At 41.1% G+C, this 72,089-nt stretch overlaps 1 protein-coding gene and 1 non-coding gene across 4 annotated transcripts; one reads left to right on the forward strand and one right to left on the reverse strand.

Moving 5' to 3' along the window:
- Positions 1 to 3,886: 3,886 nt before the first annotated feature.
- On the reverse strand, positions 3,887 to 40,392 carry SLC6A15 (solute carrier family 6 member 15). Of its 3 annotated transcripts, XM_007670095.3 has the most exons (12): positions 39,909 to 39,986; positions 35,416 to 35,525; positions 33,106 to 33,263; positions 32,072 to 32,198; positions 30,227 to 30,408; positions 20,682 to 20,792; positions 17,763 to 18,004; positions 17,467 to 17,659; positions 13,346 to 13,538; positions 11,370 to 11,529; positions 8,547 to 8,709; positions 3,887 to 5,255 (listed from the first exon to the last, which is right to left on the reverse strand). In XM_007670095.3, the coding sequence occupies exons 2-12, from the start codon at positions 35,456 to 35,458 to the stop codon at positions 4,884 to 4,886; spliced, it is 1,944 nt and encodes a 647-aa protein (XP_007668285.1). In that variant the 5' UTR covers positions 35,459 to 35,525; positions 39,909 to 39,986; the 3' UTR covers positions 3,887 to 4,883. The 3 variants fall into 3 exon arrangements, with proteins under 3 accessions (XP_007668285.1, XP_028935335.1, XP_028935336.1); XM_029079502.2 differs by lacking the exon at positions 35,416 to 35,525 and having other exon boundaries at positions 39,909 to 40,392; XM_029079503.2 differs by lacking the exons at positions 35,416 to 35,525; positions 39,909 to 39,986 and adding an exon at positions 35,103 to 35,344.
- A 27,781-nt stretch (positions 40,393 to 68,173) lies between these two features.
- On the forward strand, positions 68,174 to 68,311 carry LOC114816781. Its single transcript, XR_003764589.1, has one exon. It is a non-coding gene; the product is annotated as a small nucleolar RNA SNORA7 (small nucleolar RNA).
- Positions 68,312 to 72,089: the final 3,778 nt, after the last annotated feature.

Genomic DNA, 72,089 nt, shown 5'->3' on the forward strand with positions numbered 1-72,089 from the left:
AAATAGGAGGGGGCAAGGTGATTGAGTACTTGAAAGCCAATGGTAAGGAGTTTTTGTTCGATGGGGAGATGAATGGACAACCATTGCAGGTTCTTGAGGAGTGGGGAAACATGAACTGAATGTTGTTTCTAGAAAAATGATCTGGGCAACAGAGTGAAGTCTGGGAGACCCAGGAGCCAGGGAAGTCAGCAAGGAGGCTGGTAATAATAGTAATAAGAATGATGATTGTGGTATTTAAGTACTTACTATGTGTCAGACACAGTACTAAGTGCTGTAGTAGATACAAGGTCCCTGCCCCACATGGAGCTCACAGTCTTAATCCCCATTTTTCAGACGAGGTAACGGAGGCGCGAAGAAATTAAATGAGTTACCCAAGGTCATATAGACAAGTGGCAGAGTAGGGATTAGAACCCAGGTCCTTCTGACTCCCTGGCCCTTGATCTATCCACTAGATCATGCTGTTTCTCAGCTGTTTGCAGTAGTCAAGTTTGGATAAGTTAAGTGCTTCGATCAGAGCGGTAGCTGTTTGGAGTGGAGAGGCAGATTTCAGCGATGTTGTGAAAATGAAACAAAAGGATTTGGTGATAGGTTGCATATGTGGGTTAAATAAGCGAGAATAGTCAAGCTTAATGTTAGGGTTTTTGAGACAGGCTTTTGATGGTGCTGTCAACCATGATGGGAAAGTCAGGGGAAGGTTAAGATTTTGTTGGGAAGACAAGGAGTTCTGTTTTGGACAAGATAAATTTGACATTTTGGGCAGCATGCCTTGTGACCCTATGACAGCCACCACTTGGTACATAGATGGCAATCTAAGATGGAATCTTCCTGAAGATGGTCACGATTAAATCTAACCTGTTAGGGAAAAGGCAGTGATTAAGGGGAAATCAAGCTCTACCAATCTTGAGATTTTTTTTAAAAAATATGTGGATGGAGTGAAACCAGCTCACACAATGTCCTCACCTGACTAGATTACAAATTCTTGGTGGTCAGGAATTGTATCTATCAACTCTACTGTATTGTACTCACCAAAGCTCTTGGTACAGTATTCTGGCAGAGTCACAATAATAATAATAATATAATTATATACATCATTATATTATTATATTATATGCAATATAGTAATAATAATAATTATGGCTGGAGGGGAAGGGGAGGTTTCACCCTTACAGTATGTCAGGCATTGAAGTACTGGGGTACATACAAAGTAGAATGAGGAACCTGAGACACAGAGAAATTGAGTGACTTGCCCAAGAGCACACGGCAGACAGCAGAGATGGGTTTGTACTGACTCCTGTGCGCTTTCCACTAGACCACACTAGTGTCTCATAACCATCAATTGACTGTGATTCTTAGATTTTCAGTAGGCCTCTGACCATCTTCCACAACAAGATGCTAAAAGATTATGGGATTGAAGAGCTAGCAACAGATAATGATAAAAATGACTTCACGCTAGAGAAGTCTCTCCATGTGGGGCAGGGAGTATGTCCGGTCTGATCATCTGATGTCTACCCCAGCCCTCAGAACAGTGCTTGAACCAGAGTAAGCATGTAACAAATACAGTTATAATTATTGTGGTTAATAATAGGGTCCCCCAGGGTTCAATGCTAGGACCAGTTTTGTGTACCGTATTCTAAAATGATCCAGTAGAGGGAGAGTACAATGAAAGTTCCAAATTTTCAGATGGCATAAAGGTTTTCTGAGTGGGTTGAGAATGAACTGCAGGATGAGCTCATTAAAATAAGTGAGTGGGCAGAAAAATAAATTAGCTTCAATAGGAGCAGAGGCAAGGAATTGCATCTAGGAAGAAATCATTTAAACCACAATGCAAACGGAAGGGTTCTGAGCTCAGTAATAATTCAGGAAAGGACTGTTGGTGTCATTAATTGTTCCTTAAAATTCTCAGTTTAAAATATGGCAGCAGTCAAAAAGAAGAGCTCAGTTATGGGCATCAGGAATAGCATATAAAACCCAAACCAAAACTAAAGCCAGGTGCATTGTAGCTCCAGACTTAATGCACTTCCGGTCTCTGGACAAAATGATGCAGTAAAGAATTTTGGAGATGGGCAAAAAAGAGATGTTTAGACTTCTGAATGAGCACAGACTGATTAACTTACAATTAATCATATTTATTGAGTACTTACTGTGTGCAGAGCACCAACCAACGCTATGGAGAGTACAAAGTAACAGAGTTGGTAGACCCTGTTGGGGAAGCAGGATTGAATGGTCATATACAAACAATCTGGACAGCAGACTGGGGAGAGACAGGAGGAAGGGAGATTAACAAGGGGGCCGATGAGGTAGTCGTGGAGGGATAGGATGAGTGTTTGGATCAGCATGGTAGCAGTTTGGATGGAGAGGAAAGGGTGTATTTTAGCATGGGTTGAATGGAGAGGATTTGGTGACAGATTGAATACTCTGCATACAGTAAGTGCTCAATAAATATGATTGAATGAATATGTACTTTGAATGAGAGAGATGAATCAAGGATTATGATAAGGTTATGGGCTTGTGAGACAGGATGGATGATGGTGCTTTCTACAGTGATGGGAAAGTGAGGGGGGTTAGGAGGGCATATGAGGTGTTCCGTTTTGGAGATGTTGAATTTGAGGTGTTGGCAGGACATTCAAGTAGAGATGTTCTGAAGGCAGGAGGAAATAGACTGCAAATTAGGAGGAAGATCAGGCCTGGAGATGTAGATTTGGAAATCATCCACACAGACGTGATAGTTGAAGCCAGGGGAATAAATGAGTTCTCCAGTGGAGTGGGTATAAATGGAGAATCAAAAGAGACCCACACCTGAACCTTGCGGGACTCTCACTGTTAAGGGGTAGGAGTGAGAGAAGGCGAAGCCTGCAAAAGAGCCTGAGAGTAAAGAGAATCAGGAGAGGACAGCGTCAGTGAAGCCAAGGTTGGATAATGTTTCCAGGAGAAGGGGGTGGTAGACAATGTCTAAGGCAGTTGAGAGGTTGAGGCAGATTAGGATGGAATGAAGGCCATTGGTTTTGGCAAGAAGGCATTCTTCAGGCTGGAAATATAGAAGCTGATGGGAGTCACAATTGAAGTTTATAAATCCTGAAGGGTGTGGATAGAGGTTACACAGAATGTTGCCCACCAAATTTTACACCACCACTATGAAGTCCGATTGATGTTTGAACTCAGGAGATTTGAAATGATCAACAGGACACACTTCACACAGAAGGAGAAAGCATATGGAATTCATTGCCAGGAAACTGTGCAGAATGAAAATATTGTTGTATTTAAGAGGTTTGGATAAATGCACAGACAGTATGTCTACTAAGTAAAGGAAGGTTAGGAATTTGGAGGTGGGGAAAATTATATATATTAGATGGTATATCCATTACCGTTAGGGTGGGTGTCAAGGAGAGTGACTGTCCATTCTTTGTGCAAGTATCCAATTGTAAGCCTCAGAGGTAGAATACTCTTCTGGAATGGGCAGTTTGACTCAAGCACTGATGTTCTCAATGTAAGAGTGAATAACAAAGGTTATAGGAAGCAAGAGCAATCATCTGGTTTCTCCATGACAGTCCCAAAGTTGAGGTTTTCTAACCTTTGGTCTTTGTGGCAAGTGCCCAGCATTGAGTTGTGTAGTGAGCGTTTGGGGGATTATGGTAATAAAAACCCCTTTGGGTTCATGTTTACTTGGGAAATGGCACTATATTTTATAACTGCTGAGATGACATGTCATGACATTGAAGTCCACCCCATATGTCCCTGTGTTTCCTTTCATTTTAATGATTAGCCTGGTTAAACCTACAGACATTTTGCACCAGAAACTGAGTTGAAAGTGTGGCTAATTCTCATTACCCGAATCAACCAGAGATATGTGAGAAAGCGCTTAGTTGAGAAACATTAAAAATACATCTAAAACATTTTTACTCTGTTTATTCATAGATTAAAATGCCATAGAGTTATTAACAATTACAAACAACAAAAAAAGATTGTTTATGCATAAAACAGAAGCAACAAAGAGACTAAAAAAGCCATCTCATTTCAGAGTTTTAAACCAGTACATGGAATACTAATATACATATTTACATTACGAGTATATTATATATACTATATGTAATTTTGGAACCACAATAAATATCGAGAAGATTTTTAGGCACACAGCATAGAAAAATGCAGAATCTGCACAATTCTTAAGAGTGTTGAGTGACCCACTCTTATATCATCATTTCCACACTGAAAAAGCAAATATTTTACACAAAATATACAGCCTCAATTTATATAGTCCCAAGTCACTGAAGAATCTCTCCCACTCTCATCATTAATGCCAACCTTGCCCTTCTGATTCTATTTCTCTATACAGCTATTACATATGAAAATATTTTGCAGGTTTCTTCAGCTAAACTGCCTAGGATATCATCGCTAACAAAATTAAGTACAACTTATCTACATAACATTTATGTACAACTGTGCAGAAGTACACAGATTCTTTGAACTGCTTGAGCTCATTTTTAATACTGGGAAGTTACCCTGAAGGCAATATGATGACCTTTACAATACACCATTTGTGAACTGTTGATAATCTTAGATTCTGAAGTCATTACAAACTGAGGTAACACCTTTTTTTTTAGAGATAAAAATATTTTAAAACACTCTCAGAGAGCATTAAAAAAATCCTGGAAAAGATGAAAGACCTAGGTCATTGTAAAGACTTATTTGTAATCCCTTCAGTGCAAATGTAAACCAAAGATTCCAAAGGGAATGTCCGAGTTGAATGTATATTTTACTACCATTACGGTTAAAGATCTTAAAGACATGGAACACCTGAGATCGCACTCTAGAAAGTGAAGCCTATTGCTTCTCTTAGGAGAGCCAATGTTCAGTGATACAAATAAAAGCAAATGACTTGTCTTCAGCTATAAGTCAGATTCTGGCATATCTGGCATATCCGCCATTAGGTACCCTATTCCATAGCGTCCATTGGGAGCAGTATCGAGAGTTGGGGAACCGCTCTGCTTTCGGTAAATATTTTTACCAAAATTTGGAGAAGGCATCTCGCTTGGTATCTTCCCGTGGATAAGACTTGCATCGTCTCCTTCTAAATTTAAAGGCTCCTTTATGATGCGTCCTCTCTTGTAGGACACAGCTGCTAAACTTCCTGAACTATCATCTATAAGGTTGCAGCGGCGAACTAAGAAGACAGTCGGGACAGGAAGTATTGCCAACACCATTAGAGATATACACACTACCATTCCCCATGTAGGATAGTTCAGGAATTCCTCAGCAGCCTGGAAATGACAAGAAACCAAAATTGATTAACCTTCTCACCCTGAAATGCATTAAAAAAAACACCCCACCACTACATTTTCACTCAAATGTTGTATAATGACTTTATGGACACGAATGTAAATATGAAGTTAATTTTGTTGTAATCATTCCAGGCCACAGAAAGAATAAGAAGGTATGTACAGCTTCAATTATCCAGACAATTTGGGTGAAAACATAGGCTTTCTCCAGAAAAACTGAGAGAAATCTCTAGTTTTTCTAGAATTACCCAAAGTGATTATCAACAGGGTCAGAGAGTTTTCACTACTGTGAACTATTATATATGGAAAACTTATATGTCATCTATGTAAGAATGGATACACTCCCAGTGGTTGGAAAATGATAGTAGTAGCTAGGAATGTGTTTATTATTTATATGAAAAGTCATGTTTTTGAGTTATATAATGTTCTCTAAAAGGATAGACAGGTAGGCCTGAAAAATTGGTTTATAATTATAATAATTATAATTATGGTATTTGTTAAATGCTTAGTATGTGCCAGGCACTGTACTAAGCATGGGGGTAGATGCAAGTAAAGCTGATTGGGCACAGTCCCTAGCCCTTGTGGGGCTCACAATCTTAATCCTTATTTTACAGATGAGATAACTGAAGCACAGAGAAGCTAAGAGACTTGCCCATGGTCATCCAACAGACAGATAGTGGAGTTAGGATTAGAACCCACATCCTTCCTACTCCCAGACCTATGAACTAGAACATGTTGCTTCAAAAGACCAGTATGTCTTTTCTAGCCTCAAAATAACTACAAACTTTACTGTGGAGTCATTATGGTATCACAATAAAGTAGTATTTTCCTGCTATATTTCCAAAGCACATTATTTTAGTAACCAGATAAAATTATTATTGATAATGATTTTCTTAATGATACAAAATGAAGGTTGTTCTGCTTTAATCCAGACAGAGCAATCAGTGCTGGTATAAAAAGAATGAAATTAATTTATTAGATTACCATATTTACTCCCATAATTGCCTTATTTTTGCAACAAAAATGGGTAAGGCTAGTACACGAGGACATGAGAACTGTTTAGCAATTTAAGATAACAGTAAAAAACTGGAAAGAAAATTATTGAAAGCTGGAGGAAAGGAAAGTATAAGGAAGAGAAAGGTAAGAAATAACTTGAAAATGCATCTCATTTCTGTTGCACTCTCCCAAATGTGTACAGTAGACGATCAATGCTTTCTGTGTGCAGAGCATTGTACTAAGCACTTGAGAAAGTACAATACAACAGAGTTGGTAGATGTGATCCCTGTTCACAAGGAACTTAGTCTACAGGCGTTCAGTGAATTAATCATCCCTTCTTCTTCCCCTATGAGTGTGCCTGTTTCGAAGAGCAAATGTCCTTCCCCACTCCCCACCACAAGCCTATCTGAGTTAAAATGCTGCATTCTCACCCTTCTCTTTTCTACCCCAGTGCATACCACACCTTTTAGTTTTGTGGTACAAAAGATAATCTTTTATCCCCTTCTCAAAAAGCTTGGTGGAGAGGTCATAAAGTAGAGGAAATTGTATAAGCAAATATGGTAATTATTTTAAAATAAATTATTTTCTTTAGAACCAGTAATCATACTGGATCATTTCAAGTTTATAAATATATTTAAATCCCATCAAAATGTCTGAAAATTCATCTAGGAAGTCTGAAACCTAGAAGGGACCTGAAGAGAACACAGTTCATTCCCTACCCATAAGCATGTGATATCTTCTTTCACCCACCTTCAAACTTCACCAAAAAGCCACCTCCTCCAGGAAGCATTCCCAGACTAATCCTTACCTGCTTTGCATTCTATCCTATCATCTACTGCATGTACTCATGTGAGCGTCTCTTTATTTAGTCTGTTTTTAAAAATAGTTTAATCAGTTTTACCTTTAAAGGTAAAACTATCCTAATTCTACAATCTGCTTCTCTGTCCTTCCTTTAGACAATAAGATACTTGAAGACACATGCTATGTCTTCTGTTTGGATTGTAATCTCTCTAGCACCTAGAATAGTAATAGGTGTTAAGCGCTTACTATGTGCAGAGCACTGTTCTAAGCGCTGGGGTAGATACAGGGTAATCAGGTTGTCCACTTGAGGCTCACAGTTAATCCCCATTGTACAGATGAGGTAACTGAGGCACAGAGAAGTTAAGTGACTTGCCCACGGTCACACAGCTGTCTCTGCCCAGAGAAGATCTGTCAATAGGTATTGATAGTGATGATAATGGACATTTACTGAGGATCCACTTTTGCGGAGAGGATATTTATACAACCAAAATATAATTCTACCCCATGCTGGTTTTTGAATCTAAGGGTACAGCTTAGATAACAAGTAAACTAATCAGCCCAACGGGAATAATCTGAGTATTGTATGACCCTATACCTTGCAAGGAGTAAAATTCAGTCACTGTAGTTCTCCCTTGCAGTCAAATGTTGACAGTGACTGAATTTACGTACAATTACTTCCCATTTAATTTCCATGTACTTTTGTAAGACCATTTTTTTCTACATTTGTCAAGGTACCATGTCATTTAAGCCAACTCTGTCAATAAAAACATTTAACAGATCCATCCCAAGACCAATTCTACAGAACATAACTCTTTATGCCCCACCTCTACACATGTCATTGCCAACTACCTTTTGGATACCACTTCTCTTGTGGTACTTGTTAAGAGTTTACTATGTACCAAGCACTTTGCTAAGAATTGGGATAGATACATGTGAATCAGAGAAGTAGTATTATCTAATGGATAGACCACAGGCCTGGGAGTTCTAAGCCTGACTTCTCCACTTGTCTGCTGTGTCACCTTGGGCAAGTCATTAAATTTCTCTGTGCTTCAGTTAGCTCATCTGTAAAATGGGGATTAAATCTGTGAGCTCTATTTGGAACATAGACTAGGCCCAACTTGATTATCTGTGTCTACCCCAGTGCTTAGTATGGTGCCCAACACATAATAAGTGCTTAGTAAATCAGGGCTCATAGTCTAAACAAGAGAGATTGAATTCCCGTTTTACAGAGAAGGAAATGGAGGCACAGAGAAGCGAAGCGACTTGCCCAAGGTCACCCAGAAAAAGGTAAATGACAGAGCTGGGATTAGAACGTAGGTCCTCTGACTACCGGGCCTGTGCTCTTGTATTTAGGACACCTGTTTCACTTAAAGGCAGTTCTACCTACCGAACAGAAATGTGATTAAGGACAGATTTTTCTAGTTTTTCTAATCTTTCAAATGATTGTTAAGTACAACTTCTAAAATTGCAATTTACCTTATCTTCAATCCATGCATTATAGCCAGGAGGACTTAATCCCATTTGGACAATGCTAGCCACAAGTAGGGATAACAATACTAGTGGAGAAACGTATTTCCACATGTAATAATAATATTTATTTGGAGAAAAGCCCAACATATCCTTTAAGTCTTCCATAAACCTAAAGACAAATAAGATAAAAGAAACAACATTTGATCCAATATAAGTAGTATTTGACCGTCTAATTTCACTGAGGCAACAGAATGCATTACATTAATGAACCAGCATGTAAAAAGAAATGTAGAAATACAAAGGTTAGTTTTTTACCTCCCAAATAGTATAGCACTTTTTCTGCATTGCCTACATTTTTAGCTGTACCTTAAAGATGCTACTAGACAGAGGAAAAAAATGCTTTTTAAAGTAATATGGACATAATTTTGTATGGTGATTTTTTGACACTGCAATAAAGTGTCTGCAAATGAAATTTAGAAATGCATGTGCGGCACTGGCTAAGAAAATGCAGTACATGAATTTTATACTTTTTTATGGTATTAAACTCTTACTATGTGCCAGGCACTGTCCTAAGCACTGAGGTAGATACCAGCTAATCAGGTGGACAGAGTCCTTGTCCCAAATGGGGCTTATAGCCTTACCCATTTTACAGATGTAATAACAGGCACAAAGAAATGAAGTGACTTGTCCAAGGTCACATAGTAGACAAATGACAGTGTTGTGATTAGAATCTAGGTACTTGTGACACGCAGACCCCTGCTCTATCCCCTAGGCCACGCTGCTTCCTGTGTATATTTAATAGCTTGTCCATTAGCTATGAGTCTGCATATATAGGGAAAAACTTCAAATTTCTTCTCAAAAGAAAGTAATTATTCCCTTTCTTCACTGTTTACCATTTCCTTAACCCCTAAACTTTCTCTCTATACCTCCAAATTCTCTGATTCAGAATTCCATGTCACCCATGAACTATCTCTTGTATGGCAGTCAGGATGGTAAGAAAGAGAAGTGGAAGCATAGTAGGGAGACAAAAGGAATTCAGTGGAGAAAACTGGGGTGAAAGACTCATTCTTAAGTTCTAGTGGGATCCTATGGTATAGCTTAATTATTACTGCTCTCAGAATGGCATCCCTTGCTTGCTTAATCAAATTCATACAGGAGTCCGAATTTAGAAACTGTGTGGTCAGAGGACTATGCATGCAAAAGCTTTTCTTAGAATTGTTTTACTGTATAGGGAGTATTGCTGTTGCCGGTGGGAAGATATCCTAGGATTTTCAGACCTTGCATAAGGCTTAAGACCACTCGGCTCCTTCAGCACTTTTGAGCAATAATAGTCATCAGTCAGTGGTATTTATTGAGCTCTTACTAGGTGCAGAACACTGTATTCAGTGCTTATGTATTTTCTCTTTTGACTCTGTCCTGAAGGCAAAGGTCTTTGCTTCAATATTAACAACCACCCATTCCAGATCCGGGGCTTTCCCACTTTTCCACCTAAATGTTGGAGACCCCAGGCTAGGATTTAGGGCTTAAGAAATGATTAATGTCACAACCTGGCAAATGCATTAAATGCTTTTCATTTTGCTCTGCCAACAGGAGAGTAGAATGTTGTAGTTCAGAGAAAGCTTCAGGGTTCAATCTGGAAACTAGGAAAAACTGGGATCAGAGAAGGGGAAGGGATCTGCTGACAGGACTAGCCCTCCTGAAATGACCAGTAGGTGTTTTTCAAATGATTATGACGTTAATGGTGATAGGCTGACATTATCCAGAGGTCTCCTCAGCCATTGTGTTGTTTTTGGCTCACCCTGGGAGTTGAGCTACTCTTCAGTATTCATCGTTTCAAGCACTTAGTACAGTGCTCTGCACATAGTAAGCGCTCAATAAATACTATTGAATGAATGAATGAATCCTGACCTAAACAGCCCTGAGTCTCCAGAATGGAACAGGGGTCCAGAATTGGGTAGTTTGAGGATGATACTGTATTTATAAATACGGTTTATATGGATAAGAGGTAGGTGTCTGGCTTGAAACCATCACAAGAGGAGAATGATTAATACAGGCCTTCATATACGCAATCGTCTGAGCAGATCAGGTTAACTATTCTTATGAGTCTGGTCTCTGTTATCAAAGAAAGGCATTTGGTTAATTGCAAATTAGCCTCTGGTTGTTAAAAATTTCCACCAAATTGGGATTCTCTGTGTGGGGAGCTGGAATCTAGAGAGGCTGACACAAGGATGATAGGATTGTTAGCAGTAGAGAAAGGAAACATGGTGGCTGATGTCAGGAAAGGAACTGACTCTATTTCAGTGAGCATGACCCTCACACCCCACTTTTCTCTCTTTGCTTCCACTCCCCACTTGTTCCTGTTCAGGTTCCCATTCTCTTTCATTCCCAAATCTTGCTTTTCTGCTCCAGTCACTTCTTTCCTTGACCTCTGGGGTAGCAGGCTGAGAAAAGCCCATGGAGGGACTGAAATTTAGGTCTGTCTTTTGTCTGTCTGTCCTGCTCAAAAACATTTATTTCATGGCATTCAGTCACTGAATTGATGCCATTTTTTAATCTAATTTTGAGACTAAAGGGTTAATACACTTCAGCAACCTTGAAGAAATTCTCTAAAAACTAAGATTATTTACTACTTAATTTCCCAACTGGAGAATCCACCTGCCTCCAGAGAATTCTATAGTAAGATCAGGCATAAGTGGAAAATGAAATTTCCCTCCTCACTGTGATGAAATTTCCCTCCTCACTGTGATCAACTGATGAGGTCAAAGAATCTTCTAGTATAAGTACTGGAAATCCAAATGAATTGAAAGAAAACAGACATTTCTTACTTACTTGTCAATGCCATAAACACGTGCTATGGCAATATTCTCTAAGATGACTACAATTAACAGGGGCAAGGTAGCAGAATAGTCATCAAACATAGTAACAAAGTAATTTCCAGAGCGCTGCACAAATATCAGGCCAATGAAAAATGCCAGAAGACAACAGACAACTGCAGACAAAAAAAGTGACATGGAAAAACATTGTAGTCAGTCATCTATTTATCAGTGCCATCATGAAATAGCCAAAACATGATTCTATTTTAAATTCATCATTTGTTTTGTATCTAGATTTACAATGATTTTCCTTCTTATCCTTCTGACTTTTTCCTGCAGTAAATTCAAAATAAACCAACAGATTTTTTTAAAAAAACCCTTGAAGTGAGATTTCCAGTGATGCAAAACACTCAACCCTAACAGAAAGACAAGCAGGTGGAATCGAGCAAGACATTAAAAATTAAAGAAGCACTTCACGACCCCCAATATGAAATCATCTTTTTCAAATTAACTCAGACTTGCAGAACCTCACATCAATGCTTAAAGAATACAATTACATAGCTTTAGTTGTTGACAAATACCTAGTACAGTGTCCTGTACACAGTAAGGGCTCAATAAATATTATTTATTGATGGACATAAAATTGTTTATAGTCAGGGTAAGGGTGCTGGATGACTTGGAACAAAGCTGAATTTTAGGTCCCTTAGAAGGCCAAAAGGGCTTTCTGAGTTGCTCTTATAAGTGGTTCTAAGCAGCTATTTGGCTCAGAGCTAGTTAGAGCATCAAGGCAGAAATGAGGGAACTCAGTGGACATGTGAGGCTTACTGAGATTTCTCCTAACCCTGAAGGGTCCTAGAGAAGAGGGGAAATTTATGGAGCAATTTCTTCCCTACTGCAAGGTTAATCTGTCCCTTATCACCATCTAAATCCTTTCTCCTTATTTCAACTTAAATGACTACTCATCAGTGAAATTCGGAAAAATCTATGCTCCTGTGGGCATGGATCAACAGTGAAGGTGTCAGTATGGGGCTCAGCAGTTAGGTGGCAAGGTCACAGCTGAGGTGGGTGCTTCAAAGCCCTGTCTAAGAGGCCTGGATAAAGGCTAGCTAAGAAGAATTTCATGGGAGCAAAGGACTGGAAACACTACAATATCCATGGTGCCTATATATATATATATATATATATATATATATATATATTTGGTATAATTATTCACTCGTTCCTAAATATTGTGTGGACAATTCTTTGTTTTTTGTTTTGTTTTTTTACTTAACTGAAGAAAATTAGTGTTCTGTTGTATATAATAGTTTAGCGGCATAGTCCATCCCTCTCTCCACCCCTCTCTTCCACAGAAAAGCAAAAAATATCTGAAATAGACAATTGGTGTGTTCTTTTTAATGTGAAATATCTAGATAATTGCCTCTATTTTCCCATTTTGTAATTTTCCTTATGGTATCAAGAGTGCTTAGTCTCTTAAAACATTGTTTTCAATCAGAAGAATAGAAATATCTGTATTATTGTTGGAGCATCCAGGTTAGGTTGATGCTGAGGTCTCTTACCTGCTCACAACCTATCCCTTCCATATTTGCCTTGAACAAGTCTTCGCTTTCATTTCTTCAAAACTCTTGCTCTCAGTCCTTTTTTCTCCCTATTGTAATCATCAGCCCCTTGTTCTCCACTGGATCCTTCTCTTCTTCAGTCTTGCCAAAGTCTCTTCTGTACTAAAACCACTTTCTGTGGTTCCCATTGCACTCTCCATCTGTCACTCCCATTCCTGACCAAATATCTTGGATGGGTTGTATGAATTCACGGATTGAAATTCCTCCTCACCAACTCTCATCTTATTTTTGTGCACTGGATAAGTTAAAGTATAATAGTTTGCTCTCTCCCCAAACCTTTCACCTGTCTTAAAAGGTTTTATTTTTAAAAAATTTTGGTTGTTTTTTAAAAAATTAGTCAAAGGAACACCCACCAACACAAGTAAAAACTCACCAGTCAGAATTTCTTTTCTCACTTTGAAAGTATCAACGATAGGAGTGGTGATTCCTTCAATCGTTCCAAACATGCTGCCGAGTCCTAAATTTACCAGCATGAGGAAGAACATGACCGACCAGAAGGGTGAAGCTGGGAAATGTGTCATTGCTTCTGTAAAGGCAATAAATGCCAAACCAGTACCCTGAACAGCCTGTAGATAAAAATCAAAGCCACATAACAAATTTCAGTGGATTAGTGCTTACTTGACCTGGACTGGTCAATTGGTAAATTTTGCCAGTCAATCACAAATTGAATAACTGCATGAATACCAACCATAAACCCATGAAATTATTTTCTTAGTCACAGGACACTAGATTTAATGTGGCGATATGTATCCAAATTGCTTGTTTCTCCTCAAAGGACATTAAGCAAGACTTTACCATCCTCCCCCTAACCATTTTTGTGAGAGACCCCTCACTTTGTTTTTTAAGCTAGACAAGATGAAAAGGAAGTCCTACTTTTATCTTTTTATCTTTGGGGGACCATACTTTGTCATATAGCTTTTCTTTTAAGATCCTTTGCTAAGTGTATTTCCAGTTGATACAATTTCCAGCCAATGTAAAATGTTTTGCCTTTTTTCCTTCCAATTAGACTCACCAATAAGTACAAAATGTCAGAGTATTCATAACAAAGTTTTGAAAATTAGATGAAACATGGGAATGCCAAAAAGACTAAATCCAGGAGAACCTAAAACTCCCCAAGAGTCACTGTCTACCATTTCTCTGAGTACTTTTGCCTTTCTGTAATGAATGGAGCTGATGTATTTATTTCTCAATGATTACTTTAATTTGGCAACAGGAGGCAGCAGCATTATTAGACACGATTAATATCATTTGTAAAATTCTCCTGTCAGGAGTTCAGAGGAATTACTGTTTGTGATCAGTCCAAGCCTGTCTTTCGAGTGTAACCCCAAGCAGACAATTGAGTTCTACAGTTACAAAACTGACATCTTCTGAACCCTACCACAAGTTTAACAGGTTATCTGGAAACTCTAATGACTGTTGACTAGAATCAAACTTTAAGAAAACAGAATTTTCTGGAAAAGGTAATGTCCTATCAGAAAGTATGGACAGGACTAAGAAATCTTGAGGTGTAAAGAATCAATAACTTGCCAAACTCTTTCCCAAAAGAATTCTTGATTTTAATGCATTCAGTAACTCCACAAATAACCATTATATAGTAGTGAATCTACTCTAAGAATAACTTCTTTGATTAATATATTCATCACATGGATATTTTACCACTGGATTTTTCCCCCTTTGGAAAATCAGATGGAATCTGGCAGTAAACAGAAATCTAGTTTGATTTTAAATCTAACAAACCTCTTTCTTATTGAAATATTCATCACCAGCACACTAATGTGTCAATACTGCAGGCAATTCCATACATCTTTTTTTTTAATTAAAAAATCCATAATGCCAAACAGAATTATGTTATTAGGGACAATTGTGGAGGTATCTTGGAAGCTTAAAACTGTTCAAAAAAGCAAGAGGACACTTGTTCAAATTTGTGGTAACAAAAATTGCTGATTACATATTTATTTAAATCTGGTGGGGACCTATTTTTTATCTGAGTCATTAACTCCTCACACACCCTTATCATATTCTGAAATGAACAAGAACATTTCTGCTAAATGGTTAATATTTGAGTATAAAGAAACTGTTTAAAGTTAATTTTCAATAAATGATCATGGTATTTGTAATTTTAATTTGTTCTACTTTTCCTTGTTAGGACAAAGTGTGAACATATGCCTTTTAATTGAACATTAGTATTAGATTGGAAGATTCTTGAAGACAGTTATTATATATACTACTCCAACATACTACATACATTTTACTACAACAGTATGTTTCAAGTGCTTAGTACAGTGCTGTGAACACTAAAATTACTTATGATTGGTGGGTTGACTAATTATGAAATCGTGAAGACTGTAGACAAGATGAACACTGAATTGTAAATCATCAGCATGATGTTGGCAGCATAAATATTCCCAGTATATTGAAGTAAACTGGCCATTGATCTGAACTATAGAGTGTTTGTACGTTTTGTGTATCTTTGAATCAAGTCCTGGGGGGTCATGAACCTTATATATGTCTTCTGTTTTGTATATGTTTGGTGAAGGGTACATTTTGAAAATAAAATAAGTAATCCCTACAGTGTTGACAAAAGTGTTAGCTATCCATAGCAACAGTGATGATAGGGCAGAACAAAAACACTCTCTACTCATCAGGGACACTGAAAAATTAAAACGACAGGGATTAATCCTATGTGTAATTCCCATGCCAGAGAAAAGACAACAGCCTAAAAACAACAAAAAAGACAAAATATCACAGCAGCAAAGGATCTACAAAACATAGTTTTTGTTTAAGGGTTGAACTATGCCAATATCCTGCTGAAGAGTTCAATTTTACTACCATTTGTCAGAAAAAAAGAGACAGGTAGGGAGACCAGTAAAAAAACTATTAAAATAACCCAGTCATGAGCGATTAGGGTTTCTATCACAGCTATGTAAAAGAAAGGGAAGGGATGAATCTGTGAAATACTGCTAGATAAAATCACAGACATTAGAGATTACATGGAAGTCAATAAGAGAAACCAAAGATGACCACAAGATTTACAGCGTAAAAGGCGAATGATGGGGAAATTAGAAGTTGTTAAGGGTTTAGGAGAGAAGATGAGTTCATCAAAGCTTGAGGTAGAGGGATGTCCAAGATGTCAATCAATCCATCCCAAACTAAGCACTTGGGAGAGCACATCTCAACAATATAACAGCCATTTTCCCTGTCCACATTGAGCTGTCAGTCCAGAGGGGACAAAGATATTAAAATACATAATTTACAGAAAGGTACATAAATGCTGGGGGCTGGGAGGGGCTGAATAAAGGGAGAAAGTAAGGGTGATTCAGAAGGGAGTAGGGAAAGAGGGCAATGAGGGCTTAGTCAAGGAAGGCCTCTTGGAGGAAATGTGCTTTCAATAAGGTTTTGAAGGTGGGGAGAGTAATTGTCAAAAATGAAAAGGGAGGACATTCCAGGCCAGAGGCGGAACAAGGGTGAAGGATCGGTGGTGAGATAGGCAAGATCGAGGTACAGTGAGTAGGTTGTCCTGCAGACAGGAAGAAATGTGAGGCTGGAGGGAAGATGAAACAAAGGTGGGAGTGGGAGGTGTGGGATGATTGCCTATGTAAGCACAATCATGTAACCCTGTGCTAAAATATCTCCTTTTGGTCTGATGAATCCGTCGATGATGATTATTAAACACTGTGTACAGAATACTGAACTAAGCACTTGGGAGAGTACGATACATTAGAGTTGGTAGACATGATCCTTGCCCTCAAGGAGCTTACAATCTAGTAGGGAAGATAGACATTAAAAAAAATTACAGACATGGGGAACAACAGATTAGAAGGATATGTACATAACTGATGCAGGGTTGGGGACAGGATGAGTAACAAAGTGCTTAAGAAGTACAGACCAAGTCCACAGTAAGCCAGAAGGGAAGACAAAAATTCAACATGCATGGTCAACATAATTGGCAAAGTTTATCACCTATTTATGTACCCACACAAGAAATTCCACTCAGTATTAATCAAACAGATCTGGCAACTCTTATCAGAAACAACACTATGGTGAAACCTTGTAATTACTTGAAGAGGCCATTACTCAGACTGGACATATATCAAGGGAAGATATGCCAACCTCCACTTGACAAGAATTCCATCCCCTTCGGGAGACTGGAACTTGTTAGAATCAGGCCATAGTCTGATCAGACTAAATAATGTTATCTGGCTCCTAAGGAACCTTTGATCAGCGTGGGTACCTAGGACTTGTCTCGATTATCCTGCATAAGCACCACAATCCCTAGGCTGGCCCTAATTTCAACCTAACTTGAGGTTAGAGAGTAACCTCAGTGATATTCATTTTGAACGTGAATGTAGAGTCACCTACATAAAAGTAGTAGTTGAAACTGCAAGAAATGATGAGTCTCTAGGAAAGTGAGCTTAAAACAAATGGAAAAAGAAACCACAACAAAACCAGCAAAAAAGACATCTGTAATTTGTCTTATATAGCTATCCCACTGACCTTATTAAGTTCATCTTCAATTTTACAAGATTTAAGACCAAGAGCAGAAAATTCCTCATCTTTGATATTTTGAATTATGCCGTAAACTAAATGGTAATCTTTGGCAGTAATATCTGAAAAATTGACATGATGGGGGATGATATCTTGGCTAATATTGCCCACTTTCAAAAGCCTTAAAATCTTCTCCGAGTTTCTGAAAAATAGAACAAAACAGTGATTGTGATTGATGATTACTGTAGGTATATTCTTGTCAGTAAATTATGCTCACATAACATAAAGGAAATGAATATCCATACTGGGTAATGCATTTTTCATTTATGATATTTGCTTTAAAGCCCAGAACAGCAAACACCACCAAAGTTGCCAGGACAGAAGTGAAAAAATTGATAAAGGACACCAGGACAGCATCGAAATGGCAGTTGTTGTCTCTCTTGTTGTAGCTTGAAAAGGCAATGACTCCACCAAATCCAAGCCCTAAGGCAAAGAACACCTGAGTAGCGGCTTCTCTCCAGACCTTGGGTTCCAGCATTATTTCAAGCTGTTTAAAATTAGACATAATAGAAGTCAGCTGCAAGATACGGCTCTCTAGATACACAATGTGCAAAGATTTCCTGCAATGATTAAAGTCAAAAATCACATTTCTACCACAAAAGATACTGAAATATGAGTGGAAAGTGTGCAGTAAACTAAGCACAGGTACACTCAGTTTTGCCATACCAGGTATTATTCACTATGCAGTTTGACTAGCATGTGTTTAGGGAAATAGGGAATGTTCATCCCACAATGTAATTGTGTTTGATAGCGTGTGCCTGGATTCAGGTGAAATTGGGGGGGCAGGGGTAGAGGGTTTTGTGTTTGTGTGTGTGTGTGCGCATGCACAGTATCACAATGGGTGAGTTTTCCTTCAGTTGAAATTTTGCAAGATCACAGTCTTCAAGTAATAGGAGAACTGGGTGGATATTGTTGATTTCAGAAGTTAGGGGAGGCAGCATTGCCTAGTGGAAAACGTGTGGGATTCAGAATTAAGACACCTAGGCTCAAATCCCATCTCTTCCCACTAGCCTGCTCTGAGACCATGGGCAAATCCCTTAGCTCCTCCAGGCCTCAGTTTCCTCAGCTGTAAAATGGGGACAGATAGAGTGTGAGCTCCATGTGGGACAGGGACTGTCCGATGTCCTAAGTCTGCATTCTACCCCCAATGCTTAGCACGCAAGTGCTTAATAATTGCCATAAATGTAATTAGTATTATCTTTTATTCTGTCTCTCTATTCTCCCTATGCTTTCCATTTTTTGGCTCTGAGCAATGTATTTTCCAAACAAAATTAGTAAAATGGAAATTTAAAATGGGGTTGCCGATTATATTTTTTCTAATCATGGTGCACTCCATTTGCAAAATTCCAATGCACATCTAATATGAAAAAACAAAGATCAATGTTAGGTAGTTAAATAAACAAAAAACTTTCCAGTAAATCCAGACAGCCATGAATTCAAACAATTGCCTGAATTCATGAGCTTGATCAGCATTCTGCTTTGCTTTGGTTGTGGTTGTCTTCAAAAAAATTGAAAGAATGTGAATAATAGATTTCTTTAAATCATTGACAATGCATTCATCCAAGTTTAATACATCATGCATGGAAACTTTACATTAAGCATATCTGTATGTGCTTGAATGTTATATTTTAAATCTGTGATTGGAAATGAGGAACTACTCGGCAGCAGTATGCTTCATTTTTGTTCACTAGGTGGTGCCAAAATGCTTTTTTAAAGTACTGTAGGAAAATTATATTTAATTTCTAATCGGTTTTTGGCTATCGACACAGCTCTCTCAGTATTTCTTGTTCCCAATCTTTTCTTCCCCAATTTAGAAACAACCCATCATATTGATTATTACTATGTGTTGCACTCCTCCTAATACAAAACCAGACTCTTTAGTAGGCTCAAAAATACTTATGTTCAAGCAACAATTGGTATAACATTCCAGAGTCATAAGATTTTCAGCAGAACTTCTTTATTTGGTGTTTAGGATACTGTGTTGTAATAACGTATTTTATCTGGACCCCTCCCTTCTCTCTCCCTACCTACTTCCTCCAAATAATATTGGCAGATAATATTATGTAAATTACCCTTATGCACTCTAACATGAGAGCAGATGCTGGAGGTTGGTCAGTATCTGGTTGCTTCTCTATGGCCCCTACCCTATGGGTGTTGTGCTGTGATGTGGTTTTACTGCCCCTATAATATCTCTTTGCCACATTGCCCATCCTCCTGCACCCTGAGGAGAGAAAATATTTCCAGCCTTCCTGTGAGCCAAGGAGACAATATAGCTGATTATGTCCCCAAGGCAAAAAATACTAATGCACGAAGCATAGTATAAATGGAAATTTTACTTGCAACAATAACTATAGTATATTAATTCAAATTATTATTCAATATGAGTGGTTTGAAGTTATACACATGGTGAAAATATGGGAGGGGCATTTTGGTTCACAAATGGGCAGTCATTTGAGAAAGTAAATGTTTTGAACGGTAATACAATTTTCACTGTGGGTAGGGATTGTCTCTGTTGCCGAATTGTACTTTCCAAGCGCTTAGTACAGTGCTCTGTGCACAGTAAGTGCTCAATAAATATGTTTGAATGAATGAATTACCTTTATGCTCCCCCTAGGCTGCTCTTTGTGGGCAAGGAACGTGTTTATCGACTCTGTTATATTGTACTCTCCCAAGGGCTTAGTACAGTGCTCTGCACACAGTAAGGGCTCAATAAATATGATTGATTGAGGAAGCCCCTTGTGGTAGGTAATGTATCATTTCCTTGTTTTATGCTTCCCTAGGACTCAGTACAATGTATCATACCCACTGAATTCTCAGAAAATGCTTTTACTATTACTACTAAGGAGAGAATTAAGACCTACATTTTCTAAGAGTGAGGAAGTAGGGAGTTATTAAAATATATAAAATGCTTCTCATACTCATTGATTATATTCTTATTATAAGATCATAATTTAAACATTTTCTTTTAATGTTTGAATGATGCATTTTGTGCTAGGGACTGAAAAGTTCACACTGGATTAGTAAAAGATTGGTATCCATTACATCTATAAACTGGCAAAAAGGCAAAAGATCATGCAACGGGTATTTCTGAATTCAAAATATTTCTAAGGATACATATTCCTCTCAGTCTCATCTTTTTAATTAAATAGAAACCAAGCACATACCTTAGGGGTAAACATATGACGAATGCCATCTATGGAACCATTTAAAAACAGAGCTCTAATGAGGAAACATATTAATACCACATATGGAAAAAGCGAACTAAAATACATGATCTGTAAAGAGAAAAAGAAATTGATAAACATTATTGACATTAGTTTTCTATATTTTCAATACTATTTGGTATTGTTAGTTTTTGCCACATATTTCTTTGAAAAAATTGAAATCATCAGGCATGATTTCCCTAAAATCTGCCCTACTGCTCTCCAATCCACCCTCTTCCTGCCCCATCTTCAACTCTCCCATCCTTCGCAGCAGTATCTCGGGAAATCTGCTACCTCCTCTCCAAATCTACACCCTCCACCGGCAGCTCTGACCCCATCCCTTCACACCTTATCAAAACATTCGACCCTTCCCTCCTTCCCTCCCTGACCACAATCTTCACTTTACAAGGGCACTTTCCACACTGCTTTCAAGCGTGCCCATGTATCCCCTAACCTCAAAAAGCCCTCCTTGACCCCAGGATATGCTCTAGTTGTTGCCCCACCTCCCTCTTATGATTCCTCTTCAAACTCTTTGAGTGAAATTGTCTTCACTTGCTGCTTCCACGTCCTCTCTTGCAATTTTCTGCTTGACCCACTGCAATCTTTACTCCATGGAAATGGCCCTCTCTAAAGCCACCAATGACCTCCTTCTAGCCAAATTGGACAGTCACTACTCCATCCAGCCTAATTTTCCTTGACCACTCAGTCACCTTCAACACTGTGGACTCTTCTCCTGGAAACATCATATCTAACTTTGTTTCACAGATATTATTCTCTCCTGGTTCTCCTCCTACCTATCTAGCTGCTTCTTCTCAGTCTTTTCCAGCTTCTCACGGCTTCCCACACTTTATCAGTAGGAGTACCTCAAGGCTTGTTCTGGATCCCCTTCTATTCTCCAACCCTACCCACTCCTTTGCAAACTCATTCACTCCCATGGCTTCAACTCCCATCTTTATGTGGATGAACCCCAAATCTACCTCCCCAGACCTGACTCTTTTCTCTGTAGGCTCAGATTTCCTCCTTTCTTCAGGACATTTCAACCTATTTGTCCCACCGACACCTCAAACTTAACATGTAAAATGGAACATCCCATCTTCCCACAAAAAGTTTGTCTGCCCCCTGACATTATATCACTGTAGACAACACTATCATCCTTGAAGCCTGTAACCTTGGCATTATCCCCAACTCATAGCCGTCATTCAACCCACATATTCAGTTTGTCACCAAATCCTGTCAGTTCTGTCTTCACAACATATCTAGAAACTATCCACTCCTCTCTATCCAAACTGCTATCACACTGATACAAGAACTTGCAATATCCTACATTGACTACTGCACCAGCCTCCTCACTGACCTCTATGCCTCCTGTTTCTCTGCTCTCTGGTCCATACTTCACTCTACCGCCCACATTATTTTTCTAAAAAATGTTGAGTCTATATCTGCCATTTCTCAGCAACCTCCAATGGCTGCCCATCCATATCACACCAAACCAAAACTCCTTACCATAAGCTTTCATCAATCAATTGTATTGATTGAGTGCTTACTCTGTGCCGAGCACTATACTAGGGGCTTGGGAGAGTACAATACAACAGAGTTGGTAGGTAAGTTCCCTGCCTACAAAGAGATTACAGTTGAGAGGATTTTAAAGCACTAAATCAGCTCTCCCTCTCTTAACTTACTTCACTGATCTCCTACGACAACCTAGTCACTGTACCTCAGTATCACTTATCTCCCTGCCAAACCCCTTACCCACATCCTTCTGGCTTGGGACTCCGTCCTGCTTTATATCTGTCAGGTCACCATTCTCCCTCCTTCAAAGTAATTCTAACATCATATCTCCTCCAACACACCTTTTTTTTTTTTTACTTTATTAAGTCAATTTTTGAAGTGCTTACAATATGTCAAGCACTATTCTAAGTGCTGGGGTAGATACATGTTACTCATGTTGGACATAGTTCCTCTCCCACATGGGGCTCACACTTTAAGTAGGAGATACTTCCCCAACTAAGCTTCCATTTCTCCTGTCTTCCTATCTGCACCCTTTGGATTGGATCTGTACCCTTAAACACTTGAAATTCACTCCACCTTCAGCCCCACAGCCCTTTCATACATATCTCTATATTATGCCATTTCCCCTATCTGAAACTCATGTTAATTTCTATCTCCTCTAGATTCTAAAATCCTTGTGGGCAGGGATTGTGTCTGCTAACTCTGTTGTATTTCATTCTCCCAAGTGCTTAGTATAGCATTCTGCATTCAATAAGCACTCAGTAAATACCATTAGCTGACTGACCACTGGCAACAGCAAGCAGAGAATCTGGCAGGTGACAATCAAAGGTGGGTGAGGCAGTCATTAAGCAGAAATTTAGGGGGCATTTAAAGACCAAGAGATGAATTGGACTGCAAAGGGCAAGTGCGGCTAGCCTTAATTTTTTCATGCACAGACTGAGGAACGGATTGTTATCTCACTCAGAGCCTTTTCATCCACACTTCGACACATGGTTAAGATATCACCGCCAGTTGAAGTAATTAAATTTAGGCTTCAAGAAAAGCTCTAGGTTTTGATTTAACCACAACTATTAAATATCCTTTTTTCAATCTGACGATTCAGAGGAAACTGAGGTACTATAAAAACAAGGTTATAATTTAAAAGTGACCTTCTCTTGGAAGTACCACTAATGCGGTTGAAAAATGCATATAATTAAAGCTGCATATTGAGAAATTTAATTACTTTACTGACAGCGTTAATCTTGCCTATATCTATACACCCACTTCTGCTCTAACACATGCTTTCATTACATGATTTGGATATACACAGGGAAAGTTTGGGAAAAAATAACATAATCCATGAGTTGCCAAGTATATTTGGAATAGGAGGAAGCAGTTTTATGTCTCTGCTGTCAGTCAAGGCATGAAACTGCCACACTCTCCAGTTTCTGCCTCAGCCTTACTGTACTGCACCATATCCTACTTTGTGTTTCTTTGTGTTAATGAACTTTTACAAAATTTAATACAGTAAAATAGCAATGCGTAACAAGGGTGTAAAGCATTTCACTGATGGTACACATAAGAATGATATAGGAATTTCTTTAAAAAATGTAACCATGGTGGTATCTTCAAATAATAATAATAAGTACTTGCTATGTGCCACACATTATTCTAAGCACTGGAGTAGCTACAAGATAATCAGCTGGACCCAGTCCCTGTCCTAAGGAGGGCTCACAGTCTTTATCCCCATTTTATAGATGAGGGCACTGAGGCCTAGAGAAGTAAACTGACTTGTCCAAGGTCATACCTGTCCTCCCCTGGCCAAATCAAACAGCCTCTGCTCCATCCAACCTAATTTTCCTCAACCTCTCCTCCCCCTGACTTTTCTATCATTGTATCACCTTGGCATTATCCTTGACTCCTCTTTCTTATTCAACCCACGTATTAAATCAGACACTAAATCCTGTCAGTCCCACCTTCACAACATCACTAAAATCCACTTTCCTCTCCATCCAAACCGCTACCACGTTAATAAAATCCCTCATCCTATCCCTGCTGGATTAATGCATCAGCCTCCTTGCTGATCTCCCAGGCTCCTGTCTTTCCCCCAATCCAATCCATATTTCACTCTGCTGCCCGGATCGTTTTTCTACATAACGTTCAGGACATGTGTCCCCGCTCCTCAAAAAACTCCAGTGGTGGCCCATCCACCTCCGCATCAGACAAAAACTCCTCACCATTGGCTTTAAAGCACTCCATCAACCTGCCCCCTCCTACCTCATCTCGCTCCTCTCCTTCTACAACCCAGCACACACAATCCACTTGTGTAATGCTCACTGTGCCTCAGTGTCACCTGGGTGACGACAGACCTCGCACCCACATCCTGCCTCAGGCCTGGAATGCCCTCCCTTCTCAAATTCGACAAATTCAAATTCCCTACTCTCTCCTCCTTCAAAGTCTTATTGAAGGCACATCTCCTCTAATAGATCTTCCTAGATTAGCCCACTTTTCCTTATCTTCCACTCCCTTCTACATTGCCCTGACTTGCTCCCTTTGCTCTTCTTCCCCCCTCTCAGCTCCACAGCACCTATGTAAATATCTGTCATTTTATTTATTTGTATTGATGTCCGTCTCCTCTCCTCTAGACTGGAAGCTCTGTGAGGGCAGGGAATGTGACTGTGTATTGGTGTATTTTAGTCTCCCAAGTGCTTAGTACAGTGTTCTGCACACGATAAGTGCTCAATAAATATGATTGAATAAATGAATGAAAGTGTCAGATCTGGGATTAGAACCCAGGTCCTTCTGGCTCCCAGGCCCATGCTCTATCTATGAGAAGCAGCGTGGCTCAGTGGAAAGAGCACGGGCTTTGGAGTCAGGGCTCATGAGTTCGAATCCCAGCTCTGCCACTTGTCGGCTGTGTGACTGTGGGCAAGTCACTTAACTTCTCTGTGCCTCAGTTCCCTCATCTGTAAAATGGGGATTAAGACTGTGAGCCCCACGTGGGACAACCTGATTCCCCTATGTCTACCCCAGCGCTTAGAACAGTGCTCGGCACATAGCAAGTGCTTAACAAATACCAACATTATTATTATCCACTAGGCCATGCTACTTCAAACCATCCAACCCTATTTTGTGATGATGAGGCGAGCAAAAGAGAATTAGGAGGAGGAATGACAGGAAGAGGGGCTCTAACAATCCGAAGTAGGAATTAGAGCTTTCATCTCCTAATCCTGTACTATTGTAACTTTAACTGGGGAAGCAATTAAAATGCCTTCCAAAAATGCCTTTCCCCTTGCTCCAACACATCCCAAACTTCATTTTGTAGTAGTTGAAGCTGGAAAATAAACAAAGCCTGGTATTAAATTAGGGATATAAAATGGAAATTATTTGAAAATACTGGCAAAATTGGCCTTTCCAAGGGAGACAAACTATAGCATAAAATTATGGAGGTATGTGGTATTAGATATGTAAAGAGAACCTGTGAGGCTCATGCTTATATAGAAATGATTAAATTAAGAATTTACTGAAATTATAATTTATTGTCTGCATGAAAAACTATACAAACCAATATGTTTAACATTTAAATGAAAATGTGTACGTAAAAATTGGTTTAAATCTTCATCTGAATACAATGTTTCAAGATCTGTGTCATTTAGGGCAGCAATATCAGAAGTTAAATCCAGTTTTAAAGATTGGGTTGAAACTAAATTGAGTTCCTGAAGCAATAAGAACAGTAGAGCATTGAATGCAGTGTATTAGATTCTGCTAGTTCTAGTGTAGACAGAAAGGAAATAAATCATCATTTATTAAAATGGTGTTCAATAGATGCTGTTGACATATAGTGTAACTGTATTCCAATTGTGGTATGGTGTCATCGAAGCAATCAGATGATCAGCATTAAAAAATAAAAAATCATGCCTTGGGCTTCAATTATGCCCTTAATCCCAAGGAAATTATATACGATGAATTCAGTAAACCATATATAAATCTCAGGAAGAAGCTAATTAAGTGATTATGTGTGGCTAGAGTGGTGCAAATTTAAAATCCAGGACTTTCTCAGCAAGCCTAAAGGAGGGAGTTTAGTGATGACTGTATCAGCACCCCTCCCTCTCTAATTTTAGCAGCCTCTCCTTAAACTGTTAAAAATTACATAGATTTTCCCAGGAAAGAGAGTGGCTGTAAATGGAGCCAGGAGGCCCATGGTGGAAAGAAGTAAAAATGAAGACTCCTTTCCTTTGTGAGCCTGCCAATACATTCATGGTTGCTTGATCAAACTCGGTCCAAATACAGAATGAAAGAACTCCTCAAGACCATGAGCTGGTTGTGGACAGGGAATCTATCTGTTGTTGTAGTATATTCTCCCAGCGCTTAGTACAGTGGTTGGCACACAGTAAGCACTCAATAAATATGATTGAATGGACTCCTCTACCATAATTTAAAACAAGAAGTGAGGAATTTGGTGTCCAAACATAACCTAATCATCTTGGGATGTTAGTTCACAAAGCTCAGTTCTCCCTTATTCATCCTCCTTTCTGTGTTGTCTGTGCACTTGGGTCTGTACACCTTAAGGGTACTGATACCCCACCCTCAGCCCCACAAGATTTATCACATGTCTTTTTTACTCTGCTACTTCCCCTATCTGTAATTCAACATCTTTCTCCCCCTTTAGTTTGTAAACTACATGAGGGCAGAGATCTGTTGTATTGTGCTCTCCCAAGCACTTAGAATGGTGCTTTGCACACAGTAAGCTCTTAATAAAAATCACTGATTGAATTGACTATGTATTAAACATCAAAAAGAAGAATCTCAAATTCAACTCAGTAATTCAGTGGGCTAGGGTTAAGGAAAAACAATCCAGTCAAAGACAATAAGAAAATAAATCGTCTAGTTCCCAATCTTAGGTAATACCAAATTCTTAACCTTGCTCTAACCTCAACCTCACTATTAGTCGTAGTGCTAACCTAATTACTTTGTTGTGACCCTACCGTGGACTACAATTCAACAATTTCTATAATGAGGATTTTTTTATATTAGTAATCAATTTGGGGGGAAATTGATGACTACAATCTGTAATTGTTTGTGTTTAGTTGGTGATTTGTATATTCTATATTAGTTACACAGTGGCAAGGGAATAGACCTATGAGTTCAGGGGATTGGGATTCTAATTCTGCAGTGCTACTTGCCTGCTGTGTAACCTGAGGAGAGAGTGAGAGAGACGGGGGGGGGGGGGAACAGGATTACACACCTAGGAAATGTTTTATTTCCTTTTCTGCTTCCTCATAAATAGGGGGTTTTCAGTGTATCGACAATATGCCAGTATATGCAAGTTGTAATTTCAGGTGAAATAAATTATACCCTACCCTTAGTAACATGTAATAAAGCTGTATTTTTCAGATATCAATTGACACATCTACTTGAACCTTTTGGTTTGTATATGCCTTCCTTGCAAATGGCATTTTTCATTCTAAAGTGATTTCTAAACTTTACAAGTTGAGAGTTTTTGAGTGTACATGAAAATATAGCACCACTTTTGCTTAAGAAAACATAACTAAACTTTGTAGCAGTTTTTGATAGGACATTAAAAATGGCCTCTCATCTGTCCTTTGGATAGAAAGGACAAAAGACTAATGACCTTTTTCTATATATTCATCTCTGACTGTAAAGAATGATGTATGACCAATGTTCTTTGTTATATAGGGTTACTTTTCTTTGTTTTTTGGGTTTGAGCTGCCACTTGCTAACACTGCTTTCGGGATCGATGATCTGACAGAAGTGTGGGTTCAGTTAAATTGTAAAGGCTCGATATACCATGTCTTCTCTAAACTGTAAGCTCATTGTGGCAGGGAACATTTCTACCAATACTGTTGTACTCCCAACAAGCGCTTAATACTGTACCCTGCACATGGTAAGAACTAAATGTATACCATTGATTTATTGATACATTTTAAATTCAGACTTAGGAATATAAAATGGGGATCACCATCTACTTTTTATCACCTGAACTAAAGAAATATAATGACCAGATCTTCAAGCTTTTAAGTGTCTTCCAAAAGGGAAAGTTTGATAAGTAGCAGAATTCTCCTTGCAGCTACATTGGAATTGCAGTTCTATGCAGTTAAAAATTTATTTTTGACAATATACCTTGTAACTCTGAACTGTGTCCAAAAAAATCAGTCATGTGAATTGTAGAAACTGTTTCAAACATTAGTAGATGCTGCACAATTTTTTTTAAAAAAGACAGCAGAAGCAAGAATAGCTCTTTGTCTGAGCACAGAATGGTCCACCCCTGTTCCCGTTCTGGACTTTTTGAGCTGCACATTCTAGCTATGGCTAGCTATAAGGTTTTATACTGGACATTCTAACTTTCAACTGGCCTTCCTATGCTTGGTTCCAATACAGGACTGGATGCTTTTGATGCTCATTTTTTTAAGTTTCAGTGTAGAGCTTCCTTCTGTTGTGGCTTCCCCCACTTTCGCTTGAGAGCTCAAATGCAGCAGGATTGTTCAGTCAGATCTGACCGGAGATTGCAGAGGCTCTCAACTGAATGTCTGTCCTCTAGATTGTAAGCTTGTTGTGGGCTGGGTATGTGTCTACCAATTCTGTTGTACTGTACTCTCCAAACACTTAATACAGTGCTGTGTACACAGCAAATGTTCAGTAAATATCATTGATTGACGTTAAGTGGGGGATCCCGTATTCCCTCAGGAGAAAAATTCTGGGACTGAATGAAATCAGTGTGATTTCACAAAATGGGGGCTTTGATGTTATCATATCATAGAGAAGCAGTGTGGCTCAGATGAATGAGCATGGGCTTGGGAGTCAGAGGTCACGGGTTTGAATCCTGGCTCTGCCACTTGTCAGCTGTGTGACCATGGGCAAGTCACTTCACTTCTCTGGGCCTCAGTTCCCTCATCTGTAAAATTGGGATTAAGACTGTGAACCTCACGTGGGACAACTTGATTACCCTGTATCTACCCCAGTACTTAGAACAGTGCTCTGCATATAGTAAGCACTTAACAAATACCAAACATTATTATTATTATTATTATTATTATTATTACTATCATGTGGGCCTGTCCCAATGCAGAGATGTCATCTTCAAGTATGAAAAACAACATGTGTATTTAGTCAGATGAAATCATTGGGGAATCACTATCATTCTTTATGTCTATTCAAAAATGTGACTTCATACTAATATTCTGTAAAGTTCCAGTTTTCTTCTCTAAACCACTTACTGCTCTGAGTGTGTTTAGAGGCAATCCATTAGGCTCTACTGGAACCTCTGAGTTGTGTCCCTCATTCTAAGACCACTGACAGCCCAGAAAATATCTTTGACACTACTGATTATCCATGGTGATGTTAATGTTGGTATTTGTTAAGCGCTTACTATGTGCCGAGCACTGTTCTAAGCGCTGGGGTTAACACAAGGGAATCAGGTTGTCCCACGTGGGGCTCACAGTCTTAATCCCCATTTTACAGATGAGGTAACTGAGGCACCGAGAAGTTAAGTGACTTGCCCAAAGTCACACAGCTGACAAGTGGCCGAGCCGGGATTCTGACTCCAAAGCCCGTGCTCTTTCCACTAAGCCATGCTGCTTCTCTAATGTGACAACATCAGGGTGAAATTAATTATCCCTTGTCCACCAATTCAAGCTGGACAAATCATTGAGTGCAACAAAGAGGTTTTAAAATGAATATCTTCCAAGCTAAAAAAAAATCACAAAATTTGAGGTGCGGTGGAAAGGCAGAGTTTAGAAGTAGCACCAAGACTGAACTGAATGTAAATAGAGATTACTATAACAATCACTTTTAGCCTTATTTTTTAGCTTTCTGTTGATACTTGCACAATCTTTCATTCTTTACCAATTCTTGTTTCTCTTTTCAACTAATTGCTTTTCATGATCATCTTTATTTTTAATTTGCCCCTGTGGCTTTTATAGCAGGGAATGGAAAGGGTGTGGTATTCAGGAATGCCACAATCAAAATAGGTGAGTTAGGAAGGAAGACACAGTACTAACCTTGCCTGAAGACTGGATGCCTTTGATCATTGCCAGACAAACCATAACCCAAGCAGCCAGTAGGCAAATTGTCATTTTCCAATTTAGTCCTCCACTTTCTGAGATGGAATCGGAAATATTCAGTGCTTCTCTATACCAGTAATAGGTGGTTGCAGAACTTTTCTCACATTCAGGCTCCACAACTTTGAGAAGAGGAAAAAAAAGTTACTACTCTAGGCAGAAATTCCTTAGTAATCGGATTAAATTGATAGAGAGATGACAGAGTATTCCTCAAGCTTTACTGGAAAAATGGGATTTCATACTAAAAAATTATGTAACTCTCTAGTAAGATCATAGAAAATAGCATTTACACATGAAGTAACAAAGAAATTAAATTTTACCCAATATTTCTACTTTATGTATTTCTAAAATAAGTATGTCATGCTCTTGACTGAAGGCAATAAGGAATTAGCATTCTCCGAGAAGTTTCTCCATTTTAAATCCTATGGTTCAAATTCTGGATGGTGTCTTATGTTTGCAATAGTCCTCACTACCCTTGCTTACAAAATGAGTAGCCTCAATAAATCTTCAACATCCTTCCTGATTTCCCCACTCCACAATATTTGCATTGGCCTCATCTAATTCTCTTCATTTTTCAATACACTTCTTTCTCAGGAATGCTCTTCTCTTCTCACCCCTTCTCATTTACTATTTTAAAATAAATCTGGGTCTTTTAGTAGGCAAATTCACTCTTTTTCACCAATTCAAACTCCAGTGAGACCCTTGACCCACAAAAGGCGGCAATTTATGAACTTTCAATGAAATCAATTTCCTAGATACTTCAGATGTATAGACTTTATTCTGGGATCTGTGTTCATTTTTATGTTTTTTAAAATTCCACATCAACCAGCAAATATTTCCTGCTGTCATAAATGGGAACAGTAAAGAGTGCAATTATCATGAGTAAACATATTCTAAAAATGAGGAACTTATTTTTGATTATCTTACTTTGGCAATAAAATGATGTGGTAACAAGAACAGTCTTGTTCTAATTTTTAGCGTTTTAATTGCTGCCTTTTTTTTTGGTGCTGAACCCATTTTTTTGGCATTATAAGCAAATATGACATTGGTATATCCAAGAAAATATAATGTTCTCTCTTGACTGTTGCACCAAAGTCCTAACATGGCAGTTTGGAAAAAAAAATTCTAATTAAGCCCCACCTTGTCACTAACCCCATGATGCAGGAAGGGAAGAGGAGCAGGCCCAGAATATTGGCACAGGCCCTATAAAGGAGAGAAGTGAACCCCCCAAAAATGCAGGATGTATCATTTGGAAACCCTGACCACATTCCCCTAACCTATGTATCTTACTCAGCCCAGACTGAGCCTTGCCTCTGTGCCCTTCTATATGGATATGAGGAAGAGAAGAGGATCAGGTCTGGAACCCAAAGGAGGCCCTATGGAGGAGACAAGAGAATTGCAGGATTCACCAGTTGGAACCTGTCCCTCTCGGCTATGGAATCCCACCTCCTCGTTCGGCCTAATCCCTTCTTCACTCTTAGATCCAAAAACAAGATTTAGCAAAGTTAAGCTGTTAGTACAGTGCTTTGCACACTGTAAGCACTCACTAAAATCCATCGGTTGATTGAGAAAGGGTAGAGTCACTTTGATCAACTAGCTTGAAAGCAATATAGGTCGGGGAAAAGGAATGATTTATCCTTTGGGAAATCAAGTATCCCAAGCAAATTTTGAAGACTGACTTTTAAATCATATGTACAATGCATCTGTGAAAATATTGATTTCTTTTGCATTTGTCCTATCAGTTTTAAAATTAATAGAATAAACTGAAATGCATCTATGTCTTACAAGTATGAGAAGTATTTTTCACCAGAGGGCACTGATCCCAAGGTAGAGGATGTTGAAAAGACTGTGAAAAATAGAACAAACTCCATCCAATGATGACATTGTAGTAAAGAGCCACAAAGAAACATACCTACAATAATAAAAAGCCTACAATTAAAGAAGAGTTAATGCATTCAACTAGACTAATTAAATACTTTTACATGGTAATTAAAGAAATGCACGTGGCTATGAAATTTTTGATTTTTTTTTTGGTTTGGAAAATCCACAGAAATTGCCACTGAATGTATTAGGCCAGAGAGACTGCTATTTGGATTGTCCAACATGAAAACTACAGGTCTCTCTTCTCGTGGATAGTGAAGATCTAGGATATTTGTCTACATTTCTAAAGAAGCTTCCATTGATGACAATTTATGGTGGATTCATAAAACATCATCTGCTCACATAGGCCTTCTCCTCAAAAACTTCCAAAAGCTATTGATTTCCTGCACGTCAAACATTATTATCCATGACTGACTTTAAAGTTCTCCAGGAGCTCTCTTCTTTTTACTTTCTGTTTTCTTCACTGACTCTTCCCAGCTCTCACTCAATGGCCCTCCTAAAGGAACTTTCTGACTACCCCAGACTCTCACTTCTCCTGCTTCTGAGAGCTTATTCCTTCTAGACTGTAAGCTCCTTGTGGACAGGGAATGTGTCTACCAACTCTGTTGTTTTGTACTCTCTCAAGTTCTTAGTACAGTGCTCTGCACACAATAAGTGCTTAATAAACACCATTGATTCCATTTCCTTGACTAGAAATAAAAATACTACACAAAGTTTCCAAAAATATACTTTCTTGCTCTCTTCTTTAAACTAATCACTTGTTTAAAAGAATGACTAGAATCCAGATAATATTACCCAAAAATTTACACTCAAATCAAACACCGTTTCTTTTCTGCACCTAGAAATTTAAAAATTTAGAGTGCAAATCAGGTGGGAACTATTACTCTTGCTTATTTTTATTTTAAGCATAAATAAAATCTTAATGTAACTAAACTCACGACACAACTTGCAAATCCAATTCCACCCAGTTTAGGGGTTATGTAATTCCATACTCCAATGCTTCCACGACGTATTCTTTGACCCACAGAAAGTTCCAGGAAAAATAGGGGAATTCCTATTATCAGCAGCAGTATTAAATATGGCACAAGATAAGCACCTGTGGAAACAAACACAGGTTAAACAGACTTATAATACAGCAGTGGCACATATATTCAAATAATTTTAAAGAACTAGAGTGTCTTCCTTTTTTTAAAAAAAACAGTATATCCCTTCCTCATTTGTAAGATGCTTGTGGGGGGAAGAATTAGGATAATACAGGGCTCATTGTACTGATTGCAGGTGAATGAAATACCAATTGTCTAATCTGGCACAATAACCCAAGAACATTTATTGTGTCTGCTTTTAAAATAGCTTACCCAGTGGCATGAACCATTTGATTGGAGATGATAATAGCGGTATTTGATAGGCACTTACCACGTGCCAGGCACTGCACATAGCAAATTGTTCCAGTCTTAATTCCCATTTTACAGATGAGGTAACTAAGGCACGTAGAAGTTAAGTGACTTGTCCAAGGTCACACAGCAGCTTCGTGGCAGAGCCGGGATTAGAACTAGGTCGTTCTGAGTCCCAGTCCTTCTCTCTCTGCACTAGGCCACGCTGGACTAGATAGAGATGGCACCCCTCCAATGTGAATGATATCCAGCTGGCTTTAAGCGTTCTTGCTGACTTCTCAGTCAGTCAGTCAGTCGTATTGATTGAGTGCTTACTGTGTTCAGAGCACTGTATTTCCTGAGTTTTATCCCAACCTAGGCAGCCTAGGGAATTCGTTGAAGCCCAGGAGGACCTCAGACCTCCAAGACCTTTCCACTAAAATAATCAAAGTTACCATGGGATCCTGGACGGATAAATTCAGACTCAGTGTGGTAACTTAGTTTTAGATATTCCACTGTTTGATTATTCTAAGTCACTTTAAATATATTCTTTGTTTACTCAAGATTTAAATAAAGGTAATGATATTGAGCTACTAACAAGGTTATGAAAAGAATAAGACTATAGCAGTCATTATAAAAGCGTAGAGGTGCTCAATGTTTATAGTTTCATTAGCAATTTCAAGAGGCTTGATAAGAAAATATTGATATTTTCATATGTATGAAATTGTATGCATATATTGGAAATCATACTGTATGGCAGGATGTGTTTTCAAAATAGAATGATAATAACATTAAAAGGGGTTTAACTGAATTGAAGCAATGGACTATGACCAAATCTTTCTAAGGTCGTAAAAGGGATAGGTGTAGAAATAATCCAAATCATCTGCTAAAAATCACATTTTGATCCAATCAATCAATCTTGGAGAAAAGTTCATATCATTATTATCATCAGTAGCCATTAAATATCTACCTGCAAGGAATTACACAAATAAATTCCAACCGACGAAGGTGACACACAGCCCTGTTTCGACCACATGTAAGCCAGTGTCTAAACCTAACCCTGTAGGAATCTTAATACTAATATCTAGTGGCATCTTTGTAGCTATTCCCTGAAGTTAGTCAGTCTGAAATCTTTACTGAAAAATTTTGGCATGAACCCCCTACAATAGAGGGTAGGGGAGAAGCAGCTTGAGGAGCAGAAACATCCCTGCTTCTACCCTCTGCTCTCCTAACTTGCCCCGGAGCAGTTAACTTGACTTGAGCTGAGCTGTGAGCAAGGAAGAAGTCAGGTTGGACAATAAAGTTACTGGTTCACCAGGCATTTCCAGTTAATATGGTGGGCCAGTGCATCCTTGCATCTCATTCTTCCCACGTAATACAACCTCCGGAACAGGCCATATCAGAGACAACCAACTAATGTCACCTGACCCTAAGGTAGGGTAAACAGAATCCCATTAATTTAGATAATGTTGGTGGGACCAAAATGAGGTGGGGATAAGGGACAAGAAAGAGGGAAAGGAGAAAATGAAAATGGACCCTTTTTTTGTCCCTCCCTCCCCAGTCACCTGATCTTAGGAGGAAGATAACATGGGTTGACATCTCTGATAGGTCCTGATCCTGGGGTTTTATTAGGTAGAGCAAATAAAGTTTAAGGCCGCATTAGCCCATACAGAAACCAGGATCTTCTAGGGCTCCAGGGCCCGTGTGGGCCAGTTGGTCATCTTTGGATCTCATCTGGCTCTTTTCTTGCTTGGAGATGGGGAAAAGGAGAAAGAGAAAGGGAAGAAGAAGCAAAAGGACAGGACTAAGAGGAAAAACATAAAAGGAAAGAAGAGAACAGAGATAAATGGGGAAGAGAAAGGATACAAGAAGACTTACCTCCTTCTTCACTGCAGCTGTTGCCACTGCCATTTTTCACCATCCTTCTAGCCCCAGAAGTTCAGCCAAGGGCAGGCAAGTGTCACCGCTGCTGCTAAGTGCCAGCACCACTGCCACCAAGCCAAATGGAGGAAGTGGCACAGGTCAATGGCAGGCAATGGCTGACGGTGCCAGAGGTCAGCAGCAACCACCATGGCTATGCCAGAACTGGGTCTTCTAGGCCATGGAACTCAGTTTCCTGTCATGCTAGAAACCTCCTCCAAGGCCTGGAAGATCTAGCACTCCTCCTCCTTTCCCTTAGTGGTGGACGCTGCCTCCATTCCTGCTATGTCACTGCCATGCTAGCCAAGGATTTCTCCCACACTTACAAGAGAGTCCTCCTGCTAATGACTTTTAGGACAGTGAATAGCTTACCCCAAAGCATGACTTTCCCACCCATTTTGGGACATTTGGTCAACTTCTCTTAGACCTGTTTCAACCAGATCAGCCTGGACATCCTGAGACTACCTTTAAATCCCACAGTCCCTCTGGATTACAGCTGATAGAGGACCAGAGCAAAGTGAATGGTTTAGGCAGGCAGCCATTCTAAAACTGTAATTCATTCCCACAGACAGAATCCTTCCCTTTCCAAAAATCCAGTCAGGAAACTCATTCTGGTATAGTCATTATTTATAGCTTTCCATGAATGATTCAGTAGTTGATCCTGATTAAAATAAAGTTAATTGTTTCAGCTTAAATATAGACAAGCTTACTGATATAACTAAAATGTGAGGAAGAAAATAATTGGGTTGAGTTAATAATCCCCATTACAGTTTAACAGTTTGCTTTTAAAAAAAAAATATTCTGATGACTCCACACTCCATCCACACATTTTTCTCTTCCTATGAAAATGCCCTGGTGGTACCTGTGAATTTCTACAGCTAGATTCATCAAAGTAATTATTGGAAGATAATTTAAAAGAGACTTTCAGAGACAAAGTTTTAAAGAATTATTTAAGTGTCTTCTTCTGTAATCTGAAATGATTCTCAATAGAATTCTTTTCTTTCCTTCCTTCTACCACTGCCTTCCCTTTTTTTTTCTTGGTTCTCTTTTCCTTTCCCTTTACTTTTCTTCATACCTAAAAACATTTCCTATCAATATCTTTATGGATACCCTTATTTAAATGACAATCTATAAATCTCAAAAAATGTGAGGGACACATGGGATGGACATTGTATTAATAATTATGATATGTGTTAAGTCGAGCACTCTTCTTAGAAGTATTGAAAATATAACAATGTCCTTCACATGTTTAACAGTAAGAACATATTTTCATTTGCAGAATCAAAAAACTATTTTGGGAAATTCAAGAATAACAGGGTTTGAAGAGGTCAGTGTCTGTTGATTGCACAGGGAATGAGTACATTCTTTAATCCCCTAGCAACATTACCACCAAAAAATATAGTGGAAACGTACTATATCAAAACTAAATGTATTCTCTTTCCCCAGGTGAGTAGAGGAGGTGGGGAGTGTGGAAAGAGATTTGGGAATAGAGGAGATCTGAATTCTAGTGGTATATTTTCCATGACCTTGTTGCAGGATAATGGACAGGTCACAATCTCACAGGTCATCATTTTTCTTATCCTTAAAATGAACGCAATACTACCTGACATATCCTACCTCACTGGAATACTGTGAGGTAATAAAAAAAACCTCAGTATCTGAATGACTTGAATATGTTCTGTGTGGTTTTAAAATAGACCTTGAGTTGGAAGAAATCAGTAAATCAACCAAAGTTATTTATTGAACAATTTGTGCAGAGCATTGTACTAAGCACTTGAGAGAGTACACAATAACAAAGTTGTTGGGCATGTTCCTTACCCACAGGGAGCTTAAAGTCTAGTGGGGGCTTGCTTATTCTGAGCTTATTTTTGGTGAACATGAGCAGAAAGGGCTATATGAGTGTTGAATATATAATAATGATAATGATGGTGACGATGATAGAAAGTACTAATGATAATTGAGGTACTTACAATATGTCAAGCACCAGGGTAAACAGACCATACAGTCTTTGTTCCAAATGGGGAAAACAGTATTGAGTCCTCATTTTATAGATCAGGAAACTGAGGCACACAGAAGTTAAGTGACATGCCCAAGGTCTCATACAGCAGGTGAGTGGTAGAGCTGGGATTAGGAACTAGGTCTCCTGACTCCCAATCCTGTGTTCTTCCACTAGGCCATGAATCCAGTCCTTTTTGTTAAACTTTTAAGTCCTTTATTTGGGTTATCAAAATATCCATAATTCATATCCCTTGTAAAAGGTTTTTGCATTTTTGTAGAACCTTATGATAAAATTTACAGATAATGAGATACCATCACTATTAGTATTATCTAAGTAAATCATATCTTCATTATCTTATTAAGTTCCAGTCTTCCACTGGTCCAGTGGAAAGGCTACTGGTCTGGTAACCAGGAGACCTGGGTTCTAGCCCTGGTTCTGCTTTACCTGGCTGATGTGGGTAAAGACCACTCTCCTCCCCCTCTCCCCCATGCATGTTACCATGTGCTGCTACTCCCCTGCAAGTCTTCCTACTCACTCACTGCACTGTGTCCCAGCAAGGATATTCCTGGGAGGGGCAAGAGAAGAACTATAACCACAAGGGAAGCAACATGGCCTAGTAAATAGACCAGGGGTCTGGGTCCTTCTGACCTGGGTACTAATCCCATCTTCGCTATTTGCTGGGAGCCCTTGGGCAAGTCACTTCACTTCTCTGGGCCTCAGTTCCCACATCTGTAAAATGGTTCAAACTGATATGCTATATTAAGCCCCAAAAGCTACCAACTATGGACAAAAACTTGCTTGTAACAGCATATCCAACAGAAAACACAGATAATATAAAATATTGTTCTACATTACTGTTTCATGTTCATTTTTCTAATGTGGTGATTATTCCTATTGGCTGAAAAGGACTTTCAAACACTTCTGTTGATTAATGATTACACTATCGACTTTTTTTATCCATTCCATTGGAAAGATAACTAAATTGCTAAATTATGATTTAACTTGAAAAGAAGAGTTGCTTTGATCTTTACATCATCTATGCTTAGAAATGAAAGCTACTTTGAGTCTACGATCTCACTGGAATTTAGTTTGGCTTATCAGGAAGAAATAGGGTTTATAAATGGAGGTAGAGGATCTCACAGGATTCTCACTCAGTCTTTTGTTTTAAACCACGTATATTAGAGACAAGAAAATTCCCTCCAATTACACTCTCCAGTTTGGAAGAATGATCCCAAGCCTGGAGCAGGAATCCAGAGGGTAATTCATGCTGATAGGTCCCATCAAAAACCAAGCTGTTGCCGCTCTTTCCCAGCCTTGAGGAACTTCTAAGTGGAGAGGCACAAAGTTCACTCTTTTGGCTGGACCACATTGGGTGGGTTGGAGGAGAGCAGATGGCGGGGACTGAGGAAGATGAGGCAAGGAAGGCTTAGAATTTCTCCCTTGTCTCCCACTCCTCCTCATTTTCATCTTCCTCCACAACTTCTGGCTTTCCCTCCGTCTCCTCCCAGCCTTAGACAGACGAGGGTGAACAAAGCGGCAGCCACAAAGTAGGTCACTGACAGGCCCCAGGAGGGTTGGAGTAGTAGAAAATTTTTTTAAAAAAAAGTTTAGAGAATCGAAAAAGAAGACTGGGGTGGCACAGAGGAACCAGGGAGACAAGTCTGAAGTGCTGGAGATTGGCCAGAAAAGCCACAGAAAGCTGGGGCAGAGAAGTTAGAGGACCAGGGAGTGGATTGCTTTCCTGTCAGATTTGCAAAACCAGAGGCCCAAGTTGCAGGCACTTTGCTAGAAAGTGATTTCCACCAGGCTGACATGGAACCCAACAATTCAAATATGTTTTCCTGGTTCTGTACTCATTAAAGATATAGAATGGCTGATCATTCTTTTCTGTCTAAAAACACAAATGGTTATGAAGAAGTGAATTTATAAGAGAAATATTTTACTGTCTACAGCCTATATAAATGACTTTGAGCTTGAGAACAAATTAGCATAAGAAGTAATATAATAAATGGAGCAATAGATCTACAAAATAATTTTCAATATCATTTTCATATTTTTCTAACAATGATTGTTTTTTCTAATTTTTCAAATATAATGATGATGGTATTTGATATGCACTTACTATGTGCCAAGCACTGTTCTAAGCACTGGGGTAGATACAAGGTATTCAGGTTGTCCCACATGGGCCTCACAGTCTTAATCCCCATCTTACAGATGAGGTCACTGAGGCACAGAAAAGTTAAGTGACTTGCCCAGAGTCACACAGCTGACCAGTGGCAGAGCTGGGATTAGAACCCAAGACCTCTGTCTCCCGAGCCCGGGGTCTTTCCATCAAGCCACTCTGTTTATATGATACCAGGTCATCTTGATATGAGAGTAATTTTTACATCACATAATTTTTTGCTATACAATGAGATCCAGAAAGCAAATTAATGAAAAGCTATGGTCTTACCTCCTCCATTCTTCTGACATAAGTATGGAAATCTCCACACATTCCCTAAACCTACAGAAAATCCAACCTGTGCTAAAATGTACTGTAGTTTGTTGTTCCAAGCTGGTCTCTCATCCTCTGCATCAGATCCCTCTTCAGCATCTACATCTTTGTCTTCTTGATCATCAACCATCAGTTCACTCTTCTTAAAAGCATCATCTGCAGAGTCTTCATTAGAAAGAAGATCTTTGACTGATTCAATGACCTCATCATCTAGTTCTCTTTTAACCGCCTTGCTGTTCTTAGGCATTTGAAAGAGTGCAAAAATAAACTTAGGCAAATTAAGAATTCTTGTACCAGCTTTTTTGTTCGGGAAATGTCACACCAAAAAGACTGTGTCACTTTGAAGAAAAACGCCCAAGAGATTATCAAACAAATTCTTGACACGGGTTGAAAAAAAAAAATCAAAGGCTTCTTGGTCTGTATTTTCACGGAACCATAAATACCTGTTTGAATTTAAAAAATATGACTAATTATAATTAGAAATACCTTAATATTTACGTATGTTCTAATTATATTTCCAATCCTGCCTCCACAAACGTAAAATGCAGAAATTACACAGATCATTTGAAGAAAAAATTGTGGAGGAACGAGTTTAACTTCCTGAAGAATTGAGTTAGCTGATATAATTGCTTGACTCCACTGCATGTTAGCAAAACATAACAGGTACTGTAGAATCTTTATCTGTAATAGTATGAAATTGAAAGTTAAGGAAGTTATCTGATTAATTTGGTCCTGGAAGACAGTGAAGAAAAATTTTGTATTATGATTAATTAGGGTCTTGGATTAAGTGCATTGGTGGTTTACAGAAACAGTGTTCACTAAATTACTCAACACTCCATTTCACTTCAATCTTTAAGAAGCAACATGATATAATGGGTAAAAAGCAAAGGCCTTGTAGCCTGAAGACCTGAGTTTTAATCCTAGCTCCACCACTTGCCTACTGTGTGACCCTGAGCAAGTCACTTAAATACTCTGTGCCTCAGTTTCCTCAACTGTAAAGGGGGATTCAATACCCATTAACCCTCTTACCTTGACAGTGAATTCCATGTGGGACCTGATTATCTTGTATCTACCACAGCACTTAGATCAGTACTTAGAGAAGCAGCGTGGCTCAGTGGAAAGAACCTGGGCTTGGGAGTCAGAGGTCATGGGTTCGAATCCCAGCTCGGCCACTTAGCTGCATGACTGTGGACAAGTCACTTAACTTCTCTGTGCCTCTGTAAAATGGGGATGAAGACTATGAGCCTCACGTGGGACCACCTGATTACCCTGTATCTACCCCAGCACTTAGAACAGTTCTCTGTACATAGTAAGCGCTTAACAAATACCAACATTATTATTATATAGTGAGTACTTAATGGATACCACAGTCATTGCTATAAAATCAATCAATAGTATACATTGAATATCTTCTGCCTGCAGAGCACTCTTCTAAGCACTTGAGAGACTAAAAGAGACATTGGCTGACATTGAAAAATCTGTGTAAGTCCTGAGGTAAACAGATATAAATATAAAGAGCAGATGTGGGATGTAGGGCTGGGAAGGGAGTTATGTGAGTGGCTGTGTACTATATAGTTGAGGAGTTTGAACAAGACTTAGGGCAAAGAGTTTTTTTTTAGTTTAGAATAATCCTACACTTTTTGAAGGTAGAGGGGAAATAGAAAGTATGCAGTTAAAGATGACGTATAGAGCCCCTGTGGGAAATGGATTGTCTCCAACCTGGTTAGTTTCCATCTACCCAGTGCTTAGTACAGTGCCTGGAATATAATAAGCTCTTAACAAATACCACTAAAAAAAAATGGCGAGAGGAAATGGAGTCAGATGTCAAAGAGTCAGTCTTTTAAAACAAGCAGGTGTGGGAAAAATAAGAGTGTCAGTGTAGTCAGGAGTTAGGTTAAGTGAGGGAAAACGTTTGGGAAAGCATGCATGATGGTATCAATTTCGATGGCAAGATAGTTTGTGAGACTGACAGGGGTAAGACAGCAGGTGGGTTCACTGAGAACTTCAGGAATGAAAGGTCAGGAAATAATTACTGGGAGAAACAGGTATTTAAGTCGATACTCCAGTTCAGCTATTCAATGCATCATCATTCTGGATTAAAATTTATGGTGCGGATGGCAGGTTTCAGTCACGTTCATCCCTGACATCATTCATGTGATCAGACGTCACAGAGGAACTGTCATGAATTGGATGGGTCGTGCCCATCACCCAACAAGCCACTCGTGTATCCCATTGGATCCTGTTTCTGGTGGAGGGTGAGAATCCAATTGCCCCAGGGGCAGTGGTTCAGCAGCAGTAACATAGAGATGAAGAATTGGAGGAAAAAAAAATTCCCAGTCTCCTCTTTTCTTATTGCTCCTCTTTATTATCAGGTGCAGTCATCTTCCCTGTAGGTTTCCGGTATAATTAGTGTGCCATGCTTTCTGTCACCTCTAAGGAACATCCCTGAGTAGTGGTTCCAGCAACAGGTATCGACACTACCTGAACTAAGGCAAACAGAACTACCAGGGACCAGAGAAACTGGATTCTATGGTAACATATTTGAATAGCAGAAGTATCATCAAGATAAGTCTTCATGCCTACTTGCACATTTTCCTCTGTTTTCCCTTCATTCTGTCTCTTTATCAGTGAGAGGGATAGACATATTTCAAATATTATATTTCCTGTTATTTTCCAGATTCTATTTTTTATTTTGAAAATTATAATTTTTTCAACCCTGTAATAGCATATTATCAATAATTAATCAAAATGTTCATATCTTTACCAGAAATTCATATTAATTTACAATTTTCTGATACATTGAATAGAATGAAAATTTAGGCCTAGATGTGGACTCAAAATTGAAGAGTAAAAATGAAGGGGCTTACCAGGACACAAGAGTTTAAAAGCCACCTTTGTTTGTCAAAGTGGGGATTCTTGAGCCCAAATTATCCAGTTTGAGTGACTATACAACCTGAATTAATTGATAGCTTCTTAAACCTCAATTTATTTTTTTACATGGTCCAGATATAAGGGGAAACTATTAAATGAAGATCAAAGTTTGAACTATCTTGGCATACATTTTCAAGATACTTATAGGCAGTTATTGTTTTTCTCTCTCCTGCCTGGAGTCACCCTTTCAGCCACTTCACCATTTCTTGCCCTCCACTAGAACTAATGGAAGAACAAACATTTTGAAAGCATAATACAATCTCCAAAAATTTTGTAAACTAGTCTACCAAAATCCAGTAGGGCTAGCCACTTAAAAATGCACTTTATTCATTTTAATTTGTGAAATTTACATTTTATAAGGAATCTGGCACCTAAGGTGAGTTTTTTGCTTATTTCCTGTAAGAGCAGTATCATTCTTCCCGTTCTGATCAGGGTCCTCTTTCCCAAACCAAGATGTGGGTATTCATTTTGGATTGACTATCCAAAATCGACACATTCCCTTGTGGGCAGGGAACATGTTTACCAGCTCTGTTATATTGTACTCTCCCAAGCACTTTGTTTAAGTAGGAGGAATAATACAGATACCCAATTTTGCAGATGAGGAAACAGAGGCACAGAGAAGTTTTTCAGTGCTTAGTACAGTGCTTGGCACATAGTAAGCACTTAACAAATACAGTAATTTTTTTATTTTATTTTTACTTGCCCAAGGTCACACAGCAACCATGTGATGAACCTGGGATTAAAACCCAGGTCATCTGATTCCCAGCTCTGCGCTCTTTCCAGGTGGCTACTTGATAGTCTAAGTTATCATTATTTTGCCAGCTGAACATTTAGTGAACAGTTTCATCATATGCAAACATCAGACCAAATAATACTAAAGAGATGCTTACCATCGTATATGTGAATAATTCAAATAAAAGCTAAACTAAAGCCTCAAATTTGAAATGTTTCAATATTGATATTTAGGTAAATTAAAAATAATAAAACCTAATGACTAACCAGAATTGTATTCATTGAAAAACAGAAAAATTCAAGTCATAGCCATCAAATAGAAAATGATCAAATTTACTCCAAGATCATGTCACCTCATAATGCCACTAAGATTAAGTAATAAAATATGTTGGACTGACTTTAAAGTTATCCATGTCTGAATACAGAAGTAAAATTTTCTGCAATTTACCTTGCTGTTGTCTCAAAATCATTCCCTGCAGAAACCTATATGCCAGGTAGATGTCTATTTGTCATAAGCATATGTATAAGTGAACTTCTAGGAGTGAACTCTGATGATTCTCACCACAAGAATGCCTAATGCCAGAAGGCAGATCTCAAATAACAATACTTTCTCTGTGCAGGTAATAGCACGCCTAATGAGCACTTATTCAGAATGCTTAGCTACTACTGTAGAAAGAACTTATAGAGCATTCCAGGTGAAAATGAGGGACATCAGCAGTTTAACATTATCATTGGGAAATATATGCATGTGAACCTCAAGGCCAAATGAGGGCTGGAATAAGGAAGCATATTATTTTCAGATTCCAATATAGCTCAGCAGGTTTAATATGACAAAATAAATACAATTCCAAATTATACCTGTCCATGAGGTTAACCATTCCACCCTTGTCAGGAACTGTAAACTTGTTTTGAACAGGGAACGTATCTACCAACTCTGTTTTACTCTTCCTAGTGCTTAATACAGTGCTCTGCCACTGACTGACTGATTTATTTATAGACCACAGCAAATGGGGAACACACCTGGCTCAGATTCCTCTAGACTACCTCAACTCCCAATTGTGCCCAAAGTACCTGGGGGACCTCAAGATGCTTCTGTTCCTTTCTACTCTTGCATAGAATCCCTGAAGGCACTTCGTTGGGGTGCAGTAAGGCACGTGCTGACAAGCTCTGTGGCATCAGCATCACTGTCAGCAGGTGGCTTTGTCCATCATGGAACTGCCCACCCTGAGGTATAAGGTTCTCAGGGACCCCAAATCTCCCCATCTCTTGAATATATCAATGTATATCATCCACTAAGCGTTTTACTGTATTCTCTCAAGTGTTCTGTACATCACTCTGCACACTAAGAAATCAAAGGGCCAAACATGAATGAATATCCGAATGTTGGAATGTTTTAGAGAAAAAGCAAAAAGAATCTGTTAACCCCAATGATTCTAAGCGAAATGTGAATATACCTGTTCCAAACACAAAATGCATGGTTACAATTTATCTCCAGGGTTATTTAGGTAAAAGTTTGTTTTTTCTCACTTATCTAAAAGTGCTTCATAAAATAATCAATAACATAAAACATGATTGTGTTTATTATCAATTGATTTTAAAATGCACAAGCATATGCTAACATGTACATGGTAATTTTTTTCCAAGTGAAAATATTTCTTGTATCTAAACATGAATGTTCAATTCCCCTTTCATTTCTTCAAGACTGTGATCCTAATGCAGACCATTGTAAAATAGATCAGATGAAATGCACTTTACATGGTATAATTTTAACATCCTATAATTTACAACTTTTATGAATATTTCCCCAGAGAAAACTACAGGCCTTGCAGCCTTTAGGCACAAATTTATACAGTCAGACCAAAGCAATCAGCAGCTGGTGTAACTTGAAATCCTGGGGCTTTCCTCCTACCACTGCCGTCACTTGTAGTGGCGGTTCCTTTGCCAACAGGATGGTTTGTTTTTTGCTTCAAGAATCCAAAAAAATTGGTTTGTTGGTTTTTTTGTTTTAAAAAAAAAGATACGCAGCCTAATGGAAAGAGCATGAGCTAGGGAGCCAGGACTGTGGGTTCTAATCCCAGCCATGCCACTTGCCTTCTGTGTGACATAGGGCCAGTCACTCAACTTTTCGGTGCCTCAGTTTCCTCATCTGTAAAGTGGGGAGTAAATACCCATTCTCCCCCTCTCCTTAGACAGTGTGTCCCTTTGTGGGACAGGTACTGTGTTCGACCTGATTATCCGTATCTACTCCCAACACTTAATGTAATATTTGGCACACAAAAAGCATTTAACTGATACCGCAGTTATTATTAATATAATTATAATTATCAGAACAATTTCTCTGTGTCATCTTTCCCTTAAGTATATGAATTCTTCAAAGACTGGAATCCTTCCATGCATTCTATGTTACTTTCCCCATATTAAGGCAGTGGCATTTGCTCAGTAAATACTTAGAAGGGAGATGGTGATGACTATATAGAATATTCAAGCACAAAGTGTGAGAAAGGCCCAGATGAACAGAATAATTATAAATAGCTAAGCCACATGACAAATCCCAAGAGAGCTTCAAAACTGCCAGGTCGATTTTGCGAGAAACTCCATGCCAGTCATGGGATAACCCTCAAGGAAAAGGACAAAGGGTTTCAAAAGGAATGTTGAATTAATTGCTCTGACTGGATGAGAAAACCATTCGAAAAAAGGGCGTCCAACTTCAAAGCTCCCCTAAGAATTAACATCTACCATACAGAAAAATGTCCACATTCAACTAGTAGAGCTGAAAGACTAATCCGAGGAATTAAACAGGTGCAGAAACTGAGATGGAGCCGGCAACATTTTTCAGCAAAAGAAATAAATGTAAGGCTATCAAAAGGCACCAGGAACAGCATGATGGACGTTTGTCTCACTGGAGCCTGAAGTCATAGCCACTTCAAAACAACAGTGGTTTGGAGAGCCAGTCATGCTGGTGGTGACAGGAAGCGGAATGGAAGGGAGAGAGGCCTACCACCAAATGACCTGAGACTGGAAGTTAGGAGACCCAGGTTCTAGTCCCAGGTCCACCACTTGGCTGCTGTGATCCTAGGGGAGTCACAACATCTCTGTGCCTCACTTTCCCCAACTGTAGAATGGGGATTACATACCTGTTCTCCCTTCCTCTTTGCCCACATGGGACAGAGCCTGTGTCTGAGCTGATTTTATTGTATCTATCCCAGCCAGCACTTAGAATGCTTGGCAGCATAGTGAGGAATTAAATACCGTTATTACTATTATTATTATCATTATTGTTAAGTGGGGAAATGGGGAGAGGTGGGCAGAGCAAAGGAGGTGCTTTGTGGTATCAACAGCGAAGTAGGCTTCCAAAATCCTTTGTTACCACAGACTGAGGGTGCAGGGAAGACAGTTGAGCAAGAAAAGAGGGCCACAGCCTAGTTGCTGGGCAGGGGGGACTTTTCCCATGAGAGCACTGTGTTTGTGGTTTTGGGGACAGTAGCTGAAGGAGCTGAGTGGGCAAGTGACCAGGAGCACAAGAGCTGGACACCTCCCCTACCCTCTAGCTGCTCCCTGGGCCTGGGCTGTAAAGAGGCCAGAGGAGGGCCTTTTTGTGGGAGAAGACTGGGGCTATTTAGCTACCAGTCTATCACCCACATCCTGCCTCTGTCCTGGAATGCCCTCCCTCCTCATATCCGACAGACAGTTACTCTTCCGCACTTCAAAGTCTTATTGAAGGCACATCTCCTCCAAGAGACCTTCTCTAAGCCGTCCTTTTCTCTTCTCTCACTCCCTTCTGCATCACCCTGACTTGCTCCCTTAATCCATCCCCCTTCCCAGCCCCTGAGCACTTATATACAAATCTGTAATTTATTTATATCCATGTCTGTCTCCACCTCTAGATTGTCAGCTCATTGTGAACAGAGAATGTGTCTGTCTTTTGTTATATTGTACTCTCCCAAGCACTTAGTACAGTGCTCTACATGCAGTAAGCATTCAATAAATATGAATGACTGACTGACGAGCCATATTTGTTCTAAAAAGTGTCAGATATGGCTCATGTACCCTAATATTCAAATATTCAAAAAATTTCAAATATTCCAAATCCGCAGGATTACTTCTAAATTGCCAAGAGCAGTTGGAGTGCTGTTTCTTTCCCCCCCAGATCTTAACAAGTACATATCCCTTTTCCCTTCTTCCTCCTATCTGTAATTTATTTTAGGTTCTGTCACCCTTACTAGATTGCAAACTCTGTGAGTGCAGGGATTGTCTACTCTTTCTCTTGTACTCTCCCAAGTCCTGTAGCGAGTGAAAGTTGAAAGCCAACTGAAGAAAATAATCACGGGACTAGCTCTGGGAAGTAAGAGGAAACTGGGAAAGTTGGAGGAAAGCAAGAAAAAATGGTGAAGGAACACGAAAGCACCATGGCAACCACCACTTTCCCTCCCACCACCGAGAGCCCCTGCTCCTGGAATGCTCTCTGCAACCCAAGCCGGGGTTCAAAGCTCCTCCCACAATTTCTCGGACTCCTCCATCGCCACCGAGAATTTGAGCCCATTTTGTGGATTTGTTTATGTTGTGATTTAATGTTTCATCACTCCCGATGTGTCAGTCTCCAATCCCTTCTTCCCATTTAAGATTGTGAGCCTCCAGAGGGACAGGGACCATGTCCAATTCCTACCTATGTAGTTATCTTCCAGGACTTGGTGCTTACTGCTAGTGAGTCAGGGTGAGGTGCGGGGGGCGAGGGAGCTGAGGAAAAGAGGGACTCAGTCTGGGTAGGACTTTTGGAGGAAGTGAGCCTTCAGTGGGGCTTTGAAGGGGGGAAGTGTGATTGGTGGATTTGAGGAGGGCGGGCATTTCAGGCCAGAGACGGGACATGGGCCAGGTGTCGACAGCGAGACAGGTGAGAACGACGCACAGTGAAAAGGTTAGCACCAGAGGAATGGAGTGTGCTGATATGTAGAAGGAGAAAGGATGATTTGCTGTAGGAGAAATGAGTGTGATGGTATGTAGGAGAGAAGGGAGGTGAGGTAAGAAGGCGCAAGGTGATGGAGAGTTTTGAAACCAATAGTGAGGAATGTTTGTTTGATATGGAGGTTGATAGGCAACCGCTGGAGATTTTTGAGGAAGGGGGTGACATGCCCAGAACGTTTCTGTAGAAAGATAATCCGGGCAGCAGAGTGAAGTATAGGCCGAAGTGGGGAGAGACAGGTGGTTGGGAGATCAGAAAGGATGCTGATGCAGTAATCCATTCGGGATAAGTTGAGTGATTGTACTAATGTGGTAGCAGTTTGGATGGAGAGGAAAGGGCCGATCTTGGCGATGTTGTGAAGGTGAGTCCGGCAGGTTTTGGTAACGGATTGGATGTGTGGGGTGAATGAGAGAGTGGAGTCAAGGATGACACCGCGGTTGCGGGTTTGCGAGACTGGAAGGATGGTAGCGTATACTATTAGTGGCAGTACTGCTAGGCTCTAGACTTCCCTCTAGACTGTAAGCTAGAGGGATGTGTCCCAAGTCTGTTATATTGTTATATTGTACTCTTTCAAGTGCCTAGTACAGTGCTCTGCACACAGTAAGTGCTCAATAAATTTGACTGATTGATAAGCCAAGCTAATTCTAGTGGCTTCACGTGGCTCCTCAGCTTTAAAGCATTAGTCTGAAATGCACACATATAACTAAGCACCCTACTCTCACTCCCCCATCAAAACTAAGCATAGTGAGAGTAGGTTTTTTTTCATAAACCACCTTTCAGACACACTTCCTCTCCCTATTCACATCCTCTGTCCCAAAGCACACTTCCCTCCATCCCCTCCTTCACTCTACCCCATCATTCCTATTAGCTGTACACTGAATTTTCAGTACAACTAACCAGCATTTCTGCTAAAATGAAAAAGCACAGTCTTGCTCAACGATAGGTGCAAAATACACTTCTCTCTTTGAACATCCAGAAGGAGAAAGGATTAAACACATCTTTCAAATGAAAGACGGTAATTTACAATCCAAGTTATTGAACCAAAAAGAAGTAAATGATTAAACATTAGAACATTGACGAGCGCTCTTTACCCTGACCCAGTATTGATACATGAATCTGTATTGCAACCATGAGTCAAATCAAGAACATCAAACAGACTTATTGAGCACTCACAGCGTGCAGAGCAAACAATCAGTGGTATTTATTGAGTGTTTAGTATGTTAGGGCACTGTACTAAATGCTTGGGAAAGTACAATACAACAGAGTTGGTACATTGTAAACCCATTAAGGGCAGGGAACCTGTCTGCTACTTATGTTGTCCTCTCCCAAGCACTTAGTACAGTGCTCTGCATAGAGTAAGCACTCACTAAATACAATTGATTGATTGATTGATTCCCAGCCCATAACAAGCTCACAGTCTAGAGGGGAGACAGACTTTAATATAACTAAGTAAATTACCGATATGTACATAAATGTTGTAGGACTGAGGGTGGGGTGAATAAGGGGCAAATCAGGGAGATGCAGAAGGAAGTGGGAGAAGAGGAAATGAGGGCTTAGGCAGGGAAGGTCCCTTGGAGGAGATGTGCCTTCAATAAGGTTTTGAAGGTAGAGAGAGTAACTGTCTGTCAGATATGAAGAGGGAAGGCATTCCAGACTAGAGGCAGGACTCTGGAAAGAGCTCAGCGGCGAGGTAGACGAGATCGAGGTACGGTGATTAGGTTGGCATTCGAGAAGCGAAGTGTGTGGGCTGGGTTGTAATGGCAGAGCGAGATGAGGAGTAGGGGGCAATGTTCTTTAAACCCAGTGGTAAGGAGTTTCTGTTCACAATTTACTTATTCTTAACATATATTCTTAACCTAAGCCTTGCTGTATGCCAGCTAACTCCCACTCACTCTTTAGCATCAACTCTATGACAGTGCCCAGCTCCTTTTGCTCCAGGCCAAAACAGGTAACAAAGTCAATAAAGCAAATCTATACTTGTGTTAGTTAGGTCTGAGCAGCAAACAGCACAATGGGTCATTTGTATTCCAAATGTTTTAAGAGTTTAAAAATGGCTTCCTATCATTTATTAAAAAACCCCAGCAATATTTCACTTACCACACTTTAGAAAATGCCAAGTACGTTATTTTGGATTTCTTTCTATGGGAATCTATTTCCCAGTCAAAAGTAAACCTCCTTAGCCGTAATTGTATACTGCCGACCTGCATACACCAGCAAGCTCTGTCCATTTGCTCCCTCCCATGCCCAGATCAGATCAGGAATGACTGTAAAAGAGATAGTGCCAGGACACATTAGTAATAATAATAATGATAATAATAAAATAGTACTTGCTCAATGATTACGATGCGCCAAGCATTGTACTAGGCATTAAGAGAGATACAAGATAATCAGGCCGGACATAGTCCCTGCCCCACGTGGAGTCCACAGTCTATGGGAGTAGGACTGAATCCCCATTTGACAGGTAAGGAAACTGAGGCCTAGACAAGTTAAGTGAGTTGTTCCCACATGCTCTCAGATTTTCCTATTGGTGCCTAAAAAAAGCACAGTGGCACCTGCCTCCTTCCCACCTGCCACCGTGTTTCCTGATCCTGGGTGTGCCGGGCCATGGATAAAAGCTGATCCCCACTACTCTTGGGCTTCTCCGGCCCTTCAAGACTTTGAGCCTATTTTGCATATTTGCTTGTATTATGTTTTAATCAATCAATCTTGATGTGTCCATCTCCAATCCCAGGTTCTCTTTTATTCAGTAGCATTTATTGAGCGCTTACTATGTGCAGAGCACTGTACTAAGCGCTTGGAATGTACAGTTCAGCAACAGAGACAATCCCTGCCCATTGACGGGCTTACAGGCCTGTGCTCTTTTCACTAGACCATGCCATAATTGAAAGTACTAATGAATCTTCCTTCTTCAACCCTTCTGGAAATAGAACTTGCCCTGGATTTTGCAAATAAAATTCACCGGTGAGTTATGACAGACCACCAAACACCAAAATGCCCACAGGCCTTTTGGCCCAGGAAGAAAACCATCTAAGCAATTAACTCCAAGAGCTCTACCTACTCCCTTTGGATGACTCGGTTGAAATTTAATGTGTTATATTCAGTACATTGCAGACAGCTGCGATCAGTGCAAAATGATTCACTAAAAGAGAGAAGTGCCAAGCCAGCAAAGAAATTAATTGAAAGGAAATGAAGCAATCTCCAATGAGTAAGCAAAGCCTACTCAAAATCAATGAGAATCCATCGTCAGTATTATCACAGCATTTGTGTGTAGAAAAGTATACCAGTTGGAGGTATACCTGGTAGGAAAACATTTAGACCCGGTCCTCAAGGAATTCGTAATCTAATATGTAAAAAGCCTGGGAAATCAAAGTAGATGGACAGAGTTCTATTCCCGCTGGATCATCTAACTCTATTAAAAGGGGTTTTATGAAGTCCCTCAATACTCTGTCAATCCCTTCGATATTTCAGACCATTCATTCATTTATATCGTATTTATTGAGCACTTATGTGCAGAGCACTGTACTAAGTGCTTGGAATGTACAATTCGGGCAACAGATAGAGACAATCCTTGCCCAACAGAACCATGAAGCCAATCCGACTTAAGGAGCGCGATCCTCCTGTGTTTCAGGCTGACCTGAAATAATTTTGTGATTCTGGGAGCTTGTGGTTAATGATATTTTTCAGTAGCCTATCCGGAATAAGTCTGGCTGTGATCTTGCCAGCACTGAGGAGCAGTGACTTTCCTAATAATGGTCTTGAAGATGGTGATAATCTTAGAGAAGCAGCGTGGCTCAGTGGAAAGAGCACGGGCTTTGGAGTCAGAGGTCACGGGTTCAAATCCCAGCTCGGCCACTTGTCAGCTGTGTGACCTTGGGGAAGTCATTTCACTTCTCGGTGCCTCAGTTCCCTCATCTGTAAAATGGGGATTAAGACTGTGAGCCCCACGTGGGACAACCAGATTCCCCTGTGTCTACCCCAGCACTTAGAACAGTGCTCGGCACATAGTAAGCGCTTAACAAATACCAACATTATTATAATGGAGGCATCTTTAAGATCCTGTAGAAACTCCTCATGTTCCATGGAGTGAGGGAAAGCTTGTGTAGGTAACATGTTATCCTCATGCTTGCATATTTTAGCAGGTAGTTGCCATTAAGTCTAAGTGTTTTGCCACTTTTCACACCTCTAAACCTGCAGTTGTAATTTCCATCATAATTGGCAATCCTATGTCTTCATGTATTGCTAGGTTTTTGTCCTGTAGAGCTTCATCTTTGATCAACCAATCAATCAACAGTATTTGATTTGATAGTAAAGTGTGTTCAAGAGCATTTTCCAATATTACTATTGTTTCCTAAGGATTTGCTCCTGCTCCTTAAGGTTGAAGGGGTATCGCTTTTCAGAGGTGCATTGATGATTTGAAAAGAACCTTATCACTTTCTAGAGTTTCCAGAACCAATGAACCAAGTTTGTATGTGTTTAATGACTATTGAATGCTAGCATTTTTCTCCATTTATAGTGTTATTTGAAAGATCATTTGTAGGCTATTTGATGCTTTGCTACACAAGTATCTATTCTTCATCAGTATAATGACATTGAAAAGTTTAAATCAACCAACAACTATGTTCAAAACAAACAAAGCACTTGGGAGAATACAATAGGGTTATTAGAAAGGAACCCCCGTCCTCAAAGTTCTTACAGTTACTGATGGAGACTTTCAGTGCTCTGCACATAGTAAGCGCTCAATAAGTACGACTGAATGAATAAAACAATCTACGTCCATCTCGAACTCATCCTAACCTGCTATAACTCTCCTTTGCCCAGCAATAATACTTCTCCACGCTTATTGATTCCCATGCCTATTTTCCCCACCAGTTGTTTCAGACTTTGAGCTCGCTCCTCAAATCCGCTGTCCTCCCGTCCACCCATCTTTTGTCCCAATAACCTTGCCCACTATTAAAATCAGTGAAATTAAAACCATCAGACACAAACTCTCTAAAATCCTTTCGTCTCCAGTTCCACCCGCCTCCTGTTCCCTCATCCTTCCCAGAAGTATCTCAAGAAGAGATCTCCTGCCTCCTCTGAAAATCTACTGCCTCCACCTGCACTTCTGACCCCATCCTTTTACACCTTATTAAAACTAGTCCCCCCCACCCCCCCGCTTCTTTTATTCTCTTTGACCACCATCTTCAACTGCTCGCTCTCCAGTGGCTTCTTCCCTTCTGTTTTAAAACATGCCAATGTTGCAAAAACTACTGGACAAAGTTCTTGGCTTCTACTGAATCTTTGCATTTACTTGTCCTGTCACTCTCCATGTCCCTCCTACCATTCTTTTCCAAATCCTTCAAACCAGTTGTTCACATCTGCTGCCTCTATTTCCTCTCCACCAATTCTGTCTTTGACCTCCTGCGATATAGCCTCCATCCCTTCGACTCACCAGAGACCTTCTAGTCGCAAATGACCTCCTTCTTGTCAAATCCAATTCTCATCCTCTAAGACCTCTCAGCTTCCTTTGATCCTCCTGAAATCTACCTAACCCTGACTCCACTGACTCTATCTTCCCCCGGTTCCACTCCTATTTTTCCGGCCCCTCCTCAATTTCTCTCCATAGTTCCTCCTCTGCCTTCCACCCCCTAACTGTAGTTGAGTCCCTCAAGGATCGGTTTTTCTATTCTCCATCTACAGCCACTCCCTTAGAGAACTCATCACTCCCATGGCTTCACCTCCCATCGCTACATGTCCCCAGATCCATCTTCTCTCCTCTGCAGTCTTACATTTCCTCCTGTCTTCAGGACATCTCTACTTGGATGTCCCACTGCCACTTTAAATGTAACATGCCCAAAACAGAACTCCTTATCATCCCAGCCAAACCCTCTTTTCCGCCATCACCGTCAACAAAACCATCCTCCTTGTCTTACAAGCCCATAACCTTAGTGTTATCCCTGACTCATTGTCTCAGTCAACCCATGTACTCAGTTTGTTACCAAATTCTGTCAGTTTTAGCTTCACAACAGCTCTACAATTTGCCCCTTCCTTTCTATCCAAATTGCTACAACACTGGCGCAAGCACTTATTTCCCACCTCTTCTACTTCATGAGCCTCCGGTCCATACTTACCTTCATATACTAATAATTATTTATTTGTATTAATGTCCATCTCCCTCTCTAAACTGCAAGCTCATTGTGGGCAGGGAATATATCTACCTCACATTGTACTCTCCCAAGCATACGTACAGCGTTTTGCACACAAAATAAGCATTCGATAAATATCACTGATTGATGGATACTTTGCTCTGCTACCTGGATCATTTTTTCTAAATAATCTTTATACTCACATCTCCCCACTCCTCAAAACCTGCAATGGCTGCCCATCCATCTCTGCATCAAACAAAAACTCCTTAATCAGCTTTCCCGGTCGAATTTAAGCTTTGCTCCTTTCCCTGATTAACCTCTCGTCTCCCCACCCTATTTTCCCTCCCTTCTGAATCTCCTATACAGTTGGGACATTTCCCCCCTGACCACTTCGGTAGTAACTCCATTCCCCTAGCACTTATGTACCTATCCTTATTCCCTGTTGCTTTTCCCTATCTGTAATTTCCCTCACTAGACTGAAAGTTCCTTGAGGGGAGGGATCGTGCCTACCAACTTTATGATACTCTACTCTCCCAAGTGCGTAATACAAAGCTCCACATCACAACGAGGTCATATATTTTGATTTACAAAACAAGTACCATTGATTGATAGAAAGAGGAAAGGAGTAAATAAATTAGGGTTTGGTAAACAAGTTTGTCATATCAACTATATATGATGACATTCCTTACAGCCATGGCTGTGAGAAAGCTGAGCGCAGAATGCAGATCCTCGACTCAACTGAAATGTATATTGCCGGGGCAGAGCACACTACCACGGATACTAGCCCTCTGAAGCCCCTCCGGACAGCAACCATGCTTGTCAACTCGAGGCTGGATCAGAATAGCACAGAACAAAACCCCTTAAGCTCAGAGTGCTTATGGTTAAAGATTTCATGATGCGTGGCATGCTTCCAGAATCAGGAGGTCCTGAGGTTTAAAGCGCTCTAACGTTTCTTGAGCCCTGGCTTTACCGCGACACAGATACCCAGCAAGTCTAATGATGTGATCAGGACTAACATTTCAGCAAGGGATGACTCAATGATTAAATAAATAGTTAAAAAATGTGGAGATGAGGTTTTATCTCACTTTAAATTTATTATACAGGTAACACAGACTGAGCCAAGTGTTTCCATGCATTCACAGTATTCTGTCTCTACGCCGTCTGGCTTGCAAAGCAAAGGAGTAATGTATCGCAGCCCTCCCTATTCTTTTATTTTAATTTAATTTCTACAATTCAGGATATATGTTTTTACACTATGAACACGATCTTTGTTGCACAGCAAATTCCAGATAAGTGTTGGAGTAGTTCCAAATGGGTTTTTCTGTTTGTTTTTAAGAAATAAAAGGAAATGTGTAAATGCATCTATTGTGAGGCCATTTTTTGACTTTTTTTTTAAAAAAAAGGTTAAGAGTAGGCTGTTGTATTTTTGAAAATTGATCCCTACTGCATTACAGAACCTGAGACAACAGAAGGAGGATTTCATGACAACAAGCAGACGCTATACAAATTGTTGGTTTGAAGTAAGCACCATCCTAGTTTGATTAAAATGGCTGATCTAGACTCCAGCGCGTGACCTTGACTGTAAAATTGAATCAAATACATGAATAATCCGTCTAGGAGATCACATAATCTCTCCCCATGCAAAGAAAGTAGAAAGCTCCCCGACGCAGAAACACTGGGGTAAACCGGGGGGATTTACTACGGTCTCTAGCCTTTAGGTGTATTGCGCGAGTTGGAAAGCGAGGAGAAAAATCATATTTCAGAGCATGCCAGGCAAGCTGTGCAGAACAAGACAAAAAGACAGCGGACTGTCGACTCCACGGCCCTCCCCAACGCCCAGTAAGTGAAGTAAGTGTCTGGCCTAATGGGGTCAGGACACGAAGGAGTCGTCTTTAAGACAGTGAAGGGAAAAAAACAGATCCAGATAAATAAAAGGGGGGGAGGAGAGGAAGCATTTGCATAAGCACCCAAACATTGCTGACATCACGACGAGCAGCCTCCATCTGGCCCCGATGGCTGGGATGAAGGATGCGGGGACAGGACCGGTTGAGGAAATTGAGGGCATCGGCCAGGGAAAGGAGCGATGGGCAGAGAGCCCGGGTTGGGGGTCAGTCTGTCCACCCACCGTCAGGACCAGGGGCAGGAGAGGCCGGGTCAAAGGTCAAAAGGTCCCTACCTTTCGCCTGCCAGCCTACTTGTTCTTTTCTCTTTTGCTTTGCTGCCTCCCCGTTTAGACTGTGAGCCCGTCATTGGGCAGGGATGGTCTCTCTCTGTTGCCGAATTGAACCTTCCAAGCGCTTAGTACAGTGCTCTGCACACAGTAAGCATGCAATAAATATGAATGAATGAAAGAATGAAGGAGGACCCGATGCTTGGCACATAGGAAGCGCTTAACTAATATTATCATTATCATTAGGACCCACGCCTGGCATGGGGTGTGGGAGCCTCTCACGAGCCGAAGGGGCACGATGCCCAAGCTTTCTCCCGAAAACATACACATACACACTGTGTGTGTGTGTGCGTGTTTAGAAGCAGCATGGCTCAGTGGAAAGAGCACGGGTTGGGAGTCAGAGATCATGGATTCGAATCCTGGCTCTGCCACTTGTCAGCTGTGACTGTGGGCAAGTCACTGCACTTCTCTGTGCCTCAGTGACCTCATCTGGAAAATGGGGATGAAGATTGTGAGCCCCACGTGGGACAACCTGATTACCTTGTATCTATCCCAGCGCTTAGAACAGTGCTCTGCACATAGTAAGCCCTTAACAATACCAACATCATTATATTATTCTCTGGGCCTCAGTGATCTCATGTGTAAAATGGGGATGAAGACTGTGAGCCTCACGTGGGACAACCTGATTACCTCGTATCTATCTCAGCGCTTAGAACAGTGCTTTGCACATAGTAAGCACTTAATTGGAGAAGCTGCGTGGCTCAGTGGGAAGAGCACGGGCTTGGGAGTCAGAGGTCATGGGTTCGAATCCCCGCTCTGCCACTTGTCAGCGGTGGGACTGTGGGCAAGTCACTTGACTTCTCTGTGCCTCAGTTCCCTCATCTGTAAAAGGGGGATGAAGACTGTGAGCCCCACGTGGGACAACCTGATTCCCCTGTGTCTCCCCCAGCGCTTAGAACAGTGCTCTGCACATAGTAAGCGCTTAACAAATCCCAACATTATTATTATTATTATAAATAACTAGTACCATTAGTATGGTTATTATTATATTTAGGAAGGACTTATTTTCTTCCACCCCAGAATGTGAAGGAATGTGAAGGGCACTGCGCTAAGCGCTGGGGCGAGGGCCCTCCCGCTCGACGGGGCAGAGGGGGCTCCTCCGTCCTTCTCCGGCCCCTCCCCTCGCCTTCTGAGCCCTTGGGAGCCCCGTGGGTGGCGCCCAGCAGACACTTGGAGCCGATGGTGGGGCGCAGGGTGGGGCGCAGGGTGGGGCGCACCGACACCTCCACCTCCACCCTCCGGCCCGCACACGGTCGCACGAGCCCCGTGAGGAAGCGGAGACGGACAGCCCCAACGCCCCCTCCAGCCCCAACTCCCCCTCCAGCTCCAAAACCCCCTCCAGCCCCAAACGTCCTCCAGCCCCCACCCCCAGCCCCAAACCTCCTGCAGCCCCGCACCTCTCCAGCCCCAAACCCCCTGCAGCCCCAAACCCCCTTGTAGCCCCAACACCCCTGAAGCCCCAAACACCTGCAGCCCCAAACCCCCTTCCAGCCCCAAACCCCCTGCAGCCTCCAAATCCACTGCAGCCTCCAAACCCCTGAAGCCCTAAACCCCTCTGCAGCCCCCAACCCCCCTCCAGCCCCAAACACCCGCAGCCCCAACCCCCCCTCCAGCCCCAACTCCCCCTCCAGCTCCAAAACCCCCTCCAGCCCCAAACGTCCTCCAGCCCCAAACCCCCTGCGGCCTCCAAACCTTCTGCAGCCTCCAAACCTTCTGCAGCCCTAAACCCCCCTCCAGTCCCAAACCCCTCTGCAGCCCCCAAACCCCCTTCCAGCCCCAAAACCCCCTGCAGCCTCCAAATCCTCTGCAGCCTCCAAACCCCTGAAGCCCTAAACCCCTCTGCAGCCCCCAACCCCCCTCCAGCCCCAAACACCCGCAGCCCCAAACCCCCCTCCAGCCCCAAACCCCTTTGCAACCCCAAACCCCCTTCCAGCCCCAACCCCCCTGCAGCCTCCGAACCTCCTGTAGCCCCAAACCCCCTGCAGCCCCAAACTTCATGCAGCCCCCACCCCCAGCCCCAAACCTCCTGCAGCCCCGCACCTCTCCAGCCCCAAACCCCCTGCAGCCCCAAACCCCCTTGTAGCCCCAACACCCCTGAAGCCCCAAACCCCTCCAGCCCCAAACACCTGCAGCCCCAAACTCCCTTCCAGCCCCAAACCCCCTTCCAGCCCCAAACCCCCTGCAGCCTCCAAACCCCCTTCCAGCCCCAAACCCCCTTCCAGCCCCAACCCCCTGCAGCCTCCAAACCCCCTTCCAGCCCCAAACCCCTCCAGCCCCAAACCCCCTGCAGCCTCCAAACCTTCTGCAGCCCCAAACCCCTTTGCAGCCCCAAACTCCCCTCCAGCCCCAGACCTCCTCCAGCCCCAAACCTCTCCAGCCCCAAACCCCTTTGCAGCCCCCAACCCCCCTCCAGCCCCCAAATCCCTTTGCAGCCCCAAACTTCCTGCAGCCCCTCACCTCTCCATCCCCAAACCCCCTCCAGCCCCGCACCTCTCCAGCCCCAAACCTCCTGCAGCCCCAAATCCCCTCCAGCCCCAAACCCTCTGCAGTCCCCAACCCCCCTGCAGCCCCCAAACCTCCTGCAGCCCCAAACCCCTGCAGCCCCTGCAGCCCCGCCCGGCGGCCTCCACTTACCGGTTGCGGGGGCTGGGGGAGCAGGGGGGGGTCCGGCTGCGGGATGGTGGGGGGGGGGGGCTCTCTGGCCCAGCTGAGCAGCGGGGAGGGCTCCGGGGGGGCGGGGGTTGGGAGTCGGGGAGGGAGAGGAGCCTGGGGCTGCAGGCTCAGAGGGAGTGCGGGCCGGAGGCGGGCTCTGCCTTTCTGCCAGTCTGTGCCTGTGGGTCGGAGACCAACATGTGCCCGGCCCTCCCAGGCAGCCACCGTTTAAAGACGCGGGGAGGAGGGAGGGCGAGGGGAGGAGGAGGAGGAGGAGGAGGAGGAGGAGGGAGGATGGGAAAGCCGCACCTCGCCTGACGCAGCGGCGTCTGCAGCCCCCGCCCGCACCGTCCTTCCCCTCCCACAGCCTCCTCCCCGCCTCTTCATCTCCGCACCACCCCCCGCAGCATCCTCCCTGCCCCCTCCCGCAGCATCCTACCTACCCCCCTTCCCGCAGCCTCCTTCCCCTCCAGCAGCATCCTCTCCACCCCCTCCCGCAGCATCTTCCCTGCCCCCTCCCGCAGCATCCTCTCCACCCCCTCCCCCGCAGCCTCCTTCCCCTCCCGCAGCATCCTCCTCACCCGCTTCCCGCAGCCTCCTTCCCCTCCTGCAGCATCCTCTCCACCCCCTTCCCCGCAGCATCCTCTCCACCTCCTTCCCGCAGCCTCCTTCCCCTCCAGCAGCATCCTCCCCAACCCCCCTGCCCCCTCCCGCAGCATCCTCCCCACCGGCTTCCCGCAGCATCCTTCCCCAGCCACAGCATCTTTCCCGCCGCTTCCCGCAACATCCATCCCCATCCACAGCATCCTTCCCACCTCCCTCCCTCAGCACCCCGCACTTACGGGGGCGGGGGTTGGGGAGGCTTTCCGCAGGCGTCTGCCTCGCCTCTCCTCCCACTTCCCCTTTTTTTCCCCAAGCATGAAGGAAAAAAAATTAAAGATGAAATCCTCTCATTAAAGGAGAAAAAAATGTCCCGATGTCCCAGAGGAAGGAAGGCATGGGAAGGAGGATCCCTCTCCCCTCCTGGGCCTTGGTCTCCGGGTCGGTGACCACGGGAGTCTGTCCTCCAGGAGAAGAGGGAAAGGCCGGGGGCGAGGGAGAAATGTCCCTGCGGCCTCTCAGTGGATTGAGCACAGGCCTGGGAGTCAGAAAGTCATGGATTCTAATCCCGACTCCACCACTAGCCTGTTGTCTGAACTTGGTCAAGTCATGTAACTTCTCTGGGCCTCAGTTCCCTCATCTGTAAAATGGGGATTAAGATTGTGAGCCCTATGTGGGACAATCGCCTTCTCCGTACCCCGGTGCTTAGAACAGTGCTTGGCACATAATAAGAGCTTAACAGATATTATCATCCTCTCGCTTCTCTCCTGGACTATTGCGGATACTCTCCTCCCCTTTCTGCGTCGAGGCCCACCCTAGGCTCACGCACTCTTGACAGGCAAGGGTAGACCTCGGGGTGGATGAGGTGGGTTGAGTTGGGATCCCCAAGTTGCTAGAGTGGAGAGAGACCTGGGCGCTGAAAGTCAAGCTCTTGCTTGGCAGGTTATGCTCTTTCAAAGAGCCCTACCTCACCCTATTTCCATCACTCTGCAACTTCCTCGCGATGCTCCGCATTTCTATCTGATTCATAAAAGTTCTCCACTTATATATACATGGACTGATAATGGGGCAATGTGTCTAATAGAACCCTGAGCACAATAGGAGGCCCTTTTCCTCGCATCATGAACCTGTCACGATGCCTCTTCCTTCTTCTCTCCCCCAGAGACGGGACACAAAACTTCAGTAGGTAAGCATCTCAGGGTTGGGGAATGGGCCTACCAATTCTGTCGTATTGGAATCCCCCGACCATCTAGTGCAGTGCTCTGCACCCATTTAAGCACAAATACCATTGATTTAGAAAACTTTAAGAACGTGTGACCAAGATGAAATTATATGTACATATCAGTGGGAAAGTAAAAAGCTTCAGCAAATTGAACTAGTAGGCTTCCACTTCCGAGAAGCAGGATTTATAGGCTACTTGGTTTCAGTAGGCTCGTGTTTTTGTTGTGTTTCCATTTGTTTGATGTAAGAGGAGGGGCATTTTGTGCCTGCCCTGTGCGACAGTACCTCAGAATGGCACAGTCTCCTAGGAAGTTGAGGTTTAAAATGGCAAAGATGGGGCAGTCGGAGCTTGGCTCCCCCAGAGAGACCTTATGAATCCACATCAATGAATGGATTTCCAGGAAAACCTTGCCAAAATGTAAACACATCAGAGAACACATCAAAATTAGGAAGTTTCTACCGGTCTCCAAAAACTACACAAACTCATATTGACATCCTTGCCTTCTGTATTACTTTGGCACAGCTAAAGATTCTAAACTACACGTGGATAATGTTTCGGGAGTTTAGGAATTTAGGCTTTAAGTACTTACCCTTTCTGATAAATCAAATGAGTGATTCGTCAAAACAGAACTTTTATCTTACTCTGTCACATCAATAAATGTGCTGTGAATCTTCTAAATACCTGCTTGAGACAGCATTTACCGAAAACAGTGTCCCTTTCTTAAAAGAAGCAATGCACTTAGCAAATACAATACGGGTTCAGGCCACACAAAACGTTCAGGAAAAGCTTCAAATTTTTGCTTTCTAAACCTGATCTTCAAGTTCAGAGACTGGTTAGATAGGAGTTTTTGTCACTGTATGCTTACGTACAGAAATGGCCTCTCCCCCGAATCCCACACTCATCTTCCAAAGTCTTTATAAATGAAGTATTTACCCCCTAGCATTTAACATATTTTCCTGATTAGAACCCTGCTGTAATTGGAAATCAGTGCCTGGTCCACCCAGGTTTCTGCCCATGCCAAGCTTGGCCAAGTCCCAGAACCGTAGCATTTGACTTGGAAAAAGATTTTGTCCAGCATGACTTCTGTGAACTACAAAAGCTAAGCCTGTGTGGTTGGCTCAAGGACCATTGGGAGTTGCAGTCCTAGACACAGAAGAGGCAAATGGAGACAAACGCGCAAGTGAAGAACTGCAGCGTTCATGAGGCCGAACCCCTTGATAAAAAAAAAAGCCCATACTACATCTAGTTCAATATAGCTTCACTCCCACTTTGGGGGTATCCCCAAGCCAATCAACTAACCAATCATATTTATTGAGCGCTTACTGCGTGCAGACCACTGCAATCAGCACTTGGGAGAGTGCAATAAACAGAGGTGATAGACACGTTCCCTGCCCACGAGCATAGCACTGAAGAAGGACCTGACTCTCACCTGAAATACAGAGGATTTGCAGAGTGATAGGACAATCATTGTCTATGCAGGTTCTAGTTTGATATTTCTCCCATCGCCTCATACGGACGAGAAAATCATTAGTACTACAAAGATGTCTACAGCACTTGATGTGACAATTATATCTTTTAGTCACCTATATTTCCATTATCCTTTCCCTATCAGTAGTTTATTCGTGGCTCAGTGGAAAGAGCACGGGCTTGGAAGTCAGAGGTCATGGGTTCAAATACCACTTCTGCCACTTGTCAGCTGTGTGACTGTTGGCAAGGCACTTAACTTCTCTGTGCCTCAGTTACCTCATCTGTAAAATGGGGATCAAGACTGTGAACCTCATGTGGGACATCCTGATTACCCTCTGTCTACCCCAGCGCTTAGAACAGTACTCTGCACATAGTAAGCACTTAACAAATACCATCGTCGTCATCATCATCATCTTTCTCCTCCATTAGATTGTCTTTGACCTCTATTGTGCTCTTCCAAGCCCTCATTCCAATACTCTGCACACAGTTAAGTGCTCAATAAATCCAGTTGGCTCATTGACAATCAGACATACGTTTCATGATATAATTCAGTAGCATACTCGTTCTCGATATTTAGGAGTCTGTAAGTGATTTGGGGAGCTATAACTGGAGATTTATATATACATGCCTGCATATATTTACAGTATTGTGTTTATATACACAAAAAACAGAAAAAGCTTCATTTTCAAAGATGACGCTAATAATGGTGAAATCCTACTCTGTAGGTAGATGTGGCTGAAAAGACCAATGAGTGATCAACAGTCCATTCTACCTCGTTTGCAACTAAACGTCATTCCTACTGTATCCTACGTGTTTCCCATTAACCCGACTGTATTTTCAAAACTGCTTCTCAGGATTCTGATCGTCACAAAAGCCACTACTTCAAGAAAGTATCCTCATGATTGCTTCCCATCCAACTGGTTTCAGTACACCAGTGGTTTCCCTAAAAGTCCACAGCTCTAAAACCAACACGCATAATTCACAGAAATTCTGGGATAATTTTAATGGTTTTTAAAAATGTAAATAAATCATTCATTAAATGGTTTAAGAAACGCATTAGAAAAGGAGACCGCCTACCCCAAACAGTATAGGAAGGCAGCGGGCCTAGAAGAAATAGCACTGGCCTGGGAGAAAGGGGATCTGGGTTCTAATCCCGACTCTGCCCTCTGTCTGCTGCGTCACCTTGGGAAAGCCACTTAATTTATCTGTGCCTCGGTTGCCTCCTAAGACTGTGAGCCTTATGTGAGATAGCCATTGTGTCCAACTTGATTGTCCTGGGTCTACCCCAGCCCATAGTACAGTGCCTGGAACATAGTGCTTAACAGGTGCTATCAAAAACAAAGGCTAAATCACTGTTCCTTCTAATTTTTAGAGAGAAAAAAACATAAGGATTTTATTTAAAATGGCCCAAACATAAGTTTTATTTTTTAATCAAAATGGTGGCCTTCTACTAAAATACCTGAATATTATTCTGACTCAGAAAAACATCATTAACAAACAAAACACGAGTGCTCCCCCTTGCCCTCTACAGCTAGACATTCTTTTCTAATGGCAACCCTATATCCAGGCTTCTCTTAGGCTTATATTCACTTACACTGCGCTTAAAATTTGCCTGTTTTTAGGTAAGAAGCAGATTTTTCTTTTTTGCCCAGATTATCAGCTCTGACTGTCAAATTGATCTGTAAAAGTGATTTGCAGGGAATCTCCAAGGCAGCATATATCACTAAAGTTTTCCGGTTGGTAAGAAATCATCTGATGGGAATAAAATCGTTGATGATCTCATAAAGCTGAGTGAGTGGGCAGAAAAGTGTCAGATGAGCTTCAGCATGAGCAAGTGTAAAGAAATGCATATAAAGCAAAACAATTCAAACTACAACTACATGGTAATGGCTTCTTAGTTATGAGTCAAGCATGAGTCAGAAGAGAAACCTGGGGTCACTGTTGAATTTCACAAAAATGATCAGGGAGATCAAAGCACTTCTGTATAATGGGACAATGAAACTGTGATTATTTTGTCTAAATACATCTTTAAAGACATCACGATGGATATTTTCAAAACCAAAAATGATGGGAATCTAGCAAATATAATTGTTATTCACTAAATCCCAACAAGCTAAGGGAACATCCATTGAAGTTTGAAAGGGTTAGGCTCAGAACAAATATTAAGCTATGGTTCATCACCCAAAAGCTGGTAAACATCCAGAATTACTAACATGGAAATATTTGCACAATAAAACCATTGGGAATATTTATGAGTAGTTTGGATTCATTGATGGAGGAGAGGTCCATAATTGGTTACCAAAGGGAATGTTAAATCCTGAGGAAAACTTTAGGATTGTAGGACATCCCATTAAAAGGGAGGTCAAGGAGATTGAGCTTTCTACTGTTACTCCGAGCATCATGATGCCAGGATCGGAGGGAAAACTGTGTGCTGAATGGATCATTAGACTGATCTAGTTATAACCTTTTTTAATAATTTATGAAAGGAGATAGTACTGGCAGTGAAAACTGCCGGGGGATCTCCTTGATTTCCATTTTAAGTTAGGTTCTAGCCAGAGTCATTCTGATCAGGCTACAGAAGACGATAGTCAACTATATACCACCTGAATAAGACCGAAGTATGAGATGATCTTTGCAGTATGATAGGTAAAGAAAAATGCACAAGGCAAAATCAAAACCTTTGTATCCAAACTGCCCCACCTAGGTTGTGAGACCGCACCTCCTAAGGAAAATATATTTGCTCTGGGACCATTTTTTAAAATGGTATTTGTTAATCACTTACTATATGCCAGACACTGTGCTAAATGCTTGGGTTGACACAAGAGAAAAGCAGTGTTGCTCAGTGGAAAGAGCCCGGTCTTGGGAGTCAGAGGTTATGGGTTTGAATCCCAACTCTGCCACTTGTCAGCTGTGTGACTGTGGGCAAGTCACTTAACTTCTCTGTGCCTCAGTTACCTCATCTGGAAAATGGGGGTTAACTGTGAGCCTCACGTGGGACAACCTAATGACCCTGTATCTACCCCAGTGTTTAGAGCAGTGCTCTGCACATAGTAAGCATTTAAATAGCAACATTATTATTATTATTATTATTATAATCAGGTTGGATACAGTCCCTGTCCCACATGGAGCTCACAGTCTTAATTCCTATTTTAGAGATGCAGTAACTGAGGCACAGAAAAGTGAATGGCCCAAGGTCACCCAGCAAAAAAAGGGGCAGATCTGAGATTAGAACCCAGTTCCTTCTAACTCCCAGGCCCATGCTCTATCCACTAGACCATATTGCTTCTCTGTGCCTTCACCTCTTTCACCTGTGCCTTTCATGAACCATATTCAACATCAAGTGGCAGGACAGGATTCCCATTAACTAGGTTGTGGAAGCCAGACAGCTCACCAGCACTGAAGCAATGCACACAGCAGCTCTACTCTGTACATATGAGGAGAACGTTTGGTGCTCTACCCGCAGTAAATGCTCAGGGCCTTTAATTGAATGGGTACGAGTAGGGTTCCCAAGCAGCTGCTATATAGAAAAATAAAAGGATGTACCTGCGAGCCTGGAGGCTGAAACTCATGATTTATAAAAATAGGGAAACACAGTTTCCAGCAATGCAATACAGCAGTTCATGGCTGGGAGACCTTAGTGGGGGCCTAATGGGCAGTAATTAGGATAGAGGTTGTTGTCCTCGAGCAAAGCCTTCGTAAAAACTGAGACGTCAGAAGAGACAGTCGGAAACAGAGAGGGGTCAATGTAGGACAATCCCATTAGATCCAGAAGGATTTATCCTTACTTGTAAACAATGTGGGAGTGTGTCTTTCCCTAGGGGATTTTCAGACATACTCTCTTCTCCAGATAGGAACTCACCTTCAGTAATGTCGTCTTTGAAAACAAGGAACATGGGTTCTTTCTTGCTCTCTCTCTGTGTACATATGTAATATATATCTATATCATGTATATACTCAGATCTGTTAACCTACTGTGGCATGTATTCACATTTATATGGTTTAGAAGTCCCTATAAAAGTGTCAAAGAATATTAAAATGAAATGATAAAGAAAAGGTTCAGAGAATAAAGACGAAACCCCAAATGTTCATAAAGCAGAATTAGATTTAATGTCAGAGTTCATGGCATGGACAGAAAACCCCAGGCTGAAGGCTTACTCATGTAAGAAGCTTGCACAAATAGCCAAGAGATGTATAATGTGACACTGAGGTTCCAGGCAAGGGTGTGTGAAATTATTGTAAGAGGAAAATTCATTCTAGAGCTCCTAAGACACTGCAGACATTGCTCTGATTCAGACTACTAGCAGACAAGAAGAAAAAAAAGTCTTGAAGGTATAGTATCATATTGTTTAAAGATCCATATATACTAGTAATATGGAGCTGTACTACTGTCCTGACAGACTACTAGCACACATGAAAAACAAGTCTTAAAAGTATTGTATCATGTAGTTCAGATCATTGGTAGTAAAAAGTATATACTAAAAATATGGAACAGCAAGCATTCAAAAAATAGCCAGCTAAATGGAGAGGTATCTATTTTTCATGGCATTTGTTTACTATGGGACCATCAACAGGTTTATCAATATTATCTGTATTGAAAATGGTTTTAGGTGCTGATACAACAATAAAAGAGTTTGTTTCATCAAGATGTTTAAAATCTAATAGAAAAGACAAGCAAGCATAAATTGTCAAATATATGTCAAAGGAAGGAAACAGATACACGTTATTAAAACTAAAAAGAATAATTAATTCAATGAACAAACAACCAGAAACCCATATGCATATTGGAGAGTTATGTACAGGAAAGTGGTATATTAGTAATGGAATGCATTCATTCAGTATAATGGATACTTTTAATCCCCATAGCATATTCTAGAGAAAATTTCCCTACCCATTTGCAAACATAAAGAGGTATCTTGAAAGTAGGGGAGATGCTAGCAGGTTCTATACTAGCCAATTATCTGGTTAATTCATTGCCTCAAAGACACAGACCTATACTTGATCCCTGTCCCTGCTTAGACCAGAATATCCTGGAGGAGTTGCATGCTATTTGAGGCCATATTCTTTAGATGCCAGGGGCGCTCCCTTGGTGTCTTTGAACCATGAAGAGGTGGGGAATGGTGTCTTCCAAGAAAGATCACATGATAATCCCCTCTTTTCCCTCCACCAACCCCGGACCCCCTTCAAACCTCCTCTGAAAGGAGACAAAAAGAAAAAGGGCAAATCTAGGATAGAGCTGCCCTGAATCAGGAAGTTCAATTTCACAATGTTACAGCCAATTCTGAATCCCCGCACTCCACAGGTTATAAAACCCTCTCAGGATCACACCTGGAGAGTTTCCAGTACTCTACCAGTCTCGACTGTGGGAGGAAGAATCAAGCAGAGGCATATCCATTCGATTTCTAACTTGTGCAGTGGCTAGTGAGTGGAAGGCCATCTGCTACAAGTCAAAACTCACCTGTGCTAGGCAGTAGTGGCATGGGAGAGAATTGAGGTCAGAGACTCATGTTTACCACATGGAAGGAAGCAATGGTCAACCACATCTGTATTTTTACCAAGAAAACTCTATGGATACTTTACCGGAATAATTGCAGATGGAGATGGGGCGTTCTGGGAGAGATGTGTCTATGGTGTCGCTTCGGGTCGGGCGTGACTCTACAGCATGAGACAACAACAACAACAGGTTACAAGGATGTTCGTTTGACAACTGCTGTTTTACCATCTCATGGTGTTCTGATGTGCCAGTCTTCTTCAAGATTTTACCTAGCAAAGAAAGAGTTCACCAGGGGCAGTCCTTTGGTGAAATATAGTTTGAGGGGAAGCAATTTCTATAGCAATTCTAGACCCTTTCCATGTGGGGAGAGAAATAGTTTCCATAAAAGTACTGTTCAGCTACATTGGAGATATCAAAAGGGCAAGACATCTCCTCAGTAACAGGAGGTCAATACGATGGACCCCACTTGTGTGGGATTTCTGTCAGGAGGCTAAGTCCCTTCAAGGTACTGTACAAATTGAGGGGCTCATGGGGCTGAAGCCCCAGGGCTCCAGGATAAATAAGGGACCAAATAATAGTAGTAGAATTTATTGACTGCCCACTTAGTATAGCACACTATACTAGGTCATAAGTACAAAATATATGTAACATATTCCCTGCCTCAAAGGAGCTTACGCTTTAATGGGGAAGACAGACATCAAAATCTATGATCATCCAATTGTATTTACTATGTGCAGAGAGCACTGTACTAAGCTCTTGGACACTACAGTAGAACAGTGTTGGTAGAAGCGTTCCTTGTCCGCAAGGAGCCTCTTGTGGTCATTCCGGGCAGTTTTTCCCCACCAAATCAATGTACCTTATGGTTTCAGCATGCCCTTCCCTCTCTGATCAGTTAGCATGGTGCAGTTTATGCTTTAAGCTTTGCCAGTAATACCGCAACAGCTCACAGAGTCAGGTGGCTAGTCACCAAGATATTGTTGCAGTCTTTGATTGTAAACAGAATAACATAATAGCACCATGTTTGCCCTTTCCTTTCCATCCAAACTGCTACCGTGTTCATCCAAACATTTATCCTACCCAGCCTTGAGTACTGCATCAGCATCCTTATTGACTTCCCTGCCTCCTGTCACTCCACACTCGATTCATACTTCACTCTGCTGCCTGGATCACTTTTTTCTGAAAATGTTTTCGATCCATATATCCCACTCTTCAAGAACCCCCAGTGATTGCCCACCCACCTCCTTACCAATGGCTTTAAGTCACTCAGTCTCCTTGCCTTCTTTTACCTGATATCTCTGATTTCCTACTACAATTAGGTTGATTACCTTGTATCTACCCCTGTCCTTAGAGCAGTACTTGAGATATAGTAAGCACTTAATAAATATCATATAAATTCCTTACAGTGCTGTCCATCCAGTATGCACTCAATGAATACACTGATTCATGACCCAGTAACTGTGCTAAAGGTGGGTTTAGTTTCAATATAATCAGATCAGTCACAGTCCACATCTCACCTTGAAACCATAATCTTCTTGTGGGCAGGAAACGCATCTACAAACTCTTGTACTCTTCCAAGTATCTAGTAAAGTGTTCTGCACACAGTAAGCACTTACTAAATATCACTGATTGTTTGAACTCACAGTCTGAGAGGAAAGAGATCAGATATGTAATCCCCATTATACGGATGATGAAATTGAGGCACATGAACTCGAAGGAGAAGCAGCGTGGCTCAGTGGAAAGAGCATGGGCTTTGGAGTCAGGGCTCATGAGTTCAAATCCCAGCTCTGCCACTTGGCTGTGTGACTGTGGGCAAGTCACTTAACTTCTCTGTGCCTCAGTTCCCTCATCTGTAAAATGGGGATTAAGACTGTGAGCCCCACGTGGGACAACCTGATTCCCCTATGTCTACCCCAGCGCTTAGAACAGTGCTCGGCACATAGTAAGCGCTTAACAAATACCAACATTATTATTATTATTAACTCAAGTAACTTATCTTAAATAACTAAGCTCTTCCTGCTCTGGAAAGACATTATGGTGTTACAAAGACAGGAATCACAGGCAGTCCTAGCTAAAGGGCAACAAGCGGGACGACTGTTTTTGTGCATCCTCAGCAACCAGCCTGTGGTACTACAGTGTGAAAATTTGTGGGTTAGAAACTCTAGGCAAATCACAAACTTCAAACCTGATCCACGGTGAGCCTTAACATTCAGGACAGGTGACCACCCTGCCTGAAAAAACACAGAAACCAAAATCCAAAATGACTATAATGTGCGTGGGACCCATTCACCAACAGACTAAAAATTACATTTCCTCACGGAACACAAACTGTCCAGGACACACTCTCAGGAATAGACAGTCAGAGATCAGAGTCCAACATTCTGACAATTCTGTGGGAAATTCAGTGAAAAATTCAGTTACAGAAGATAAAGATGATTTTTTCTTTCCCTTTTACTTTGATCATCTAGTTTGGTGGCATTCTTTAATTAAATTCACCAGATGATTGATCAACTATCTACTTCACTTTGACTGTGTAAACATAGACTAATAAATGACTAGAGCTAATTAAGGACATCTGTTTCAATATTGCTTTGGCCATCTGTTCAATTTTATGCTATTTTATCTTTTTAATAAAAACTCAAGGAATTATAACCAAAGATTTTGAAAATGAATTGTAGGAATATGTTTTATTGTACTCTCCCAGGCAATCGGCACCAAGTTTTTCTGCAAAAAATACTAGTGATGATTTGATTAATTTTGATGGAAGCAATTATTTTTTAAGAAATGAAATTAAAGTTGAAACACTGCTGTGAGAATGTCCTCTTGTCATCAAAACATTACCTGTTTCTCTACCCTACTCTATATGGCCCTATACTTCCTTTGAGGACCTTATTCTTTATACTTCAAAGATAATGCTATTGATGGTGAGGTTTTTGTTAGCATTCATGATAAAACCCGCATATGATCACCTATTCTTTTGCAGTGGGTATACCTTGTCGCACTATGTTCATTTTGCATATGCTTTAAGAAATCTGTATAATGTGCAGATGCATACCCTTTGGCCACATCCTGAGTTCATTATTATAGAACATTAGTGCAAGAAGTTCCTAGAGGCAAATCTATCTGAATTTTCACGGTTCTATTACTACAATGTTAAAATGGGTTAGGGTTAGGGGCTTGGTAGTCAGAAGACCTGGTTCCTAATTTTAGCTTCACACTTACTTGTTATGTTAGTGTGATCAAGTCACAACTTCTGTGTACCTCACTTCCTCATCTGTAAATTAGGGATTAATTATCTCTCCTCCCTCCCATTTAGACTACTGTGTCTTATCTGATTATCTTGGATCTATGGTTAAGGCCAGGGAACGTGTCTGTTACACTGTTATATTCTACTCTCCTGACTGCTTAGTACAGTGCTCGGCACACAGTGAGTGCTCCATAAATACAATTGATCCACCCCCGCACTTAGTACTGTGTTTGGCATGCAGTTCATGCTTAGCAAAATTCACAATCATTACTATTATCAGTTTTTAAAATTGTTCATAGGCTTCATCTATATGGTCAGGCATCATATTCCACTAAAAAATAAGTGTCCATTTGGCAATTTCATCTTTTTTTGTTTAAAGAGTGAGACATATTTACAGACACCATTAGAATCCAAGGAAGATATTTTTATACAATCGCATAAAAATTTTCACTCACAAAATGACTCGTCTGAACATATTAACTCTGAAG

The sequence above is a fragment of the Ornithorhynchus anatinus genome, chromosome 14, assembly GCF_004115215.2.
Source record: "Ornithorhynchus anatinus isolate Pmale09 chromosome 14, mOrnAna1.pri.v4, whole genome shotgun sequence".
NCBI classification, from domain to species: Eukaryota; Metazoa; Chordata; class Mammalia; order Monotremata; family Ornithorhynchidae; genus Ornithorhynchus; species Ornithorhynchus anatinus.

Bases quoted from the DNA above. Each gene is read 5' to 3' on its own strand.
- SLC6A15 (XM_029079502.2), bottom strand. From the start codon at position 40,197: ATGCCTAAGAACAGCAAGGCGGTTAAAAGAGAACTAGATGATGAGGTC. The intron at 30,409-32,071 runs GTAAGACATAGA...CTCTTCTCAAAG, and splicing joins GAAAAATACTTCTCATACTT to TTGTGGAGCCTGAATGTGAG. The intron at 17,660-17,762 runs GTATGGATATTC...TCTATTTTTCAG, and splicing joins AATGAAAAATGCATTACCCA to AAACTCGGAGAAGATTTTAA.